We start from the raw sequence: 72,089 nt of genomic DNA on the forward strand, positions 1-72,089 counted from the left end.
CATACATAGAGAACAACACCATGTAAGTTTGAACATCACCCGTTCCTTCGTTGGCCGCATCCCCTTTCAACGATTCACTTGGAACTATCTCTCCACCAAACACTAGCATGTTCTCCTTACAGTCTAGAAAGATATGGTTAGTAGATAACCAATCCATCCCCAAGATCACATCTAGGTGAGCTAAAGGTAGGCAAATCAAGTCCGCCATAAAAGATCGACCCTCAACAATTATAGGACACTTCAAACACACCCGAGAGGTGGTTACAGGCTCGCTCGTCGGAGTAAACACCACCATATCATATGGTAACTCCGTCGCACATAACCCCAACCTCTCCACACATGCATGAGATATGAAAGAATGCGTGGCACCTGAATCATAAAGTACATCTAGTAGTTTATCAGCAATCAAACACTTACCCCTTATCAAATCGTCGGAGGCAGCCGCTTCTGAACCACTCATAGCAAACACCCGAGAGGGTACTTTTGGTCTTCCACCACTAGTGTTGTTGTTGCTAACATTACCGCTCCTTGTGGAATTAGTGGGTCCACGATTGACGGTGTTGGAATTGGCTGTTACTGTCGGTCTCCTTGTCACCCTACATTCCCGAGCATAATGGCCCACCTTGCCACAAACATAGCAACGACTCTCCTGTGTCTGCTGGAGCTGTGGGCAATTCCTCTTAAGATGCGGTCCCCCACACTGAAAGCACTGTACCCCAGTCCCCCTTGACTGGCTCATGTTGGAGGTAGCCATAGGTTGCTTCCCCTTGTTGCTAGCATACGGCTTCATCCTCTTGTTATTATTTCCCCTGAAAGGATGGTTTCTCTGAGGTCCTCCAACGCCTCTAGCTTGCCTCTCCTTCATCTTGTCCTCAAAAATCCTGCACTTTGTCACCAACTGATTAAAATCCGTGATCTGCATATAACTAACCGCTTGTTGGATCTCCAACCGAAGCCCATTCTCAAACTGAGCACATAAATCTTCCTCATTCCGAGCATCTTGGTATTGAGGCCAATACTGCAGTAGCTCATTAAACTTAGCCGTGTACTCCCCAACAGACATGTTTCCTTGCTTGAAATCCAGAAATTCCCTCGCCTTCCGCTTCCTGAGATCTCGCGGAAAGTAATTCTCCAGGAACTTGTCCTTGAAGGCATTCCAAGGAATTACGCCTCCAGGTGCAACAAATGAAGGCTTCACGAACTTCCACCAATTCTCGGCCTCTCCTTGGAGCATAAATGTCGCATAAAGGACCTTATGCTCCTCAAGGCAACCCATCGCCTCGAAAATCTTCTCCGTCTCAGCTAACCACAACCTAGCACCTTCCGGATCATAGTCTCCACTGAACTTTGGCGGGTGGTTCTTACGGAAAGCCATGAGTCCCCGATACTCCGCCGGCTCCACATCACGTTCCTGCACTAGAGTTTCCAGCACAGCTGTGATGCGGTCGAGGACATCACGGTTCTGATCCCTACCACGTCCTGCCATACCTATCCTGTAGGGAAACTATTAGCACCCAAGAAATTCTAAAGAGAGAGTGTACCACAAAGGCTACGACAGTTATAACAACATCCTTCTCTTTATACATACTTATACACACAACAACCCTATGAATCAGTCACACATCCATGCTCAAGACAAGAAGGCAGAAATACACACAATGTGTGACTTAACGTCACTCCCCGAAACCTACTCCCAAGTTTCAGAGATACACAACATTCACACAGCAAGACCATAACAGGTTCACTAGAATCCAACTTTTGCTCTGATACCACCGATTGTGACGTCCCTAAATTAATGACTGGTTTAATAGTAATAATTTAAATAACAAAAACCATGGTAAATTTTTTTTTCTTTTTCTTTTTCATTTCTTTCTCTTTTCACCATAACTAGGTTTGGAAGGAAAATCCTCACTATAGAGTCCTGAATGGCCAGTTCACAACTCTATTCGGAGTCATTTCTTTCTTACCGCTCATAATCTCTAAACCATTTTGCTGTTTCAAAAGGAAGAGTGTACCAGCCATTACTTTAGGTCGTCACGTGAAAATAAAAGAATAAAATACGGTCGATAAACTCTTTTACAAATAAAATTGCTAATGCTTTCTTTTCAAATAACAAGATCGATCATAAATGCATTCATCATTAAAGTTGTCCAAAATATGGGAGTTTTACAAAATACACAGTGTCATCCAGAGCAAAGGTGTCCATAGTGGTGGCTTCAGCCATATGTATACAATAATCAGATTCCTATACATCAGGTCTACCCATACAAAAAACAAAAGAGTAAACCTAACAGTCAGTCCTAGATACACCCACCCTCAAAAGTATACGAAACTAATCCAAAAAGCTGTCCACTAGGATGAAGAGCCTCCGCTGATCGCCATCTCCCCCGGGCCACTATCCTCCGTATGGTCTGCCTCAGGAGGTAGCTCCGCAAGATCCTCCTCAGGGTCTTCCTCGGATGACGTTACCTCGATCACTTGGACGGGCTCCACTAGACGATATGGTGTAGGCGTGGGTAGTATCCACTCTACCGTGCGCTGAAGCGTCCGTGCAGGTTCATCTGGATGCACCAAAGATGTAGTCGTGAATCGAATGGTGCCCCGAAATCGGCACCTCGTGTTGCCTTCGAGGGTCTCCCAAGCTCCCTCTAGGCACTCCATCTCTACTCGATCACGGATTAGCTGCGCCGCCATCACGATCTACAAGAAAGAAAAGAAAGGGGTAGACTCTTTCACAAGAATCTAACTATGCCGCCGCACAATACGTTTCATAACCACTACATGTAATTAAAAGGAGTAACTTAAGGCTTTTAATCTCTGGTAATCGATTACACAACCTTGGTAATCGATTACCAGAGGCTAAACTTGAATTACACAGCCTCAGGACATGAAATATGCAAAAATGCACTGTGTAATCGATTACACATACCTGGTAATCGATTACCAGTGACCCATCCCTCTGTGTAATCGATTACACAGGCTGATAATCGATTACCAGAGGCCTCTACCATCTCCCAGTTCCCTTTTTACGCCTGGTAATCGATTACACCCCTTGGTAATCGATTACCAGAGGCTTCCTTAGCTTCCTGACCTCGTTTTCAAGCCTGGTAATCGATTACACCCCGTGGTAATCGATTACTAGAGACCATCTTAGCCTCCTGTCTTCAATTTTAAGCCTTGTAATCGATTACCCACCCTTGGTAATCGATTACCAGAGGCCATAACCCACATATCAATCAAAGTTCACAGCTGGCCAGCCACCACAAGCCTCCTTGCTTTGTGGTCTTTGTTCCTTTTATTTGTTGACTGCCAGGAGCTCGCCTGTTTAGGTACATCACAGGTTCTCACTGACCGACTATGCCCGGGGTGGGTCGGGATTGGTCAAGCTTGGTTTTGGGCAATAGCACCCCACCTGACGTCCCCAAGGTCTCCTGACCCCCACGACATATCTCCAGGTACCACTCTGTGGTCAACAATAAAAGCAGGAAGTTTCACCCTTCAACACTTCCTCATCTCAAGCTTGTAGGATTATGGGGTACCCATCACATGTGGTACTAGGTGGCGGTCGGGCGATGGTGCACAACAAGTTTTCCACATCCACAATGCGCGCATAAACCCACCATCCCCTGTTGCCCACCTCCATCTGAGCTCACGTACTCCCACGTAGCCCATATCCTCGTTTCTCTCAACACCGGGTCCCCATCAATCCTCCCAAGCTTCCACAACATCCAAGCAAAACAACATTCAAACAGCACAAGCTATCACAGCCAAGCAAAATAGGGCAAAGGCAGAAAACTCTGCTCAACACACCAACCAAAATCACAGCTTTTCTCACTTAAAGACCCCAGTAACAATTCCTTCGATCCAATTCGTTAACCGTTGGATCGACTCCAAAATTTTACTGGAAGTCTATAGTACATAAGCCTACATTGTGACCGTTGGGATCTACTAGCAAACATCCAGAACTCATTCTGCACTAGACTTTCCACAGCCAACCACACACAAGCATTTTTCTGCACAAAGCCAAAATCCTGTTGCACCTATTTTGACAGCAAAATTCTGCATAAGTGCAGATTTCGAAAATCACACTTCCTCTCATCCAATCTTGCCCAAATCAATTCCTACAAGTCCCAATTCATGTATCAATCATGTCTAACCCAAAATCAAGCTTTACAGCACAGCAACACAGAATCTAGGTGTCCAACACCCCTCAATTCAATGGGTTTTCTAGGTTTGAAAAGTGAAATTGAGAATGAGGTAAGTTTAAAGCAAACTCTCACCTCACACAAGTCCATAACCTCAAACTAAACTTGCTCAAACTGAATTTACACCTAAAATTCCACGGAATCAAAATTTGACTCCTCAACACCCAATTTTGCCCTAGAAATGGCTCTTTGTTCACTTTGATCATTTGTTTTTCTCTCTAGCACAGTCCAAGCTTTCTCCCAAGTCCTAAATGACATTTCAAGCTAGTATTAACTCACTTTAACCTCCATTTACCACAGAATTCAGACTTAACCTTCCAACTCTCAAAGCCTCACTCTTTTTCCACTCATAACACCACATTCTCACTTTCCAACCCTAGGTTAACTCTACATTTCATCTCTAACAGTTTTCCATGGGCAATTTCAACATACAAACATCACAAACATCATCACAAAACCCTAAAACAGAATGGGTATGTCTAACTCATCCAAACATGGCAATTTCAACAAGCTTTCAACAAGTTTCTTCACAAATAACTATCATGAAGTAGAAAACTAGCAAGACTACCCATCATATCTCCCAAAGCCCCATACCCACGAAATTTAAGAGAGAAAGAAGTCCACCCAAACCTGAAGTTTCGAAGTCCCACTCGTAGCCACGCACTTCACGACCCCGAAAATGCTCTCCTTTCACGATTTGGAGTAGAAATGATGGCCAAAGGTTGAAGCTTTGTGTGGAGCTTCAATGGTGGAGGAAGAAGAGAGAAAGCTACGTGAGAGAGGGAGAAAAAAGGCTTCTGAATTTTCTGCTTTGGCTGAGTGAGGAGAGAGAAAAGCTTTTTGGTTTTAAAATAAAAGGGTTTTCTCTTTTTCTATTATTTTATTATAAACTACGCCACATGTCTCCATTTGAGTGGAGCAAAAAGGGCCCACTTTCCCTTTTGACTGTGACCCGTACTCAGCCACAAAAGTGAGGAAAATCTGACCTTTGAAACGCTAAAATCTTGCCTCGGTTTATGTGTCGTTTCTCAGGTTCCAGTTTCTCGCGTTTCTCTGCGTCCGTCAGGGCCAGTTTTCGAAAGTAACCAATATATATATCAAAACGCTCAAAATAAAACCCCAAGCGTGGTTCAGAGGTTGGTTTCGTTAAATTCTAAGTCGCACGCAAAACGATGATTTTTAGACTAATTACTTAAGAATTAACCCATAACCTCCCAGTTATGGATTTCTCTTCCTTAATTAGCCTAACTTGCATATCTTGCCCCCACTACTCCTATTTCTACCAAGAACATATATGCATATACACTGAATAATACTTATATATATATAATCATTCAAAATACATCTTTTTCGAAAATTCCGGGTAGAAATTTCCAGGATGTCACAAATGACAATCGCAACAACAAAAACAAACGTTAGTCCCTCAAGTCATAGAAATAAAATAACATGTAAATGATAAAACATAAAAAGAACATGAATCTGGGGATCCCACGGTCATTTGGCTCCGCATGCCGCCAGACTCTTGGGTCACGGTAACAAAAAGCGGGGTGGTCGACAAAAGCAGGGCTTTTGCTCCTACGTATCCTCAATTTGTGATGAGGAACTCAGACCTACGTAGTTCTTGATAACTGTGAGACTAAAAATAGTCTCGGTGTTTTCTTCACTAAAATGCGAACATGCTTTAGTAAAGAGACAAAACTTCCAACTGATCAGAGCAACATATGCTTTTTTTTTTGAAAAATGATGTGTCTATCGGGGAAGGAGAGTATGCTGATGAAATTTTCTCATAACCATAAATGAGATTTTGGATGTTAGCATTTCGTTTCTAAACGACCATATAGAGAAAACACTGGGTCCAACAAAGACAGGAGAAAATCACTCAAAGTGTATCAATCTCACACAGGTAAGTGTTTTATCCTAATTTCGAACCATAGATATGTCATGACTTGATTTTGCAAATCATTTCCTATCAAACCAAAGATTACATGCGTGATCATGGATCAATAAAACTTATTTTGGGAATGGTTTTTAGGTGGGGAATTTGGCTTTGAGTGTTTTTGCCTTTTCCTCTTCTGTTTTTGTTAGTGCGTCGCGAGAAAGTCGCTAGCGCACAAGATTTTGTCGGCAATCAAAGGGAGAGGACCACTTTAGGTCGTGGTTTCCTTTTTCTTGTTTACTTGGTGACAATTCTGTATTGTTTAGATATTGTCTGGTCCAAAGACCTTTCTGTATATTTCTTCTGTTTTCTTCAGATCTTTGATCGGGAACTTTCTTTTTTTTTTTTTGCTTTCTCCCCCTCTTTGATTGGGAATTTTCTTTCTTTCTTTTTTCTTTGTTTTCTTCCGAGGGCAAGGATTGACATTCTCACCCTGGGTCAAGGTTTATGATAAGTTGGGATTTTGGCTCAAGGCTTGTAGAACGGCTGGTCATGATATATGTCAGAGTTTGGCCAGCGGTTCGGGGATAAAGGGGATGTCCCACATTATTTCCATGATATACATGCAACAATGATGATTAGGAAGTTTTATGCAAAACTGGTCATGCATGCACCCATGTGGACACTCAAGCATCAAGTTTTTATGGTCATGTGACACTAGGGCTCAGGATTCATTTTCCTTATTTTAAGTCAACCCAGTGTTTCCAAAATATGTTCTTTTATCAAATCATTCATTCTGATGTAAGCTCCATTGGAGCTTGTAGGCCTAGGATCTTCTTCATCAATGGATTCCTTTGCTTCTTGGATGATAAATGGCAGCGGAATGGAGAAGGAAGAGAGAGAGAAGACGCCACTTCAAGGAGAAGATGAGTCAAGAAGAAGCTCACCACCATAGGAGGCCATGGATAAGAGCTTGGAAGAAGAAGGAGATGAATGAAGGGAGAGGGAGAGAAGAGCACGAAATTTTGTGCTCTAAATGAGCTTTGAAATCTGAAGTTTAATATTCAAATGATCAAAGTTCAAAAAAAATGCACACACATGACCTCTATTTATAGCCTAAGTGTCACACAAAATTGGAGGGAAATTCAAATTTCACTTGAATTTGAAATTGAATTTGTGGAGCCAAACTTTGGAGCCAAAATTTCACTAATTATGATTAGTAAATTTTAGTCATGGTTCAGCCCACTAATCCAAGATCAATTCCAAGATTCTCCACTAAGTGTGCTTAGGTGTCATGAGGCATGAAAAGCATGAAGGACATGCACAAAGTGTGACTATATGATGTGGCAATGGGGTGTAGTAAGTAAATGCTCACCTCCCCCTCTAAAATTTAATTGGATTGGGCTTCTACCAATTCAATTAAATTTATTTCCAACCACACACATCAAATATCCACTTAGTGCATGCAAAATTACAAAACTACCCCTAATACAAAAACTAGTCTAGGTGCCCTAAAATACAAGGGCTGAAAAATCCTATATTTCTAGGGTACCCTACCTACATTATGGAGCCCTAAATACAAGGCCCAAAAATAATGAAACCTTAATCTAATATTTACAAAGATAAGTGGGCTCGTACTTAGCCCATGGGCCCGAAATCTACCCTAAGGCTCATAAGAACCCTAGGACCTTCTCTTGCATCTTTGGCCTATTCTACTTGGGGTCTTCTATCCAATGCCCTTGCGGGGTAGGATTGCATCACATTCATCCGAGTCCATTTTGGGCGTTCGGAAAATTTCCACAGCATTCACTCTTCAGGTGTATACACATTTTTTCAAAAACTGGTTAAGATCAGTAAAATCTTTCAAAGAAAAGTTGGAAATTATCTCTTTTCACAAGCACGTTGTTTTTTAGTTAGACAACTTTTTATTTTTTATTATTTATTTATTATTTATTATTTTTTTATTTTCTTTTTCCTTCCTTCTTTTTCTTTTCTTGCTTGCTCTTTTTGCTCTCTTTTTTGAGGTATTTTGTTACCTAAACATACGTATATTTTTGTGAGGTATTTTGTTATATACATGCGTGTCCAAGGTATCTTGCTACCTAAACATACATATATATGTTTTGTGAGATATTTTTGCTATATACATGCATATCCAAGGTATCTTGCTACCTAAACATACATATATATATTTTATGAAGTATTTTTGCTACATACATGCACATCCAAGGTATCTTTCTACCTAAACATACATATATATATATATATATATATATATATATATATATATATATATATATATATATTGTGAAGTATTTTTTGCTACATACATGCATATCCAAGGTATCTTTCTACCTAAACATACACACACACACACACACACACACACACACACACACACACACACACACACACACATATATATATATATATATTTTGTGAGGTATGACTACCTTCCGAGCTTATGCTTGTTTTATTTAAATTCCTAGGATCATGAACAACTAGGTGTGTCTTGCTATGACTTGAGAAACAAAAGTGATCAAATAACAAGCAGAGATTTAAAAGGTACTAGGTTGCCTCCTAGTAGCGCTTCTTTAACGTCTTGAGCTGGACGTGTGATGGCTTGTCGGTCACGGACCTAGTACTTTGCTTACCTTTGGCTTTGGACTTGGTCGCCTATTGGTCGGCCATGGGTCGTAAGCAACGCTCTAACCTTTTTGTGGATGAGCTGAGGTGAACTCTAGAGGTGATGGCGATGCGTCTGTTGCCCGCTGTCAGCCATCCCCAGGCTGCTGTGGTGTTTCGCCCTGCGCCTGCCTGGGGACGCCGTACTTCTTGATGAAAGCTCGATTAGTAGGGGGCTTGATGACCTTGCTGGGGGCGACAGACACTCCGTAGAACTGACAGAGGCCTGTAATTAGAGCTTGGCAACTCCAAGACCTTGTTGGACTTCTTGGGGTCCACTGGGTGTCTTGCGGGCGTGATCCCTGCAAGCAATAGGTGACATCAGAAATCAGTTGAGCGATGTGCATACTTACCTATGTCATGATGACGTGACCTTGCCGGGGGGAACGGGCACCCTGTAGGACTACAAAGGCCCGTAACCAGAGTTAGAAACCCCAGGGCCCTATTGGACTTCTCCGGGTCCACTGGGTGTCTTTGTGGGTGCGATTCCTGCAAACAATAGATGGTATCAGAAATCAGTTGAACCATATGTATACTTACCTATGTCACGATGGCATGACCTTGCTGGGGGAACGGGCACCCTGTAGGACTGACAGAGGCCCGTAACCAGAGCTGGAAACCCCAGGGCCCTGTTGGACTTCTTCGGGTCCACTGGGTGTCTTGTGGGCGCGATCCCTGCATACAATAGATGACATCAGAAATCAATTGAGCCATCTGCATACTTACCTATGTCATGACGGCACAGACCAACTGATACATCTGTAGGGGGAGATTGGCATTGTGGTCGCTGGGCAGAATGTTGCTAAGTAGCAACGTCATCCATATCCATGTAAGAGTGGTCATGTTAGTGCGCATGATTCGCACTCATCTTTTTGCAGCGGCACAGGTGAAATCTTGCCCCGGTATGCATAGTAGATGTGTGGTAGCCTCCCTCTCTGGATGTGCTCGCACAGTTGGTTGCCCTCCAATATCAGGGGGTGGCCTAGGAACTGATAAAAGGAAACTACTGGTCCCTTAACCGGGAGCGCAAGTCTCAGTTAAGCATCTAAAGGCAAAGGACCTTATATTCTCTTAAGGTGTGGATATGGAGCACACTGAAAATGAGGATGCGTAGCCCTCTAAAGGCAAGGGCGTGCAGCCCTCTGCAGGCGAGGATGTGCAGTCCTCTGATGGCGAGGACATATAGTCCTTTAAAGGTGATAGGTACTAGTACCCAAGGGTCCACCTTCATGAGAAAGCAAGAGATCGACTCATCGAGAGGGCCGGTCATCCAAAAAGATTGGACACGAGATGTAGGAAATCTATGCAGTTAACATGATTTTTAGGGATGCAGACGCATGCAACCTTTGTCGTGAAATTTGGTAATGCTGACCTCATATGAAACAATGAAATGCAATGGAAAGTTGTACAATGTTCATGACATTCTTTCCCTATTTTGTGATTTTGATTTTGATTTAATTTTTTTGGAAAACACAAATTGACGGTCCTTTTGAAAAAGGTGATAATTCATGCAACCTTATCCTATCTTTTGCAAATCTCTTCGGGAACTCCCTCAGAGTGTATGTTCTATTTGATTTAGTCACTTGGCCATTTTGGAGTGACGACAATGGAGCCGTTTGACGTTTAATCAATCTATTGAAATTTCAGGGTTTGTCTCCCCCCCCTTTTTTGTGTTTAAAAACATCGACGGGTGAGAACTTTTGATCTGCCCCAGTGTAAGGCTTTGAGGTACCAATTGTTATCTTTCGTCATGACCTTGTAGCTGGGAACCTATTGGGTGAGAACTTCTAATCTGCCCCTAGGTTCGCTTGAGGTTTTTACATGGTGCCTTTCTTTGCCCCAGTGTAAGGCTTTGAGGTACAATCGTTGTCTTTCGTCATGACCTTGTAGCAAGGAACCTATTGGGTGAGAACTTCTAATCTACCCCTAGGTTCGTTTGAGGTTTATGCATGATGCCTTTCATTGCCCCAGTGTAGGGCTTAGAGGTACCAATTGTTGTCTTGTTTTCACAACCTCGTAGTGAGGAAGAATGAAAGAAGCAGTTGATTCATGCAAAAAGAATTTTCCAAGGATGAGAAATAGTTGAAGGATTTTTCAGTTGATGGATTAAGTCAAATGACTCCAATGTAGAAGCAAGATGTTTTGATGTCTTGATGATGCTAAAGGATCAAGTGCTTCTAAGTTTTATTCAAGACAAGAATCCAAGAAAATCAAGATATATGATCAAGTTGATCTCTAGAATCTTTAGGAAGGAGTTTCCAAATTGAAAAAACAAAAGGTTTGACCAAAGAATTCTATCATTTCAAATTGAGATTTGCTCTCTGGTAATCGATTACCAGCAGCTGAAAATGTTTATAACAGTCACTAGAAATTTGAATTCAAAATTTATAATGTGTAATTGATTACACATGGATGGTAATTGATTACCAGCAATTTATTGAATGTTTTAATTCAAATTTTTAAAACCTGTAATCGATTACACTAGTCTTGTAATTGATTACCAGAGGGGATTTTCAGAATATAATTTCCAAGAGTCACATCTATTCAAATGGTTTATGAATGGCCATCAAAGGTCTATTTATATGTGACTTGGAAACACGAATTTAAAGAGAGTTTCCATTGCCCTAAAAGTTTTATCCTCTCAAAAGATTAAGAGTTTTTCTGAACTGAAATGTCTTATCCTCTCAAAAAGATTCCTTGGTCAACCACTTGCATATTTAATAAGGAATTTTGATTGATCTTCATTGTACAATCTATCTCTTTTAAGAGAGATCTCTTCTTCTCTTCTTCTTATTTCTGAAAAGGGATTAAGAGACCATGGGTCTCTTGTTGTAGAGGATTCCTGAACACAAGGTAAGGGTTGTCCCTGTGTGGTTCAGACTTTGTAAAAGGAGTTTTACAAAGAGAGTGGAAAATCTCAAGTGGGTTGCTTGAGGACTGGACGTAGGCACGGGAAGTGGCCGAACCAGTATAAATCAAGTTTGCATTCCTCTCTTCCCTTAAACTTCTTTTACTTATTGCTATTTATCTTTTGCTTTAAAGAAGTTTATTTTGAATTGTCTTTTGAGTAATTCATGTTAAGGGTGCATTGTTAATCCGAAAAGAGAGAGTGAAAGTTTAATTGGGGAATAGTCTTTGTATCTTAATTCAACCCCCATTTTTCTTAAGGTAACTGAGGCCATTTGTCCAACATCCTATTCTTGATAACTCACTTCTCTCTAAAAAGACAAACTTTCCGGAATGATAAAATGAGGTCACATGAACGTCTTGAAAACACAGTCAATCAAATGCTTTTTTTTTCTTTTTCTTTTTGAAACTTATTTGTTTTGAACTTTACTCGTTGTTTTACGGCACCCCCACTAACATGCAAGACGAGTAATTTCTGATTGAACGGTCTTGGAAGTCAGCACTCAGGAGCGCATGTCGCTCGAGCAAACAATCCAATGGCTTGCACCCACAGTCCAGTGGAAGTTGAATAAGAAAAGATGCATTTGTGAGAGGATGAGGGACAAAGATATCAAATTTATCCATTTTATTTAGCATTGTAACAGTGGTTTACAATAATGGTATAAACTTGAAAATCCTGATGAGTCATTAGAGACATCTAACAACAGCTTTCAAAATTGCCCCATGTGTGGCATCTCTTGTCAATGTCAGGATTTACACGCGATTCTCCTCAAATTTCAGCCAACCCGCATCAATTAGACCTTGCACCTTACACTTCAAAGCCCTACAATGCTCAATGGAACGCCTCGGGGCTTCTCCGTGACAAGCACACGTTGCGTTCGAGTCGTATTCTCGGAGAAATAGAGGTTGATGAACCTTGGCTAGGGTTATGGCTACCATTGAACTATCAAGTAGATATGGGAGCAAGTCAGCATAGGACACTGGAATTGGGGTGAATTCTACAGGCTTTCTCGCTGCAAAATTGATTTCTTGGTTGGTGTTTTTGGTTTGTCCTAAAGGTGGTGTTCGTCATTAGAAGTGCGGTAGACAGACTTTGTGGTTGATTTAGGGATTGCCTTTGTGGATAACTAGGCGGTGGGTAAGGAGAAGGTTTGTTATTGGCTGAGTAACGACATTGTTGGGTTGGTGGGAAACTTGGCTGTATAGGAATGGCAGTCACAACATGGGCTTCTCCCTCATTCTCACCCTCTTCATTTGCCCTAGTTTTTTTTGGCATGTATCAAAGCATGATGATCAGATTTGCCTCTTTTTAGACCTACTTTGATCCTTTCATCGGTGAAGACCATATCATCAAAGCTTGAAGGTGTGTAGCCCACTATCTTTTCATACTGGTAATGTGTCTACTATCGTTGTCATCATTTTTTTCTCCGTCATTGAGGTGCCACTTGAACTGCCAGGTCTCTCCACCTTTGGGCGTATTCTTTTGAAAGATTCGTGCCCCCTTTTTGCACATGTTCTGTAGTTGCATCCTATCCGAAGACATCATACTGACACTGCCTAACGAAGGCAACCACTAGGTCCTTCCAAGAATGGACTCGGGAAGATTCCAAGTTAGTGTACCAGGTAATAGCTACCCCAGTAAGACTTTTTTTGGAAGGAATGTATCAGCAATTCCTCATCTTTTTCATATGCCCCCATCTTCCAATAATACATCTTTAGATGGTTCTTGGGGCAAGTAGTCCCCTTGTACTTGTCAAAGTCCAGCACCTTGAACTTGGGAGGGGTGATGATATTAGGTACTAGGAACAACTCTTCTAGGTTAGCAAAGGCATAATCTTCACCTCCTTCAATGGCCCTGAGCCTCTCCTCTAGATGATCCATCTTTCTCATTTCTGCCATAGCACGAGGGTTTTTACTTGTTGTGGAATGCAAGAGGTGTAGTTGTGGGTGATACTGAGGGCCCTCCACAGGGTTTTGTTGGGGTATACCACCAACTGCTTGCCCTTCAGTGGCATATCCGAGGCAAGGCTTGAAGTTGGCTAGATTGTGGTGGTGAATTTCATGTGTCTCCCCCACGGTTTAAGAGACATGTGCATGATCAGTTTGGGGTTGTTGGCTCTCAATGGGTATAGGAGTGGAGTTATTGACATTCTTATTGGGAGTGTACGCCACATTGGGTGGCGTATAGTTGAGAGGCAAGCCATATGGCGGGAAGGCATGCTCGTTTTGAATTTTGCACATTATGGGGGTCGCCCATACTTCCCAAATCTTTGCCTACCATAGCTGAGGTTGAATGATTCATTTGGTTGAGGCCAGATGGGGCATCGGGTTTACCTTAGCAACAGCCCTGGTGGCGGCAACTGCAACTGCATTGGCTTCCATTATCTTCTCCACGCTCATCATGGCCTCCATCATTGTGGCCATTTGCTCTTTCATGGCCTCCATGTCGGCCTCCATCTGCTCTTGCACCTCCTCTACTTCACCCATTACTCTAGCTCTAGCACAGGTTCGGTAAGGGCGCCGTAAAGCGTGTTCTTTTTTTTTATAAATAACAATGATTAAGTTCATTTTATTTTATTTTATTTTTCAAGGAAAGAATGTAATGAGCAATGCAACCAATGAAAAGCATGGATGTATGCGAATGATGCATAGTTGAAGTATTGCGAATTTTTATGCAGGACATGGGGTTGAATCAATTTAGATTTTCAACATGGTCCATGACATCTTTGTCAAGGTGAAGCTGGAAGTAACAAGGATATCAACAATCCTAAACGTGTTTGGCAGTAGACGAAGCAATGATGTAACATGATCCATCTTTTGCCCCAATTTTTGCAAGATGGTTACTTCCATGCTTCAACTTGACTTGATGAACCTTTCCGTAAAAGCATGAGCTTGGTTCAACCCCATAATCCAAAGAATGACAATTTGATCGCCAATACTTCAACAACATTTCATAGAGATGAAAGACTCGAGAATATGTATGCTATGCATGGAAAATGTAATTATGAGATTGAGATGCCCGAAGAAACATCCTTTCTTAGTTAACCATGCATTAGGTACCATGTTCAATCATTTTGTTTTTAAGTGAAATGGGTTTATGATCCCAACATGGTTGGCTCATGGTACTGAATATATGCAACTAAGAATGCAACGTGAATTTTTGCGCTTTTTTTTTTGTTTTTGTCTTGCAGGGGAAAACGCAAGGGTCACGCATGAGAAAACATGAAAACAATTAGTATGCAATTTGTAGATCAAAAAAGTTTGTTGAACGCATATGCATGATGATGCAATGACTCATGCAAAATGTGATGCTGGAATATGATAACGGACAAATGTAGGAACGATATGTTCATTATGATGCCATGAAGAGATGCTTATGCGATGCATGATATGAATGCATTTACGGACATGAGAGCCAGGAAAATCATCTCTCCTTACTTGCGCATTTGGGGGCGCAGTGCCCCATGTGTGCAGTTAAGAAGACGATATGGATCTTCCGACTTCCCACGACAAAAGACGAGACCCACACACAACACATGTGTGACGACATGATGCAGATGCGCAAAAGTGTGACATCCTGGAAATTTCTACCCGGAATTTTTGGAAACGATGTATTTTGAATGATTATATATATATATATATATATATATATATATATATATAAGTATTATTCAGTGTATATGCATATATGTTCTTGATAGAAGTAGGAATAGTGGGGGCAAGATATGCGGGTTAGGCTAATTAAGGAAGAGAAATCCATAACTGGGAGGTTATGGGTTAATTCTTAATTAATTAGTCTAAAAATCATCGTTTTGCGTGCGACTTAAAACTTAACAAAACCAACCTCTGAACCACGCTCGGGGTTTTATTCTGAGCATTTTGATATATATATTGATTATTTTCGAAAACTGGCCCCGACGAATGCAGAGAAATGCGAGAAACTGGAACCAGAGAAACGGCACGCAAACCGAGGTAGGATTTTAGCGTTTCAAAGGTCAGATTTTTCTCACTTTCTTTGGCTGTGTATGGGTCACAATCAAAAGAGAAAGTTGGCCCTTTTTACTCCACTCAAATGGAGACATGTGGCATAGCTTAAATAAAATAATAAGAAAAGAGGAAAAAGCCTTTTTAAAACTAAAAAACAACTCTCTCTCTCTCCTCACTCAGCCCAATTTCAGACAACCCTCTCTCTCTCTCTCCCTCACGTTGCTTTTCTTTCTCCTTCATTCTCCATTGAAGCTCCAAACAAAGCTCCAACCTTTGGCCATCATTTCTACTCCAAATCACGAAAGGAGGGCATTTTCGGAGTCGTGAAGCGCATCTCTACGTGTGGGACTTCGAAATTTTAGGTTTGGGTGGACTTCTTTCCCTCTTGATTTTCGTGGGTATGGGGTTTTGGGAGATATGATGGGTATCTTTGCTAGGTTTCTGCTTCATGATAGTTATTTGTGAAGAAATTTGTTGAAAGCATGTTGAACTTGCCATGTTTGGATGAGTTAAATATACCCATTCTGTTTTAGGGTTTTTATGATGATGCTTGTGATGTTTATGTGCTGAAATTGCTTATGGAAAACTGTTAGAGATGAAGGGTAGAATTAACCTAGGGTAAAAGGTGAGAATATGGTGTTATGAGTGGAAAAAGAGTGAAATTTTGAGAGCTGGAAGGCCAAATCTGGAATTGGTAGTATTTAGGGGTTAGAGTGAGTTAATCCTAGCTTGAAATGCCATTTAGGACTTATGAGGAAGGTTAAGCTATGCTAGAGAGAAAAACAAATGACCAAAGTGAACAAAGAGCCATTTCTAGGGTAAATTTGGGTGTTGAGGAGTCAAATTTTGATTCGGTGAAATTTTAGGCGTAAATCCAGTTTGAACAAGTTTAAATTGATGTTATAGACTTTTGTGAGGTGAGAGTTTGCTTCAAATTTGTCCCATTCTCAATTTCACTTCTCAAACCTAGAAAATCTATTAAATTGAGGGGTTTTGGACACCTAGATTTTGTGTTGCTGTGTTTTGAAGCTTGACTTTGGTTTAGACATGATTGATACATGTTTTGAGACTTGTAGGATTTGATTTGGGCAAGATTGGATGAGAGGAAGTGTGGTTTTCGAAATCTGCACTTTATGCAGAATTTTGCTGTGAAATTGTGCAGCAGAATTTTGCATAAGTGCAGAAGAATGCTATGTAATTGCTGGTTGTGGAAAGAGTAGTGCGGAATGAGTTCTGGATGTTTGCTAGTAGATCCCAACGGTCAAAATGTAGACTTATGTACTAGAGACTTCCAGTAAAATTTTCGAGTCGATCCAACGGTTAACAAATTGGAACGAAGGAAATGTTACTGGGGTCTTTAAGTGAGAAAAAGCTGTGATTTTGGTTTGAGTTTGGGGCAGAGTTTTCTGCCTTTGCCCTATTTTGCTTGATTTGTTAGTTTGTGATGATTTGGATGATGAATTACCTGGATGTTGGGGAAGCTTGGAAGGATTGATGGGGACACGGGGTTGAGAAAAACGAGGATATGGGCTACGTGGGAGTACGTGAGCTCAGTTGGAGGTGGGCAACAGGGGATGGTGGATTTATGCGCGATTTGTGGATGTGGAAAACTTGTTGTGCACCATCGCCCGACCGCCACCTAGTACCACATGTGATGGGTACCCCATAATCCTACAAGCTTGAGATGAGGAAGTGTAGAAGGGTGAAACTTCCTGCTTTTATTCGTTGACCATAGAGTGGTACCTGGAGATATGTCACGGGGGTCAGGAGACCTTGGGGACGTCAGGTGGGGTGCTATTGCCCAAAACCAAGCTTGACCAATCCCAACCCAACCCGGGCATAGTCAGTCAGTGAGAACCTGTGATGTACCTAAGCAGGCGAGCTCCTGACAGTCAACAGATAAAAGGAACAAAGACCACAAAGCAAGGAGGCTTGTGTGGTGGCTGGCCAGCTGTGAAATTTGATTGATATATGGGATATGGGCTCTGGTAATCGATTACCAAGGGTGGGTAATCGATTACAAGGCGTAAAAATGAAGACAGGAGGCTAAGATAGTCTCTGGTAATCGATTACCAAGGGGTGTAATCGATTACCAGGCTTGAAAACGAGGTCAGGAAGCTAGGGGAGCTTCTGGTAATCGATTACCAGGGGATGTAATCGATTACCAGGCTTCAAAAGGGAACTGGAAGACTGTGGAGGCCTCTGGTAATCGATTACCAGTCTGGGTAATCGATTACACAGAGGAATGGGTCACTGGTAATCGATTACCAGGTATGTGTAATCGATTACACCGTGCCTTTTTCAGGTTTTCATGTCCTGAAGCTGTGTAATTCGAGTTTGGCCTCTGGTAATCGATTACCAAGGCTGTGTAATCGATTACCAGAGATGAAAAGCCTTAAGATACCCCTTTTACTTGCATGTAGTGGTTACGAGACGCATTGTGTTGCGGCGCAGTTAGATTTTCGTGAAAGAGTCTACCCCTTTCTTTTCTTTCCCGTAGATCGTGATGGTGGCGCAGCTAATCCATGATCGAGTGGAGATGGAGTGCCTAGAGGGAGCTTGGGAGACCCTCGAAGGCAACACGAGGTGCCGATTTTGGGGCACGATTCGATTTACGGCTACTTCATTGGTGCATCCAGATGAACCCGCGCGCACGCTTCAGCGCACTATGGAGTGGATACTACCCACGCCTACACCATATCGTCTAGTGGAGCCAGTCCAAGTGATCGAGGTAACGTCGTCCGAGGAAGACCCTGAGGAGCTACCTCCTGAGCCTGCTGTGGATGCTCTTGACTTTCTAGAGGGTGATGAGGATCCCCTTCCTGAGGTGGATTCTCCCGAGGAAGTCATGTTGGCATCTGAGGTAGACTCTACGGAGGATAGTGGCCCGGGAGAGATGGCGATCAGCGGAGGCTCTTCATCCTAGTGGACAGCTCTTCGGACTAGTTTTATATACTTTTTGAGGGTGGGTGTATCTAGTACTGACTGTTAGGTTTACTCTTTTGTTTTTGTATGGGTAGACCTATTGTATAGGAATTTGATGATTGTATACATGTGGCTGAAGCCACCACTGTGGACACCTTTTCTCTGGATGACACTATGTATTTTGTAAAACTCCCATATTTTGGACAGCTATTAAATGATGAATGTACTTACGTTTAACCTTGTTATTTGAAAAGAAAGCATTAGCAAACTTTATTTACAAAAGAGTTTATCGATCGTATTTTATTTTATTATTTTCACGTGACGACCTAAAGTAATGGCTGGTATACTCTTCCTTTGAAACAACAAAATAGTTTAGAGATTACGAGTGGTAAGAAAGAAATGACTCCGAATAGAGTTGTGAACTGGCCATTCAGGACTCTACAGTGAGGATTTTCCTTCTGAACCTAATTATTGTGAAGAGAGAAAGAAATGAAAAAAAAAAGAAGAAAAAAAAATTTACCATGGTTTTTGTTATTTAAATCATTACTATTAAACCAGTCATTATTTTGGGGACGCCACAAAAAGCGCAACAGGGGGATTTACACAGCATGGCAATATCCTCAAATAAGCATACAACAAAGGCGTACATGACCTTTAGGTTATATGCATGACAATGTTTAAAAGGCACGCAACGTGTTCGCTTCGGGCCCCTATTTTAGGGACCTATAGGATAATGTCTAGGGGTCTCTAATAACTACTCCCAACGATCCATATCTCACATGGCTGTTTTCTAGAGGTATCATCACTCAAGATAATAATATTGCGGCGGTATGGAATACCAGCGACAACACATTATAAAGAGAGAAAGCTCTAGACGAGGTTTCACTATTATCAAGCAAGTCGGAGACCTAGCATGACCATAGATTCACCTCCACTCCTTAAATTCACATGGACCCGGGTATAGGGCCCCCTTTTGTACTCAAACCCATGGGTGCTTAGAATGCAGTGTAAAAATGTGGAAAAGACAACATTTATTATATTTACACAGTTCAAAAATGCACACACAAAGTTTCACAGTTCCACAATTTCCTAAAATAGGCCTAACTCACAAAAACAGTCCCCAGTGGAGTCGCCAACTGTCGTAACATGCCCTTTTGCGGGCGAGCGAGGCGAGGCTCACGGGTGCGCTTTCCAAAGAAGGAAAGATGCGCGGAGTCGCCACCAACGTTTATTTGTGGAAAATTTCGGAAAAATCGAAGGAAACCGGTCAAAACGAAAATTCTAAGTTCAGGAGTTGTATTTACGTTTGAGGAAGGTATTAGCACCTCTCACGTTTGTCTCAAAGGACAACAGCCTATTTTTTAGAATTATGAAATTGTGTTACACTAACTTTTATTTCTTTTTTATTTTTGAGATTGACAAAAGCGGGGCTCTTGCTCCTACGTACCCTCCTTCGAAGAGGAAATCAGACCTACGTAGTTCTTTTTTAAGGGTAAATCAAGCGATTATTTTTACTTGGAAGGTGATCATTTTAAGGCGTTGGACCTTAAAAACGATCCATTTACTTGGTAAGAAAAACTGAGATATTGAACATTCAAATCCTTTTTAGTGACTTTTTTTGTGGACGAGCTTGACTTTGCAAGTTGATTTTTAGCCTTTAATTTCACTTTAGTTATTAGTCAATTCAATTAAGAATGAGAAATCCCAAAGAGAAACGTCCGATTGATTTTTCCGCTTTATTTTACTAAAAGGTATTTTTTTATTATTATATTATTATTTTACCTCTTTTTTGATTTCCAACGTGGTTACGGCACGACCGAACGGTCGGAATTCATTTTAACTGAAATTAACGGATATTACAAATCAAATGATCGATGAAAATTTATTTTATTTTTTGATTAGGCGAGAAATGACTTAAATAAATGACTGAAGCACGTCAAAAGGGGGTACAGAAAGTAAATGAAAATGAGAATAAAAGTACACAAAACAAATGAGGACCACCACGGGTACATAGAATGAATTGAAAAGCTCGGTTTGGGGTACTTACCGGTTGAAGACCGAAGAAAACGAAGAACGAACGATGAATGTCGAAGAACGGTTGAAAATATTTGCGTAATTACCCACGGAAACGTTACGGAAGTGCCTCAGCTTGGATTTTCTTCACGGAAACAATTTTCCTCAGCAATTTAAGGAGAATACGAAGTACCAAGAAGGCTGAACCCCTTCCTTCTTCATTCCTCCCCCTATTTATAGCAAAATAGGGGAGGAGCTTGCCACCCAGCTCGCCCAGGTGAGCCAGTTGCTTCCTCCAGAAGCAACCTCCTTCTGGAGGAAGATTCTGGAAGGCCCAAGTGGGCCTGATTGCTATTTGCACCCCTTTTTTTTATACTAAATACACCCTCCCTTTGCTTTTTTTGGTGATTCTTTTTCCGTAACGTTACAAAACTTTACGAATTTCGCAACGATACTTATTTTCTTTCGGTAAGGCTACGGAACCTTACGGATCATGTATTTACTCTTTTTTAGCTTTCGAAGAAGTTACGAAAACTCACGGATTGCGTAACAATACTTCCTTTTGGTTTCCGCCACATTACAGAATTTCATGGATCGCGTAACCATGCTTTCTTTTGATTTCCGGCACGTCTCGGGACTTCACATATTGTGCAACAAAGGGTGCTAAGTACTTCGAAGCGGTCAATCAAAGGTTGCATGCCATCAAGCAATAGTCCCCGGACGAAATTAGGGTATGACAGTCTTTAATAATTGTTTTTGATTGTGCTTTGTTGATTACTTTTGATTGTGTGTTTGATTGATTGTGTTTTTTATTGATGTGTTATTGTACTTGTTTTTGCTTGATTAATATTGAATGATTGTTTTAATGCCTTTTGGTATCACTTGATTCTCATACATTGCAACAAGTGGCAACATTTTTCTCCTCTCTATTCCTGATTTATTTTTTATGTTGAAAAAGGGGGAGAGAAAGATAAAAGATAAAATAGTAAGAAAAATTATCTATTCTTTATGAGACAACTTTTTATATATGAAAAATATGAAATCTTTAACTGTCTCATATAAGCAAATATTGCAAAACCAAGGGGGAGTAAACTATTTGTAAATAGATATTTTTTTTTGTTGTTGTTGCTTCTAACCTGCAGGTGGTTGTCATCATCAAAAAGGGGGAGAATGTAAATCATGAAGATTTTGATGATGTCAAGAAGAATTTGCTTGAGAAAGGGGGAGAATGTAAATCATGCAAGCTTTGATGGTGTCGAGAAGAAATCACATTTTTGTCATCATCAAAAAGGGGGAGAATGTGAATGTATGTATACATGATTTTGATGATGTCATAAGAAGAATCAAATAAAGTTGCTTCAAATGATAAACATGGCTTCAAGATTAATACAAGATTGCTTCAACAAACAAAGCCTTGTGTCATACCCTAATTTCGTCCGGGGACCTTTGCTTGATGACATGCAACTTTTGTTTGGTCCTTGTGAGGTGCTTGGCACCCGTCATTAGGCAATTTGTGAAATTCCGGGACATGCCGGAAAACAAAAGAAAATATTGATGCACAATCCGTAAGGTTCCGTGACACACCATAAATCAAATGGAAGCATCGTTGCACAATTAGTGAGGTTCCGTAACATTCCGTAAGTCAAAAAGGGGATGATTATGTAATCCGCAAGGTTCCGTAACATTATGGAAAGAAAACAAGTATCGTTACGAAATTCATAAGTTTCCGTAACTTTACGAAAAAAGAATCACAAAAAAAGGCAGGGGGTGTACTTAGTAAAAATGGGGGTGCAAATAGCAACCAGGTCCACTTGGGCCCTCCAGAAGATTCCTCCAGAAGGCTGTTGCTTCTGGAGGAAGCAACCCTGCTCGCCTGGGCGAGCTGGGTGGCAAGCTTCTCCCCCAATTTTCTATAAATTGGGGGAGAAGTGAAGTGAAAAAGGGTTCAGCCCCTTAGGCACTTCTCTCTCTTTCGAATTTGCTTGGAAAAATTGTTTCCGTGAAGAAAATCCAAGCCGAGGCGCTTCCGAATCGTTTCCGTGAGGAATTTCGCGAAGGTTTCGACCGTTCTTCGACGTTCTTCATTCGTTCTTCATCGTTCTTCGATCTTCAACGAGTAAGTACCTCGAACCAAGCTTTTCGATTCATTCTATGTACCCGTGGTGGTCCACATTGTGTTTCGTGTATTTTTATTCTCGTTTCATTTACTTTTTATACCCCCTTTTGACGTGCTTAAGCCATTTTATTTAAGTCATTTCTCGCTTAACCTAAAAATAAAATAAATTTCCACCGATCGTTTGAATCGTATTATCCGTTAACTTCGGTTAAAATGAATTCCGACCATTCGGTCGTGCCGTAACCACGTTGGAAATCAAAAAAAGAGGTAAAATAATAATATAATAATAAAAAAAACGTCTTTTAGTAAAATAAAGCGGAAAATCAATCGGACGTTTTCTCTTTGGGATTTCTCATTCTTAATTGAATTGATTAATAACTAAAGTGAAACTAAGGCTAAAATCAACTCGCCTAGTCAAGCTCGTCCATAAAAATAGGTTTTTGAAGTTTGTCATTTCAATTTCTTACTAAGTAAAATGGATCATTTTCAAGGTCCAACGCCTTAAAATGATCACCTTTTAAGTAAAAAAGAATCACTTGATAAAAAAGAACTACGTAGGTCTGATTTCCTCATCGCAATTGAGGAATACGTAGGAGCAAAGGGAAACACCCTTGTCGACCACAAAAAGAGAAAAATATAAAAAGGGTATAAAGGATATAAAGACATAAAAAGGGAACATAAAAAAATCAAAGTCATGTTTTGCACATTCGATTAAAGGCTGCCGTCCCTTGGGACAGACGTGTGGGGTGCTAATACCTTCCCCGTGCGTAAATACAACTCCCGAACCTTTCACTTAAAAGTTCGTAGATCGCGTCTTTTCCGGTTTTTCTGACGTTTTCCTCAAATAAACGTTGGTGGCGACTCCGCGTGTATTCCTTTCATGGAACACGCATCCCGCGAGTCACGCGCCGCCCTCCCGCCGATGGGTAGGTTGTGACACCTTGCTTCAAGATTAACTCAAGATCAAGCCTTGCCTTAAAACAAAGTGCTTTCAAGACATTCAAGGCTCTGGTAATCGATTACCAGAAGACAGGGTTGAGAAATAGTTGTTGAAAAGAGTTTTGAATTTGAATTTTCAACATGTAATAGATTACCAGCAACGAAACTTCTAAAATTCAAATTCAAAAGTCATGACCCTTCAAATTATAACTGTGTAATCGATTACACAAACATTGTAATCGATTACCAGTGGAGAGTTTTTAGAAAATCTGCCAACAATCACATCTTTTCATTGGATTTGTGAATGGCCATCAAAGGTCTATAAATAGATGACTTGGGCATGAATTTTAATGAGAGTTTTTGATGGTCCAAAATGTCTTATCCTCTCAAAAGAAAATGAGAGAGATTCCAAGAGACCTTCATCGCCAAATGCTCTCTCAAGAACTCTTGGGCAAACACTTGCAAATCCATTAAGAGTTCATCCATGGATCTTCATTGTAATATTCTTCTCTTGAAGAGAGAATTCTTCTTCCATTCTTCTCATTCAATAAGATTGATTAAGGGACCGAGGGTCTCTTGAGTTGTAAGGATTCCTGAACACAAGGGATGGGTTGTCCCTGTGTGGTTCAGAAGTTGTAAAGGATTTTACAAAGATAGTGGAAATCTCAAGTGGGTTGCTTGAGTACTGGACGTAGGCACGAAATTTGCCGAACCAGTATAAAACTGTGTTTGCATTCTCTCTTCCCTTATCTCATTTATTTTATTGTAATCAATTTTGCCTTGCATGTTTAAAGAATATTATTAAATTGATTGCTGATTCTACTTCTGCATTCTAAGCCTATCATTTAGAAGGGGGTTAAAAGGTTGTTAGTGGAAATTAATTCACCCCTTCTTAAGATTATTGAGGCCACAAGGTCCAACATGTGTTGCTTGAGGACTAGACATAGGCACAGGGCGTGGCTGAACCAGTATAAATTGAGTTTGCATTTCTCTCTTCCTTTATCTCATTTATGTTATTGTAATCAATTTTTCCTTGCACCACTATTAGAAAATATGCTTTCTAAATCGGTTGTTTATGACTTTCTACATCGGTTTTTGACCTATGGTGAAAGTACCGATGTTGAAAGTATTATCGTTAACAACGGTTTTTTTGTAAAACTTACAACATCAGCTATTTAAATAACCAATGTTATATAATAAGAATTACACAAAAAAATGTATTAATGTTGACAGTTAACATGAGTTTTCTATAAAAAACCGATGTTAACTCGATTTTTTTTTTACAGAAAACCGATGTTAATATCCCAAACGTTAACATCATTTTTTTTACAGAAAACCGATGTTAATATACAAAATGTTAACATCAATTTTTTACATCTTGGTGTCTATATAATTTAACTTGTCTACTTCAGCATGACTGCTTTATGTGCTTGTTGATGAAATTAGAGATTTTCTCTTCCATCTTCAATGCTTTCAATATTTACAATTTTCGTATTCTCATAATGTGATATGGTCTTTTTATTCTCATAACTGCTAAGCAAGGCTGAGAATGCTACAATAGTTGGGTCTTGGGACCAGACTCAAGTATTTTCAATCACCTTCATGATCCAACTTCATTACATACATATCCTCAAATAGTTTCTCCCCATATTTTCTTCTTTTTAAGCTCTCTTGTAATCATTGGTAAAGGCATTCCAAAAGAGTATTTTTTTTGTAACTTCTAGAAGCTTATGCATTCCAGATGTGTTTATATGCTACACTAGCTGATGAACAACCTTGCAGGGATTTGGATTTGGATCTAGAGAGATTGCAAAGGAAACTTCAAGATCTTCTTCAAGGAAAAAATATTTTCTTGTTTTGGATGAAGTGTGGTATGATGAGCCAGATAAGTGGGAGATGTTGAAATCTATACTGTTTTATGGGGCAAAGGGTTCTTCCAAATTGGTTACTACTTATCTTTCAGGGGTTGCAATCTTGACTCTTAGTCAATTTTTTTTTTGAATACGTAGTATTTTATGCAAATAAAAGTAAGCCTACAAATAAGTTTTCAACCACAATAAAAAAGTGGTATTTTCTGAACCAGTTGGTTGAAGCACAAACAAGGTATTGTCAACTATGGTTTGGGATTAGAAAAATTATTGCATGCCGGTGGGAACAAGTTTGGCATTAGATGATCTGCTCTGTTGAGCTTTCTAACCTTCTAAATCCAAAATTAAAGAACTAGGACCCTGATCGAGGCCGTACCAGAATCAAATAAACATTAAAAATGCAGTATCTAGGAAGTGATCCTAGGTTGTCTCCCAACGAGCAATGGTCAACCAAACGTTCATAACATATAGTAAGAAAACAGTAACGAACTGGGGGGGTTGTTTGTTTTTGTAAATTAAATAGCAAGCAAATTTGAATTAGAAAATAATAGAATTAAAACATGTTGTTTCCTCTTGATTCACAAGCAAGTCTCTTATCCTAGGTTACGAGAATTTATCCTTAATCAGTTCAACCACTTAATCCAACCCTAAATTAAATTACTAAGCAAAAATTAACATAAGGTTGTCATTATGTGATTAAGCAACACATACACTAATTAATCATGAACAAAATTGATCATTAAGCATGAACGTAAATTAAGCGTAGAGACAATTAATCAAGCACTAAGCATGCATGGATTAATAGCAACAAATACAGAGTAATTGGTGAAGAGGAAAAATTGATCAGAATTCAATAGTAATAACAAAACCTCAAAGAGAGTTGTGCTTGATCCTCAAGAGAAAACAACACTGAAGACTTAGCATTCCATTAATCAATAGAAAATGAAATTGTAGAGTGAAGCAGAAACGAAATTGCAGAAAACAAATTTTATTCTACGTGAACAGTGCACATGAACAGTAAAAACTGGAATTCTAAAATCCTAGAATTATTCTCCTCTTCCAAAACTGTCCGCCCTCCTAAAACCCTGGTGCTGTTATATATATGTCCCCAGCCCCAAAGCTTACAATTCTTTTTTAAGTCCAAGCCCATAAATGAAATAAAATAAAATATGGACAAGATAAGATAAGATTGGATGAAATAAAATCTGGACAAAATAAAATCTAGATGAAATAAAATATGGATAAGATAAGATTTGATAAAATAAAATTGTCTGCTCTCTTCAAGTCCAAGCCCAATTCCGGATTCAAGCCCAATTGCTTATAATTCTCCTGAAATTAAATTGAAAACACAAAATTAGTCAAGTAGGCCCAAATGATAAAACTGCATAATTAATTTGACAATTAAGGCTAATCAGTAATTAAAATGGTGACAAAAAAGGTTAAGAAATAAGAAAAAATAATGACACATCAGACCCTATCCTTTTTGGTCACCTTCAAATCTATTTGAATTCAGGACCATTAATATTTTATATCATATCAGAGACTCATTCTTTCCTTTACAACCTCCACTTACAAAATAAACACACACACACACACACACACACACTTACTCATTAGTCTCCACAACATAGCATTGACCCCAGTAAATTTCTAAGTACTTTAGGAGGAGTTGTTACTGATGCATGAGGACTAAGAGGGGCTGAAGTTTGCAAGCACTTTAGCAGGATTCTACAAACCATAGAATTGGTATGAGAGTTTGTGGAGTTCAAATGTGGGGATTGTGTTCTGAACCATGTTGTAGTGACTTGGGTAAGGACAAGGGTCTGAAGGGAGTAAATAATTGAGTCCTGTGATCTCCCTGGCCGGCATGGTTTATGTAGCAATGTATATATGAATAAAAGATTGCAGGGCCTTGGAGAACAAACTTTAATGGAGAATAAATAGAAGTAACTCGGTTGCTATTGGAGATGAAGGAAAGACGAATGAGCCTAGTATATATAGGGAGAGAAATTGGTGAAATGGTCCCACTGAATATGGCCAGAGTAACAATATTAAGGTTTTTTCTTTGTAAACATAGTAGAGCTATAACCACTGCAACTAACCCTAAACTTGACTTTAATGAGCTTCAACTTACCAAGCTTAACCCTCACAGGCTTATTCACCTTAAGATTGAGAGGAACATTGTTGGTCTGTTGCAGCTGCTCCTGAATTCTATTCAACAAGCTAGTCATCCCACATGGACATTTCAAATTTGAAAGCCATATGTTAGGAACAGAACAAGCAGTAGACCAGCAATGCACCATTGGAGAAAAGTGAACAAACCAAGCTCTCTTTTGGGTCTGACAAAGAAAAGTGAACAGACCAAGCTCTCTTTTGGTTCTCCATGTATTGAGACAATGGCTGACTAGTGTCTGCATCCCACATCTGAACCACACCATCATAGTCAGTAGATGCCAGATGATTTTTTATGTAAGAGCTCCAACACACACAACTAAGCTTTGATTTATTTGACATCTCAACTACTGGTACTGGATGTCAACAAAATCGCTTGAAATAGCATTGAGGTCGAAAACTCCTCCTGCTGCAATGTGATCCTCATCACAGTCAAAACTTAAAGCACACATTACATTGGTAGAACTAAGCAAATCTCTATTTCTTAATCTACCACACTCTTCAAACTTGTTGTACTGAGCAAACTTGCATAAACCTTCAAAGAAGGATCCTAGACAACCAACAGAACTCTGAATTCTTCTAGGATCCTTATTGCCACCATACATATTTAGAGAAGAGATAGAGTAAATGAAATGTGAGGAATTTAGGCTTGTAGCAGAGTATGGAAACAAGGCCAGAGAGTCACTAATATTTTTGTGTAGAATTTTATACTTCCACATCCACTGATTTGAAGATAAGAATTCCTACTGGAACAATTTGCCCCTAATAGGCCTATATGTGCAAACTATACAATTCTTATTATTATGCACAACTAACTTTGATTAGGCTAAAATTAACTTTGCACGAGACATTTTGCTTTGTTAGCACTTAGTAGTTAAACCAAATGCTCCAAAATACAAAGGTAGAAATGCGATAATGGTGGTTTTCTTTGCGAAACCTCACTTTTCATACAATGGATAGGTATATTATTGGTCCCACATTATCACAAAACTTATTTTATTTCTCATACAAAACTCCCTTTTCTTACATGAAAATTTAATTATTCATTTTGAGTATCCCAAACCATTTCTGGTGATAACTTCCTCCCTAACACATGCACCATTATTGCTTGTATGAAGCAACACATGCACCTTTTAGCTAAAAGTTCTACATATGATCTAGGAGAAGGGGAAAAAGATAAATAAAAAAAAAGTAGTTAAATGGAGGCTCCTACAAGTCTAGATTCTTTGGCTATTATCTATTTTTTTTATTTCTTTTTATTTATCTTTGTGAGGGTAATTACTCATTGGAAGGAGGATTGGTGCCATCCCTTGAAGAATTTGAGTCAAGAAGCAAGGGGCCAACCACCTTAAGAGCTATTGGACTAAGAAGCACTCCATATTGAGTGAATCACCAAAGAGAGAACAACCACCAAACTTCCATTTGTGTGTAATAATTTTAGGCAATTTTTCCTTAGGATAGTGAGTGTTTTGTTGGGAACCTTGAATGTGGTCATCCAAACACTCTTAGGATTCGCCTAGTTTACATTTCTTGCTTATTTTCATAGCTTATTTCCTTAACCTTCATTGTCAAATTGCCTAGATAGCTTTCCTTTTACCAATTAGTTTTTACCTTATCTTTCACACCTCTTTTAGTGTTTATTTTGGCTAGTTTCAACCATAGTTTCTTTTACCTTTTGTTTTCAAACCTCCAACAAGAAAGAACCACAACTTAGGAACCAACATGAGTCATCATTCATCTAGTGTTAATGGCGAGGGTACTAGTCATAAAGACCCTGTATCTAGAATCTGAGATGAGTTGAGTTCCCTCAAGTTATAGAAATAAAAACAAGAGAGAAAAGAAAAAGGAAAAAAAAGAGTGGAAGAAATAAGTCAAGATGAAAGAAAGAAAATAAGAGAGGAAGAAAAAAGAAAAATAATGAAAGAAATGAAAAGAGAAAAAGATGCCTCCTATAGTAGTCATAACTCTTGCAAGAGCCTAAGTGAAGAACTTCGTGACTATTATGAAGGAAGACATAGGTCACATCTTAGACCTCACTCCCATAGAAGAGAAAAGGAAAGAAAGCCTCAAGAGGCTAACATTAACCTCTCATACTTCCATGGGAAGGACAATGTAGAGGCTAACTTAGATTAGGAAATAAGGGTAGAGCAACAACTTAAAAAGAAGTCTACTTCAAAATCTTATGGCTCTCACTCTTATATAAAGAAAGACCAAGGTCAAGGCATCTTAGGGGTGACACCTTCTAAGCCCAAAGATGATAAGGGGAAGGCAATAGAAAAGCAAGCCCCTAAGGCTAGTATGCAAGAGAAAACTAGCTCTATAAAGTGCTTTAAATGTCTTGGAAGAGGACACATTACTTCTCAATGCCCCACCACAAAAACCATGATTATGAGGGGCCAAGACATTTATAGTAGCCAAACTGAGGCTACTACTTCACCTTCCTCTAGTGAAAGTGAAGAAGCAAAAGGGGAAGAATCTAGTGAAGAAATATGTCCCCAAGAAGAAGGACAACCATTAGTGGTTAAAGAGAAGTGTAAGGAGGTAAGTGTCTCGTCCAAGAAGTTAGCTAAGAAGAAAACTCATTTTACAATAAAGACAAACATTAAAGAAACTTTCCCTCTTAGACAACCTCCACATTTTCTCTTTTGTAAAAAGACACTTGCTAGCACTGTCACACCTATTGGGCTTGAGGTTACTCCTCAAGTAAAGGAGTTGTTGGATGAGGGTTTGGTTCGTAAGAGCTTAAATCTTTGTGCTTTGTTGGTGCCCAAAATAGGTATTATTAGGCACCAAATCCCTACAATAAGTGATATGATGAATGTGTTGAGTGTTGCAACCCTCTTCTGTAAAATCAGTCATGCACCCAACGTCTTCATGATTCATGTACGTAGGGACTCATTAGGTAGGTTTGTTCTTATTTTTGGTTTTAATACAAACTTAGGTGCTCATATGGGACACCTTAGGTTTGTCGTATTTTTTTGTAGGAATAATCAACATAAAAATACAGAAAAAGGTACGCTTTATTGCATTACTTTCCTTAATTTTTTAAATAGTGATCAAGGGGTTCCCACAGACCCTAAGAGAATAAAGGTCATTCCTGATTGCCCCACTCCACCAAGTATAAGGGAAACTTGGGGATGCCATGAATTAACAAACTTTTACAAAAGGTTTGTCCCATATTTTTCTATACTAGTAGCACCACTCATTAAGTTGGTGAGGAACCATGTTCCCTCATGGGAAGATGTCCATGAAAGGGGTTTTTAGACCTTACCCTACTCTAACATACCCAACACCACTAATACATATGTTTTTATTCTTTTTACAGGTATCGAGGGAAGGAGCCCAGAGTATGAAGAACCTCGGGATTTGAGGTCAAATCCTTTCCAAGGTGGAGGGGATGATGCAATCCTACCCCCAAGGGTATTGGATAGAAGACTCCAAGAGGCTTGGGCTAGAGCTACTAAAGAAAGCCCTAGGGTAGATTTTTGAGCCCATGGGTCAAGGTTGGATCCACTCTTCTTTGTAAATATTAGAATATGTTTTTCCTTCTTTTGGGCCTTGTATTTTGGCCATTCTAGTAGTATAGGGTTTTAGCCTTGTATTTCAGGGCATTATGAGTAGTCTTTGTAGTAGGGACTTTTTTTTGTATTTTCATGTATTTTTGGAATGAGGGTGAGCTTAGCTATTATAGGGGGTGTGTAGCTAAGCTCTAGCTTCTCATCTCAAGGAGGTGAGCTTAGCTATTAGAGAGGTGTGTGTAGCTAAGCTCTAGCTTCTTTAGGAATCTTCTCAAGGAAGCTTCTCAAGGAGGTGAGCTTAGTTATTAGAGGGGTGTGTGTAGCTAAGCTCTAGCTTCTCAAGGAAGTTTTCTCAAAGAAGCTTCTCAAGGAAGTTTTCTCAAGAAAGCTTCTCAAGGAAGCTACCTAGTCTATAAATAGAAGCATGTGTAACACTTGTTGTAACTTTGATGAATGAGAGTCTTGTGAGACACAACTCAAAGTTCAACTTCTCTCCCTTTTTCTTCCTTCAATTTCGTGCTCCCCCCTCTCTCTTTCTCTCCCTCTTTCTTTTCCTCCATTGAAGCATCCTCTCCAAGCTTCTTATCCAAAGGCTCATCTTGGTGGTGAAGCTTCTTCTTCCATGGCTTATTCCCTAGTGGATGGCACCTCCTCTCACCTCTTCTCCTATGTCTTCTGCTGCATCTCCATGGTGGAAAATCACCATTAAAGGACCTTATTGAAGCTCAAAGATCCAGCCTCCATAGAAGCCCCACAAGCAAGCTTCCATCACATGCAATTAAAGATCAAAAGGACTTTATCAACGAAGGTAATGGGGCTAACATGAGGGGTGGATAAGAGAAGGATTTCTAAGCTAAAAACCAAAGAGAAAAGAGTAACAATGGGGAATGAATTAACAATTAAAAGGAGATATCCAAAAGAATGCAAGACAATTCAAGTCCCTTTTGTCACCTTTTTTATTTATTTAAAAACATGCACAAATTCCTTTTTCCTCTCCTTTTTTTCTTGTTATATATATATATATATATATATATATATTTTAAATTATTTATTTTATTTTCAAAAAGAAAGGCAAAAATTATAGCATCCAAGCCAATCAACACCACTTAACATCTATACTCACCAAAATCCAGAACTGGCACATCTCAGGGTGGACGTGGCTAAGGTGGGCTCCTGGACTTCACACATTGGCTTTGAGAGTTTCCTTTGTTAAGAGGACAAGAGGGGGGACCTGCAAAACAAAGGACTCTGGCACTCAAGAAGGTGTGCAAGCAGGTGTGCATAGGGAGCTTGAGATGTGTTGAGGGTTCAAAGGAACCTGATACTTATAGGAGTGGAATGAAGTTGTGGGTCCTTGTTTGTAGGGGCTGTTATAGCCCTTGCAGATAATTATTGGCTAGTAGATAATGGCCAGTGGCTTATAGATAATGTTAGAGGTAATATGTAGCTTAGAGATAAAAACTAGTAGATAATTGTACCTTATAGATAGTGTGTGGCTTTGTAAATAATTAACTACTTGCCAAGAGATAAAGAGATTGCAATATATTCAAATAATAACCGATTAGAGATAACCTATCATTTAGGGAGCCTAGCTGCTAAGGGTTGGACGTCATGCTCCTATACCAGGGCTGACATGGAGGGTTGACACATGTCTCAAAGTGCCACATGGGATGCCACATGTATTTTATGGACTTTGGACACTACATAAGCCCCCCAAGCTCTGAGACGGCTTGCAGGCGAAAGAGGTTGTCTAGTGTCGAAGATTGTTTGATGTCCGGGGTATTAGCCTTGACAAGTAGGAGGGTGACGAGTTTGTCGATCCCCTAAGTGTAGACGAGTGTTGTCCGGTGTCAAGTGTAGTAACCTTGATAGGTGTGAGAATTGCAGGTTGATGTGGCTTGTCAAGCCTCTAAGTTTGGATAAGTGTTGTCCAGACTGCTTCTATCAAGTTGTTTGGGGTGGATATTCTTTTGGGTTTGTAGGCAAGGTCTGACGTGTTAGGTGAGGCAAGTCTCTGAATTTGACAACTCTACTCTTTTCTGACCGTTGGAGAGAGCATTGAAGACAAACTGATGCAATCCTACCCCCATAAGGGCAGTGGATAGAAGACTCCAAGTAGATTGGGCCAGAGATGCAAGAGAAGACCCTAGGGTTCTCATAAGCCTTAGGGCAGATTTCGGGCCCATGGGCTAAGTATGAGCCCACTTATCTTTGTACATATTAGATTAAGGTTTCATTATTTTTGGGCCTTGTATTTAGGGCTCCATAATGTAGGTACCCCCTAGAAATGTAGGATTTTTTAGCCCTTGTATTTTAGGGCACCTAGACTAGTTTTTGTATTAGGGGTAGTTTTGTAATTTTACATGCATTAAGTGAGTATTTGATGCGTGTGTTGGAAAATAAATTTAATTGAATTGGGAGAAGCACAATCCAATTAAATTTTAGAGGGAGTGAGCATTTACTTGCTACACCCCATTGTCACATCATATAGTCACACTTTGTGCATGTCCTTCATGCTTTACATGCCTCATGACACCTAAGCACACACACTTAGTGGAGAATCTTGGACTTGATCTTGGATTAGTGGGATGAACCATAACTAAAATTCACTAATCATAATTAGTAAAATTTTGGCTCCAAAATTTTGCTCCACAAATTCAATGTGTGTGCATTTTTTCAACTTTGATCATTTGAGAATTACACTTCAAAGTTCAGATCCATTTTGAGGCACAAATTTCGTGCTCCTCTCTCCTTCTCCCTCCATTCTTCTTCTCCTACCTCCAAGCTCTTATGCATGGCTTCCTATGGAGGTGAGCTTCTTCTTGACTCATCTTCTCCTTGTAGTGGCGTCTTCTCTCAACTCTTCTTCTTCTCCTTGAAGTGGCGTCTCCTCTCAAATGTTCTTCTTCTCCTTGAAGTGGCGTCTCCTCTTTACTCTTCTTCTTCTTCTCCATTGCTATCATTAAAATTCAAGAAGCAAAGGACTCCATTGATGAAGAAGATCCAAGGCCTACAACATGGATTAAACCGATTAAATCTTAGATCTACACTTGTTCTTGCATTTATATGGTTCAAATTTTATAGATCTAATATTGAATCATGTTTTTGGGTTGATTTTAGGTTCTATCATTTTTCAGCAATAATATTCTTGTGCTGAACCTTTAGATCTACACTTGTTCTTGCATTTATATGGTTCAAATTTTATAGATCTAATATTGAATCATGTTTTTGGGTTGATTTTAGGTTCTATCATTTTTCAGTAATAATATTCTTGTGCTGAACCTTTAGATCTAAATTTTTTTTCCAAAATATTGATTAGAAAAAAAAAACACAAAAATCTAAGTGTAAATCACTTAATCCATGTTGTAGGCCTTGGATCTTCTTTATCAATGGAGTCCTTTGCTTCTTGAATTTTAATGGCAGCGGAATGGAGAAGAAGAAGAGTTGAGAGGAGACGCCACTTCAAGGAGAAGATGAGTCAAGAAGAAGCTCAACTCCATAGGAAGCCATGCATAAGAGCTTGGAGGTAGGAGAAGAAGAATGGAGGGAGGAGAGAGGGAGCATGAAATTTATGCCTCAAAAGAGGTCTGAACTTTGAAGTGTAATTCTCAAATGATTAAAGTTGAAAAAAACGCACACACATGACCTCTATTTATAGCCTAAGTGTCACACAAAATTGTAGGGAAATTTAAATTTCTATTCAAATTTCACTTGGATTTGAAATTGAATTTGTTGAGCCAAATTTTGGAGCCAAAATTTCACTAATTATGATTAGTGAATTTTAGTTATGGTTCAGCCCACTAATCCAAGATCAAGTCCAAGATTCTCCACTAAGTGTGTGTGCTTAGGTGGCATGAGGCATGTAAAGCATGAAGGACATGCACAAAGTGTGACTATATGATGTGGCAATGGGGTGTAGCAAGTAAATGTTCACCTCCCTCTAAAATTTAATTGGATTGGGCTACTCCCAATTCAATTAAATTTATTTTCCAACACACACATCAAATATTCACTTAATGCATGTGAAATTACAAAACTATCCCTAATACAAAAACTAGTCTAGGTGCCCTAAAATACAAGGACTAAAAAATACTACATTTCTAGGGTACCCTACCTACATTATGGAGCCCTAAATACAAGGCCCAAAAATAATGAAACCTTAATCTAATATGTACAAAGATAAGTAGGCTTATACTTAGCCCATGGGTCCAAAATCTGCCCTAAGGCTTATGAGAACCCTAGGGCCTTTTCTTGCATATCTAGCCCAATCTACTTGGAGTCTTCTATCCAATGCCCTTGCAGGGTAGGATTGCTCACAAACGATACGTTTTTCCTTCTCCTACAAGTGAGTCACGCAACACTCTTGCATACGTGTCACTCGCGGAGTGGCACGTAGTGAAGTCGTGGTGCGTGGGTGCGTGGGGCTGCATCGTGGTGTGAAATTTTAGGGCACCACTTCAGCTCCCACACGTATTGAAGTCGTGGTGCATGGGTGAGTGGGGCTGCATCATGGTGTGAAATTTTAGGGCACCACTTCTGCTCCCGCAAGTTATTGAAGAGTCTGTCTCCTCTTTAAATAGAAGGGATGTTTGATTTTGGGTTAGCATCACTATGATTTCCTGCCTCTTGAATCCTCTTTGGTTTCATGCTTACAATTCCCCTTCTTCTTCATTCACTTTCTTTGATCCTTCGAGGTATTTTTTTCTGACAATGTCTTCATTTCTTTTTTATTCTACCATTGTCATGGGTAGCAGTGATTCTAGGGGTTCAATTCGGCAACCCCTGATGAACTGGGAGGTCATTTCCATTGGCGGTTCATCCTTGGAGAACACTTGTCGTGTAGCCCCTGACAGCGAATACTCCTTCTCGGAGAGGTTGAGGGTTTCATGTCGTATTGGCGGAGGCACTTATCGCCTTCGTGGGAGGGTGTAGCCTTGCACTGCTTCCCCAACTAGGGAGCTTTTCCTGGTCATTGTGATCCTTCCCCCTTCTACTTCTGGGGGAACAAGGAGAAGCAGTGGTGGTGGAGATGTTAGGACATCTCCTGAGTGTGACGTAGCCATAGAGTTGGGTTATCGTCGTCCCCACCTGCTGTTGCTGGCTATGAGTGGGTCAAGGACAAAGTGCTAAAGTACAAGTCTTCTTTCACCTCTGTGGCGAGTGTCGTTGCTTTACAACACTAGGTGAAATTGACAAACCCTAAGCAAGATAATCGTCTAGGCTTCCGGGAGTGATGACTTCCCTTTCCTTAGGGCGGCAACGGTGTCAGCATTGGTAGTCTGCCATCCATCTTCATGCACATGTGTTTGTTTGAGGTCTTGGGTCTCATTGTCCCCTTGACCATTTTCCAGTGTGCTCTACTTGAGTACTTAAATGTGGCCCCTTCTCAGCTCCACCCAAATAGTTGGGCGATGGTGAGAGTCTTTGAAATTTTGTGCCCTTTCTTAAACATCCTGCCCAGTGTGTCAATCTTCCTTTTTTTCTTCCATATGAAGCTAGCTAGCAAGATTGATTGGGTCTCCTTGAACAACATGTCCAAGAAGCTGTTTGAGTTTGACTCAAACATCTTTCATCGCTTCAAGGTCCTGGCTAATGAGGTTGGGGCTGATAGTTTGCCACTTACGTTTAATAGGGACGGGGAGCCTCGCTTCCCGTTCTACTAGCAGTCTGACCCCACCAGGTTCATGTCATTTGATGAGGATTTGTTGACCCTTGTGGAGAGGCTTGACAAAGCTATTTTGGAACATTTGCCATCCTTGCTAGATGCACAGGCCATTATATTTCTTCCTTCAGTGGTTGATCCCCTTGCTGCCTTGGATGGTATAGTGCTTGACCTTGTCCTCTTTTGTGTCTGAGGTTGATGTCGGCCTAAACTAACACTTATTTGTGCTGTTGCTAGTTGTTTTGCAGGAATTATGGGTGACTTCCCTTGGAGGCCACTGGTGGAGTAGGTCGGTCTTACTGATGGGACTGTGCCATCATTTGTTGTCCCCCTACTATTGGAAAAGGGGCTCAACTTACTGGTGAGGTTAGCCCTATTGCTATTGTTGCTGAGGTCGCCCCTAGTGCCCCTTCCTCTATTTTGGCAAAGCGGAAAAGATGATAGTGCTGGGTTATCTGGCCGCAAAAAGTCGAGGGCCCCTATGAGCCTTCGTGCCCTGAGGCAAGCTACAGGGTTAACTCCCAGTGTGGGTCGCCCTTTGAGTTTGCAAGATGTGCCTCTGGCTTCTGCGGCCATCAAGGCTCCTGCGGCCGTCAAGGCTCCTGCTTCCACTACTGCTATTACTACTGTTACTCCTACTTCTCCACCCACTCCTGTCGTACCTGTTTGGGAGGTTACCCCTGCTGCTAGAGTTGATGTGTTGACTAGTTTTGTTGCGGCGTCTTTGCCCATCGTTGCCACAACCTTGCTAAGTGCCAGTGTGGAGACCACTATTGCTCTTGCAATGTTGCCTCCTACTTCTTTGGCTCCCTCGGTTCCATCCTCTATTGCATTGGCAATGGCGCCGCCTTCCTCGTCTTCTTGTTGCCATGTCTCTATGGACCACCTGTACACTTCCAGCAATGTTGATTCACTGTGGGGTGCAAATTACAAGCTGAAGCAGAAGACCCCAACTGGCTTTGTGTCAGCCTTTGATAAAACCTCATCTGGTCAGTTGGGGTACAGACTGCCACGGACTCTACTAAAGTCTTCCTCTAGAGAAGTTTGACGATTCTTGAGGAGAATGGATAGTGGTGCCAAGAGGCTTTGCACAAGGCGTCATCCTTGGAGATGGATGTTGCCAAATGGAAGGCAACTGCTCGCACGATTTGGAGACAAGAGTGCTCTAAGGTAGCTAATGCCACCATCGCCTTCACTGAAGCTGTAAGGTTGAACCACCAACTGTCTTCCAAGGTTGACAATTTCTTGGCCAAGTTGCTGCGCATAAGGTTGGATGGTGATGAACTGTTCGCATGCTGCAAGGGCTTGCAGGAAGAGAAAAAGGACTTGGCTAGCAAGGTGGAAGGCATTGCGGTGGAGAGTGACGAGCTTGCCAAGTTGGTTGCTAATTTAAAGGTCTGGCTAAAGGAGTTGGAGTCTAGGCTAGAGGATTCCAAGCTATAGGTGGACAAAGAGAGGGAGGCCAACAAGGAGCTTGAAGAGGAGCAAACAATGTATAAGAAGGAGGCTATGGAGCAACATGAAAAGGGCTTTCAAAAGGCCATCAGGCAGTTCGAGTTCTTTGCCAAGGACTTTGATTTGGGTCTTTTTGATCCTTTCAAGGACGTGAAGGATAATGTTCTGCTTGACAGAGAAGAGATTGCTGCGGAGGAAGAGTAGGGTGCTGAAGAGCGAGGCAATGATGCCTAAGTTTAGGCTGCCTTCTGTTTATTTTCTTATTTTCTTCATTATTGGATTTTGGCCGCATAGGCCTTGTAATTATGACAATTGTTATTTTTCTTCAACGCACATGCTTTTCCTTTGTTGACAAATTTTGCCATGTGTGTTTGTTATGTATGTCTTGCGTGTTTTCTTTTGTCTATGCAATGCTTCGTTACTTGTGGTAGTATGGATAGGCTGTCATGATGAGTGTGGTGTCTTTGACGGTGTAGGAAGTAAGACCTTGTTGATGTGGGAAGGAAGGCCTTGGTGGTCTTGTAAAATAGAAAAGTAAGTGATGTGAAAATTATCTCAGGCTTGATTTCAACCTGATTAAAGATCTTGTCAGTCATGCAGTGGTGCTTCCTTTTGCTTCGCGAAGCTTCTCCTTTGATGTTTGTGAGGAGTTAGTATGATGTGCACCTGGTTAAAGGTCTTGTCAACCAATTTGGTGATATGTCATCTTGGCCTATGGAACTTCTCCTCTGATGGTTGTGAGGAGTTGGTATGATTTTCGCCTGATTGAAGGTCTTGTGGAACATGAACCTTTGACTATGGTTGTCGTGGTTCTAAGACCTTCGTCTTGTTGGAGCTCTTGTTCATGAATCTTGAGGGTACCAACAAGTTCCTCAAAGGACATAGACTCAAAATTCTTTAATGCTCTCAGTGTTGTTACTTGTCATCCTCATTTCCTAGATAGACTTATTAGAATTTTGTCAATGTGATCATAATTATCATAAGTTCTACCTAAAGATATTAATTCGTTATGAATGGTTTGAAAACATCTCAACATACATTTTATGTCTTCGTTTTCTTCCATGGAAAAGAGTTCATATTTACAAGTGAGGACACTGAGTTTGTTCCTCTTTACCTGTGAGGTGCCCTCGTATGTTACAGCTAAAGTGTCCCACATTTATTTGGCACTACAAAAGTTTTATACCTTTGTGTACTCCTCTACTGAAAGAGCACACAACATCATGTTCCTGGCCTTGGAGTTTAGCAAAAATTTGAGCTTTTGCTACTGTTAGTCATCTTATACGACTAACTTTTGTATAGAAAACATTTTCTAAAACTTGTATAGTTCCCCAATTTATAGTTATTTTGTAGGAATTTGTATATAAATCTTTCTTTGTTTGAATAGTTGTCTTTAGAGTATCTCCCATGTGATTTAATGATAAAATTTGCACAATTTCAGGTCAAAAGAGGCTAAAATCTTGGAGTGCTAAAAGGAGCAGTCGCACTAAGCCGACCTTGTGGGCTCAGCGCGCATCCATTGCTAAGCGCAGCTTTAGCGCGCTTAGCGTGACAAGGGAATCTGGAAGAGCACAAGGATCAAGGCCCGCTAAGCGCGAGATTAGCTCGCTAAGCGAGACGTTTGTCTCTTGCCAGACTCAGCGCACAACTAGCGCCAAGCCCAAATCCACTAACTCGCGCTAAGCGCGAGGGTGGCGCTAAGTACGACGTCGCGATTTCAGAGCCTATTTAAGCCTGAATTGTCAGAATTAGGGTACACCACACAGACACAACAAATTTTGGAGACCAGAGATGCATACTTTTGCACAGAATTCGAGATAGTGCTCTTGAGGCAGCAACTAAGTAAGGAAGCTAGGGTTCATCACTTTGAGATATTAGAGAGTGTTTGAGTGATTGTGAGGTGCCAAAAAGAGGAGGAGGGATCCCCCTTCTTGTGTAAGCAACAATTGCTCTGTACTTGCTGTCTCATTTGCATTAGGGTTCCTTGTATGGCTGGTTAAACACCCTAGTTAGGGATTTCTAAGGAACAATTGATGTAATTACTTTTAATATTTAATTAATTGTGTTTTGTGTGTTCAATGTTTCTTTCAATGCTTAATTACTGCATGCTCTTGATCTGATCACCCATTTGTGTGAATTGTTAGGTGACTTTAGCATTGGGAAATGTATTGTTGCCTTAGAACATGATAGAATCAGGACTAAATAACTACATTAACAAGGCTGGATTGTGGGGTTTTGGTTTTCTAAATATGTTGTGATGATAATGCTGTTTAAGTTAAGCCTAGTCTTACAAGAGGAATCTGCGGATGAAGCTTAGTGATCGGGGCCGTACACGAATCAAATAAACATTAAAATGCAGTATCTAGGAAGTGATCCTAGGTTGTCTCCCAGTGAGCAATGATCAAACAAATGTTCATAACATATAATAATAAAACAGTAACAAAATAGGGGGGGTTGTTTGTTTTTGTAATTTAAACAACAAGCAAACTTGAATTGAAAAAAAAAAACAAAACTAAAACATGTTGTTTCCCCTTAATTCAAAAGCAAGTCTCTTATCCTAGGTTACGAGAATTTATCCCTAATCAGTTCAACCACTTAATCCAACCCGAAGTTAATTTACTAAGCAAAAATTTACACAAGGCTATCATTATGTGATTAAGCAACACATACACCAATTAATTCTTCTCACATGTCCATTAAGCATGAACGTTAATTAAGCACAAAGACAATTAATCAAGCATTAAGCATGCATGGATTAATATCAGCAACAAATATAGAATAATTGGTGAAGGGGAAATATTGTTCAGAATTTAATGTTAATAACTTAATCCTCAAGAGAAAACAACACTAGAGATTCAGCCTTCCATTAACAACAGAAACAAAATGTAGCAACTAGAAACTAATTGCAACACAGAAACGAAAATGAATCTACAAACAAAAACCGAAAATGAAATTGCAATTGGAAACGAAATGCAGAAACGAATAGGAAATCAAAGGCAGAAAACGAACTGAAATTAGAAGACCGAAATGAAAACAAAACTGAAATTAAACGCAGAAAAGGAAATTGGAATTTGAAGCAAAAAACGAAAATGGAGTTGCTACGTGAACAGTACCATGCGCGTGAACAGTAGCCCGAAAAACTGAAAATGAAACCCTACAATCTCCGCCTCCGTGAATAGTAATTGGACCACTCTTAAAACCCTAGCAGCTGGGCTCACTAAAGGTCACTAGGCCCCAAAAGCTTACAAATCTGATTTTTAGGCCCAATAAGGTCTGGTGGCCCAATTACAAAAATACAGACCAAAAACAAAAATAAAATAAAAATGGACGATAAATAAAATTGTTTGCTCTCTTCAAGTCCAAATCGGTTTAGCCCAATTCCGGATCCAAGCCCAATTGCTTATAATTCTCCTGAAATTAAATTAAAACACAGAATTAGTCAAGTAGGCCCAAATGATAAAACTGCATAATTAATTTGACAATTAAGGTTAATCAATAATTAAAATGGTGATAGAAAGGGGTAAGAAATAGGAGAAAATAATGACACATCAAATTCCCCCATACTTAGCCTTTTGCACTCCTGGGCAAAATCAGAAAGCAGAGCAAGGAACAAATCCAGGGACATTAAAGAGAGACAAACAAACACAAAAACATTTACATATTTCTCAATGAATCTCAAGGAATGAAAGGAATGGGCAACATCCAACGCGTAAAGAGTTAAAGAATCAAGACAGTCATGAAAATCATCCAAGCACCTCAAACATGGCAAGGTAGTCAATCAGCTCAAGAATTGAATGAAAAGTGATAAAGCCTCATAAGATATGCACTCTATCTCTCGAGTGTCTAGGCTACTATTTACTCTTAGAGAACCTATGAAAAACAAACACAACATAGACTTGGCAAGACTCTAAAATTGACAACCAAACACCATAAACACATGCACATGAGGATCAAAAGGTCTTTTAAGGTTGCAATGGGGTCAGGCACAAGGTAGAGGAAAGTATAGGATAAGTAGCTAAAACCCAAAGGAATAGAGGGGCAATGGGGAATAAGTGGAAATTAAGCAAAAGTAGTAAACCCAAAACCAAAATTAAAAATTAAGCATAAAAAGTAAATCGAAAACCTCCAATATCAACAAAATCAACCAAGTCCTCAAACCAGTCTAAGTCCTCAAAACAAGACCTCATTTATTCAACTTCACTCTTTTTCTGTTTTTCTCTCTTTTTTTCTTTTCTTTCCTTCTTTTTTTTATTGAACATTAGCATTTGAAAGCATTTTGAATATTTGAACAATAAAGCAACAATTTTGGAAATATATGTATATACATCAAGCATGGCAAAGATACATCATCAAGCATGGCCAAAAAAACATATCATCCAATGAAACATACCCCCCACACTTATTCCCAAAACAATTCCAAAGCTCCAAAATTCCTTAAGAGTAGGGTGAGATCATGGTTTTTCACTTAAGGCTTGTAATGAGCTTCAAAACAAAGAAAGGAGAACATAGGCTCAAAGGGGCTATCAAAGGAATTAATTCAAGGCAGGCTCATTTGGCTAGAGGCTTATAAGAACAAAATGCCTAAATCATCTCCCAGCATGCATGTGAACCAAGAAGTATCAACAAGAGTCAAGCCAAGGCTATTGTGCAAGCAATCAATGGGGCAAAACATACCTAATAAAATTGATGATGATGGCTCAAAATCTCACCAAGGGTAAATCTATCACTTTCAATTCAACCTTTCAAAACTAACTTGACATGTAGAGAAAAACAAGGATTTCAATTCACAAAATGCCAAGAAACTCCTATTTCAAAAACAATTACCCATTACCTGTACAAAACCTAGAATTCAAAGAGAAACATGCTATGTTGTACACAAAACATAAAACCAAAATAACAAAATTAACCTAGAAAACCCCAAACAAAGAACAAATTCCCCCCCACACTTAAACAACACATTGTCCTCAATGTAGCACAATCATAATATCAAGAGCAATCAGAACAATCAATAAATTTGGACAAGTGCAATAAAAGTAAAGAAGGAGACAGAAAAAGAAAACTCCCTAAGTCATGGTGGAAGAGAAGTAGGGTGAAGTAAGAAGGTCTCTTCCACCACTACATCCACCAAGGAGGGATTTGTGAGGAATGGTTTCAGCCGGTGTCCATTGACCTTGAAGCACTTATATGTGGATTCAATTTTGATCTCAACTGTACCATAATGAAAAACATTAGTCACCACAAAAGGACCAATCCACTTTGACCTCAACTTACCACTCATGAGTCCGAGCCTAGAGTTATAGAATAAAATTTTTTGTCTAACCACGAAGTCCTTCTTAGCTATCAAGCTATCATGGAACTTCTTGGTCTTCTCCTTGTAGAATTTGGAATTCTCATAGGCTTCTAAACGGATCTCATCTAGCCCACTTAGTTGCAACTTCCTTTCCTCTCCAGCCTAATCAATAGAGAAGTTGCAGGTGTTTACAGCCTAGTAGGCTCTGTGCTCTATCTCTACAGGAAGATGACATGCTTTGCCAAAGACAACCCGATAAGGAGACATTCTTATGGGTGCTTTGTAGGCAGTCCTATGCGCCCAAAGAGTATCATCCAGCCTGGTGCTCCAATCCTTTTTGTTCTGCTGCACAATCTTCTCCAAGATCCTTTTTATCTCCCTATTTGAAATCTCAGCCTGCCCATTAGTTTGGGGGTGGTAAGGTGTGGAAATTCTGTGCATGACCCCATACTTTTTTAGCAAGGCATACATGGATCTGTTACAAAAGGGGTGCCTTGATCACTAACGATGGCTCTGGGGACTCCAAATCTACAAAACATATTAGATCTAACAAAATCCACAACAACCTTAGCATCGTTAGTTCTAGGGTCTTTGGGTTCCACCCATTTTGAAACATAATCAACAACAAGGAGAATATAAACAAATCCAAAAGAGACAGGGAAAGACCCCATAACGTCTATACCCCAGACATCAAACACCTCACAGAACAACATGGGTTGTTGACGCATTTGCTATCGCCATAAAAGTGAGCCGCCTGCTCTCTGATAAGGCTCACAAGTGCTACATATTCTCCACACATCCTTGAAGATAGTGGGCCAATAGAAACCACAGTCAAGAACCTTGCAAGCTGTCCTCTATATGCCAAGATGGCCACCAGGTGCGGAAGAATGACAAAATTGCAGGACCGAGTCAATGTCATGGTCTGGAATGCATCTCCTAATAACTTGGTCACTGCACAACTTCCACAAATAGGGGTCATCCCAAATATAATGCTTAGCATCGCTTTTAATTTTATCATTTTGAGCTTTAGATGCTAAGGGAGGAAAAATAGAAGCAACCAAATAATTCGCAATATTAGCAAACCAGGGAGTGGGGAAGGAATCAGAAATACTATACAGAATGTACAAATGGTCATCCAGAAAATCATACCGAATGGGTGAGTCCTTTGACACACGCTCAATCCTACTCAGATGGTCAGCCACGAGGTTCTATGCACCGCTCCGATCACGGATCTCCAAATCAAACTCTTGGAGCCAAAGCATCCACCTGATCAATCTAGGCTTTGATTCAACCTTCTTCAATAGGTACTTTAGAGTTGCATGGTCAGTATAAACAATAACACGAGTACTAAGCAAATATGAACAAAATTTCTCAAGAGCAAAAACTATCGCTAATAGCTCTTTCTCTGTGGTAGTGTAATTTGCTTGGGCAACATCCAAAGTTCTGGAAGCATAGTAGATCACCCGAGGAGACTTGTCAATCTTTTGAGCAAGGACAACCCATAATGCATAATTGGATGCATCGCACATCAAATCAAATGGGGTTGTCCAATCAGGTGCCTGAATGATAGGGGTGGTAGTCAACGTACACTTGAGGCAATCAAAAGCCTCTTTGCACCGGTCATCAAAATCAAACTCCACCTCCTTTTGTAGCAGATTGGATAGTGGAAGGGCCACTTTGCTAAAGTCCTTGATAAAGCGCCTATAAAACCCTGCATGGCCAAGAAAAGAATGAACCTCTCGCATGCAAGAGGGGTAAGGCAATTGTGAAATAACAACTATCTTTGCAGGGTCTACCTCTATGCCCCTATTGGAAATGATATGCCCTAAAACTATACCTTGTTCTACCATGAAGTGACATTTTTCAAAATTCAGCACAAGGTTAGTTTCAATGCATCTATTAAGAACTCTATCCAGACTATCCAAACATGCATCAAAAGAGGATCCATAAACAGTAAAATCATCCATAAACACCTCTATGCAACTCTCTAAAAAGTCACTGAAAATGCTAAGCATACATCGCTGGAAGGTACCAGGGGCGTTGCATAGGCCAAAGGGCATCCTCCTATAGGCAAAAGTGCCAAAGGGATAAGTGAATGTGGTTTTTTCTTGATCCTCAGAAGCAAAATGAATTTGTTAATAACCAGAAAAACCATCAAGAAAAAAGTAATGAGACTTACCTGCCAAGCGCTCAAGCATTTGATCAATGAATGGCAGGGGAAAATGATCTTTTTTGGTTGCCTGGTTCAGCCTCCTATAATCAATGCAGACTCGCCAGCTATTCTGCACTCTTATGAGGATAAGCTCATCCCTCTCATTCTTGATCACTGTGAGGCCTGTCTTCTTAGGAACCACTTGGATTGGACTCACCCACTGGCTGTCAGAAATGGGGTAGATGATTCCAACTTGCAAGAGCTTGGTCACCTCCTTTTTCACCACTTCTAGAATGATGGGGTTGAGTCGCCACTGTGGCTGCCTCACTGGCTTAGGTCCATCCTCTAAAAGTATCCTATGCATGCAGGTAGATGGGCTAATACCAGGAATGTCTGCTAAAGTCCATCCAATGGCTTTCTTGTGCTTCTTGAGCATTGGCAACAACTTCTCCTTTTGCTCAACAGGAAGGGAGGTAGAGATGATCACTGGAAAATTTTCCTTGTCCTCCAAGTAAGCATACTTGAGGTTTTCTGGTAAGGGCTTCAACTCTGGTGTGGGTGGTGGTTGAACAGTGGGAGGAACCAGGGTAGGAGAAGAAGAGGAAGGTTCCTCAGCCTGCACCTCATAAAGCAAGTCAGAAGTATATGTACTTCCTACAACATGGTTAGTGCATTCTGACTCTAAAAAATCAACATCAAGAGGTACAACACCCAGAAAATCAGAACCAGACTCAAATTCAAATTTACTCTCAGCATAAAAATAAGATACAGGATCAAATTCAAACTCAGATTCAAATTCAATGCATGAGGAATGACAAGTATGCAGATCAGATAAAAATGGATGTTTCCTACCATGAAGAGAATCAAAATCAAACATATAATCATCAACAATCTGATCAAGTATCTCAGCACGAAAAACAGAATGATCCTCAGATGGATGCTTCATGGCATCAAAAATGTTAAAATGAACAACAATATCACCAAATTCCATAGACAATGTGCCAGTATAAACATCTATCTCGGTTCGAGCTGTTTACATAAATGGTCTGCCTAAAATAATTGGAACTGAACCATGGGAAAAACTGTCTTCCATATCAAGAATATAAAAATCAGCAGGAAAAATAATTTCACCAACCCGAACCAACACATCCTCTATGAAACCTGTGGGGTGAGCAACACTTCCATTTTCCAATTGAATCACCACACCCGTAGGTTGCATAGCTCCAAGAGATAAAGAATTGAAAATGGACAGAGGCATGACATTAACTAATGCTCCTAGATCTCGCATGGCATTCTGAAATTTGTTGTTCCCAATAATGTAAGGTATACAAAAAGTAATGTGAGGAACATATTTACCTATCAATGCTGACACATTTCTGTCCATGCTAATCCTTTCATTGCCTTTGAGCCTTCTTTTGTGGGTGCACAACTCCTTTAGAAACTTGGCATATCTTGGAATTTTCTTGATGGCATCTAGCAGAGGTATGTTCACCTCTACTTTCCTGAAGGTCTCCAAGATCTCCTTATCCTCTACTATTTTGAATGGAGGTTGAGCCATGTTCTCAGTATAAAAATTAGTAGTGGAATGCTCAAAATCAGAATATTCAGAATCACCCTCAACAGAATGCTCAGAATGCTCAAAATGCAAAGAATGATCAGAATGCACACTATGTCTAACTAATCTATGAAAGGTTCTATCTATTTCAGGATCAAAGAGTTGTAAATCACCTGGATTGCCCCTAGTCATGCACTATATGCAACAAATCATGTATTTCTCAAACAAGCACCAGGGGTAAAAACTAGGGGTAAAACTACAACTATACTCAAACGATATTCGAATGAGCTAAAAATTTGTGAGCAACACCCTAAAATCATGAAAAGGTAGCACAAAAATTTTTAGACAAAAATTCAAAGTTTAACTATGAAAACAGCCTAAGAAAAGTTTAGAAAAATAGGACAATAATACTTAAAAAATAATAAAACACTTAGTAAACATCTGATTTCTTAAGCTCTGAGAACCGCAACCAGCACTAGCTGGCTGGGGCTGCATGGGAAATGTTTTTCTACCTCAAATTCATATATAATAATAGTCATTTTGATAACCGGAGCAAAAGTTATGGCCATTTTGAGTTTTGCTAAAAACAAGTTCCCAAATTTTTTGTATCTCTCAAATTCAGCCACACCAAGTGCTTCTGGTATTTTTCACACAAAATATGGATCAAAAGAAACTACCACACAAGAAATCAGCCAAAAATAACAACTCTTGCTATCAAAACAAAAATCGCCAATTAATTAGAAAAATCTGACACTATTCATAGCACTATTCACAGCACTTTCACCTCTGAACAGGGGAGAACCACGAAATTTCACCCCTAAACAGGGGACACCTTTGAACAGGGGACAAGACTAAAAAACAAAACAGAACACTATACAACACTAAACAACAGAACTACACACAAAACAACTAAACACTGCAAATTAATCACATAACACAAATTTTATAAAAACACATAGAAACAAACACAAAGACACAAAAACATAATTATGAACCTTTGGACCACTACTCCCCGGCAACGGCGCCAAATTTGATCGGGGCCTGTCGCAACCTACCCTTCAGCGGGAGGGTGACGCGTGACTCGCGGGTGCGTCTTCCAAGAAAGGAATACGCGCGGAGTCGCCACCGACGTTTATTTGAGGAAAACGTCAGAAAAACTGGAAATGACGTGGTCTACGAACTTTAAGTGAAAGGTTCGGGAGTTGTATTTATGCACGGGGAATGTATTAGCACCCCACACGTCCGTCACAAGGGACGACAACCTTTAATCAAATGTGCAAATATGACTTCAATTTATGTTATTTTCCCTTTTTACGTTCTTATGTCCTTTATGCCTTTTTATATTTTTATCTTTTTGTGGTCGATAAGGGTGTTTCCCTTTGCTCCTACGTATTCCTCAATTGTGATAAGGAAATCAGACCTACGTAGTTCTTTGTGAACAAAGTGTTTGATTAAGTTATTTTTTATCCCTTTTTGCAAGATATGTTTTTATTGAATGAAAGGTCATTTAAGGCGTTGGACCATTAAACAATCTTTCGATTCTTTTGAAAAGAGAGAAAACATTAAGGCATTGGACCATTAATGTTAGTGCTTAGCTTTACTTAGTTTTAAAAGATTGGCTAAAATTTTGTTAAAACATAAAGCACTTAGACAATGAAGGAAAGCTGGAGTTGCTGCACATGATGTCTAACATTATGTCAAGGAATCAGATTGGGCTGCACAATGCACAAGGCAAGATAAAATGTCAAATGAAGAATTGAAGCTGCAGGATCCACGATGTCGGATACAATGTCCAGGACATCCTGCCCGAAAATACTGGACACATAAATCTGTTATATCTTTAACAGATTAATGTGCAGTCAGCAACAGATTAGGAGCTCTATCTTTAGGAACGAATTAAAAGATAATTAAAGATTGAATTACAAACTTGAATAGTTTCGTTCAGGGATTAGAGATTGAAGATAAAAACTAAAAGATAAAACTTTATCTTTTAGATCTTTAAGTGCAGATTTTTCAGGAGAATGATAGAGCTTATCCAGCGGAAGTTGTTGCGGCCCAGATACGTACACTGCTATATAAACATGAAGGCTGCACGGGTTTTTAATCAAGTCAGAGATTGAAGAGTTATTTTGTGAGTTTTGTGACTTGAGTGTTTTGTGAGCCACCTTGATGTTACCCTAACATCAAGTGTTGCACCTGAGTGTGTAGAGTTGATCTCTATTGTTCAGAGAGCAATCTCTGGTGTGTCTTTGATTTGTTTGTAAACACGGGTGAGTGATTGAGAGGGAGTGAGAGGGGTTCTCATATCTAAGAGTGGCTCTTAGGTAGAAGTTGCATGGGTAGTGGTTAGGTGAGAAGGTTGTATACAGTGGCTGTTAGATCTTCGAACTAATACTATTTTAGTGGATTTCCTCCCTGGCTTGGTAGCCCCCAGATGTAGGTGACGTTGCACCGAACTGGGTTAACAATTCTCTTGTGTTATTTACTTGTTTAATCTGTTCATACTGTCATATACAATCTGCATGTTCTGAAGCGCGATGTCGTGACATCCTGTACGACATCTGTCCTCAGTATCAGAATTTCAATTGGTATCAGAGCGGGCACTCTAAATCACTGAGTGAGATCTAGGGAGATAAATTCTGATGAACATGGAGAAAGAAGGAGGACCAGTGAACAGACCACCAATTCTGGATGGAACCAACTATGAATACTGGAAAGCAAGGATGGTGGCCTTCCTCAAATCACTGGATAGCAGAACCTGGAAAGCTGTCATCAAAGGCTGGGAACATCCCAAGATGCTGGACACAGAAGGAAAGCCCACTGATGAATTGAAGCCAGAAGAAGACTGGACAAAAGAAGAAGACGAATTGGCACTTGGAAACTCCAAAGCCTTGAATGCCCTATTCAATGGAGTTGACAAGAATATCTTCAGATTGATCAACACATGCACAGTTGCCAAGGATGCATGGGAGATTCTGAAAACCACTCATGAAGGAACCTCCAAAGTGAAGATGTCCAGATTGCAACTATTGGCTACAAAATTCGAAAATCTGAAGATGAAGGAGGAAGAATGCATTCATGACTTCCACATGAACATTCTTGAAATTGCCAATGCTTGCACTGCCTTGGGAGAAAGGATGACAGATGAAAAGCTGGTGAGAAAGATCCTCAGATCTTTGCCTAAGAGATTTGACATGAAAGTCACTGCAATAGAGGAGGCCCAAGACATTTGCAACATGAGAGTAGATGAACTCATTGGTTCCCTTCAAACCTTTGAGCTAGGACTCTCGGATAGGACTGAAAAGAAGAGCAAGAACCTGGCGTTCGTGTCCAATGATGAAGGAGAAGAAGATGAGTATGACCTGGATACTGATGAAGGTCTGACTAACGCAGTTGTGCTCCTTGGAAAACAGTTCAACAAAGTGCTGAAAAGAATGGACAGGAGGCAGAAACCACATGTCCGGAACATCCCTTTCGACATCAGGAAAGGTAGTGAATACCAGAAGAAGTCAGATGAAAAGCCCAGTCACAGCAAAGGAATTCAATGCCATGGGTGTGAAGGCTATGGACACATCAAAGCTGAATGTCCCACCCATCTCAAGAAGCAGAGGAAAGGACTTTCTGTATGTTGGTCTGATGATACAGAGAGTGAACAAGAAAGTGATTCTGACAGAGATGTGAATGCACTCACTGGGAGATTTGAATCTGATGAAGATTCAAGTGATATTGATATTGAAATCACTTTTGATGAGCTTGCTATATCCTATAGAGAACTATGCATCAAAAGTGAGAAGATTCTTCAGCAAGAAGCTCAACTGAAGAAGATCATTGCAAATCTGGAGGCTGAGAAGGAGGCACATGAAGAGGAGATCTCTGAGCTTAAAGGAGAAATTGGTTTTCTGAACTCTAAACTGGAAAACATGACAAAATCAATAAAGATGCTGAATAAAGGCTCAGATATGCTTGATGAGGTGCTACAGCTTGGGAAGAATGTTGGAAACCAGAGAGGACTTGGATTTAATCATAAATCTGCTGGCAGAACAACCATGACAGAATTTGTTCCTGCCAAAAACAGCACTGGAGCCACGATGTCACAACATCGGTCTCGACATCATGGAACGCAGCAGAAAAAGAGCAAAAGAAAGAAGTGGAGGTGTCACTACTGTGGCAAGTATGGTCACATAAAGCCCTTTTGCTATCATCTACATGGCCATCCACATCATGGAACTCAAAGTAGCAGCAGCGGAAGGAAGATGATGTGGGTTCCAAAACACAAGATTGTTAGTCTTGTTGTTCATACTTCACTTAGAGCATCAGCTAAGGAAGATTGGTACCTAGATAGCGGCTGTTCCAGACACATGACAGGAGTTAAAGAATTCCTGGTGAACATTGAACCTTGCTCCACTAGCTATGTGACATTTGGAGATGGCTCTAAAGGAAAGATCACTGGAATGGGAAAGCTAGTCCATGATGGACTTCCTAGTCTGAACAAAGTACTGCTGGTGAAGGGACTGACTGCAAACTTGATCAGCATCAGTCAGTTGTGTGATGAAGGATTCAATGTAAACTTCACAAAGTCAGAATGCTTGGTGACAAATGAGAAGAGTGAAGTTCTAATGAAGGGCAGCAGATCAAAGGACAACTGTTACCTATGGACACCTCAAGAAACCAGTTACTCCTCCACATGTCTATCCTCCAAAGAAGATGAAGTCAAAATATGGCATCAAAGATTTGGACATCTGCACTTAAGAGGCATGAAGAAAATCATTGACAAAGGTGCTGTTAGAGGCATTCCCAATCTGAAAATAGAAGAAGGCAGAATCTGTGGTGAATGTCAGATTGGAAAGCAAGTCAAGATGTCCCACCAGAAGCTTCAACATCAGACCACTTCCAGGGTGCTGGAACTACTTCACATGGACTTGATGGGGCCTATGCAAGTTGAAAGCCTTGGAGGAAAGAGGTATGCCTATGTTGTTGTGGATGATTTCTCCAGATTTACCTGGGTCAACTTTATCAGAGAGAAATCAGACACCTTTGAAGTATTCAAAGAGTTGAGTCTAAGACTTCAAAGAGAAAAAGACTGTGTCATCAAGAGAATTAGGAGTGACCATGGCAGAGAGTTTGAAAACAGCAAGTTTACTGAATTCTGCACATCTGAAGGCATCACTCATGAGTTCTCTGCAGCCATCACACCACAACAAAATGGCATAGTTGAAAGGAAAAACAGGACTTTGCAAGAAGCTGCTAGGGTCATGCTTCATGCCAAAGAACTTCCCTATAATCTCTGGGCTGAAGCCATGAACACAGCATGCTATATCCACAACAGAGTCACACTTAGAAGAGGGACTCCAACCACACTGTATGAAATCTGGAAAGGGAGGAAGCCAACTGTCAAGCACTTCCACATCTTTGGAAGTCCATGTTACATTTTGGCAGATAGAGAGCAAAGGAGAAAGATGGATCCCAAGAGTGATGCAGGAATATTCTTGGGATACTCTACAAACAGCAGAGCATATAGAGTATTCAATTCCAGAACCAGAACTGTGATGGAATCCATCAATGTGGTTGTTGATGATCTAACTCCAGCAAGAAAGAAGGATGTCGAAGACGATGTCAGAACATCGGGAGACAATGTAGCAGATACAGCTAAAAGTGCAGAAAATGCAGAAAATGCAGAAAACTCTGATTCTGCTACAGATGAACCAAACATCAATCAACCTGACAAGAGTCCCTCCATTAGAATCCAGAAGATGCACCCCAAGGAGCTGATTATAGGAGATCCAAACAGAGGAGTCACTACAAGATCAAGGGAGATTGAGATTGTCTCCAATTCATGCTTTGTCTCCAAAACTGAGCCAAAGAATGTGAAAGAGGCACTGACTGATGAGTTCTGGATCAATGCTATGCAAGAAGAATTGGAGCAATTCAAAAGGAATGAAGTTTGGGAGCTAGTTCCTAGACCCGAGAGAACTAATGTGATTGGCACCAAGTGGATCTTCAAGAACAAAACCAATGAAGAAGGTGTTATAACCAGAAACAAGGCCAGACTTGTTGCTCAAGGCTACACTCAGATTGAAGGTGTAGACTTTGATGAAACTTTCGCCCCTGTTGCTAGACTTGAGTCCATCAGATTGTTACTTGGTGTAGCTTGCATCCTCAAATTCAAGCTGTACTAGATGGATGTGAAGAGCGCGTTTCTGAATGGATACCTGAATGAAGAAGTCTATGTGGAGCAGCCAAAGGGATTTGTAGATCCAACTCATCCAGATCATGTATACAGGCTCAAGAAGGCTCTCTATGGATTGAAGCAAGCTCCAAGAGCTTGGTATGAAAGGCTAACAGAGTTCCTTAATCAGCAAGGGTATAGGAAGGGAGGAATTGACAAGACTCTCTTTGTCAAACAAGATGCTGAAAACTTGATGATAGCACAGATATATGTTGATGACATTGTGTTTGGAGGGATGTCGAATGAGATGCTTCGACATTTTGTCCAACAGATGCAATCTGAATTTGAGATGAGTCTTGTTGGAGAGCTGACTTATTTTCTGGGACTCCAAGTGAAGCAGATGGAAGACTCCATATTCCTCTCACAAAGCAAGTATGCAAAGAACATTGTCAAGAAGTTTGGGATGGAAAATGCTAGCCATAAAAGAACACCTGCACCTACTCACTTGAAGCTGTCAAAGGATGAAGCTGGCACCAGTGTTGATCAAAGTCTGTACAGAAGCATGATTGGGAGCTTACTATATTTAACAGCAAGCAGACCTGACATCACCTTTGCAGTAGGTGTTTGTGCAAGATATCAAGCCAATCCCAAGATAAGTCACTTGAATCAAGTAAAGAGAATTCTGAAATATGTAAATGGCACCAGTGACTATGGAATTATGTACTGTCATTGTTCAGATTCAATGCTGGTTGGATATTGTGATGCTGATTGGGCTGGAAGTGCAGATGACAGAAAAAGCACTTCTGGTGGATGTTTCTATTTGGGAAACAATCTTATTTCATGGTTCAGCAAGAAGCAGAACTGTGTGTCCCTATCTACTGCAGAAGCAGAGTATATTGCAGCAGGAAGCAGCTGTTCACAACTAGTTTGGATGAAGCAGATGCTGAAGGAGTACAATGTCGAACAAGATGTCATGACATTGTACTGTGACGACATGAGTGCTATTAATATTTCTAAAAATCCTGTTCAACACAGCAGAACCAAGCACATTGACATTAGACATCACTATATTAGAGATCTTGTTGATGATAAAGTTATCACACTGGAGCATGTTGCCACTGAGGAACAAGTAGCAGATATTTTCACAAAGGCATTGGATGCAAATCAGTTTGAAAAACTGAGGGGCAAGCTGGGCATTTGTCTGCTAGAGGAGTTATAGCAGTTACTTCTATCTGAACGTGCTCAAACTTCTCACTTAACATTAATAGCACGTTCACTACTGGGCCAAAACAAATTCAACCTCCGTTTCACACGTTCTCCTACATTCCTCATTCAAACTTACATTTTCGTGGCAATCTCGTTTTCATCAGCATTCCCCAACACTTCTCAGATATTCACGAAACCACTCCCAAAGCTCTGCTTCTCCATGGCTACCTCACCAAAAGAAACCTCATCCCCTGTTTCACCCTCTGTACCATCATCTCCATCATCCTCCAAAACTCCATCAAACCAGGAACAACCTGCACTCAATATCCAATCCATACAAATGATTCCTGGTCCAGGCCCTGTTCCTGAGAAACTGGTCCCTAAAAGACAACAGGGAGTGAAGATTTCTGAAAACCCTAGCTTTGCAACAAGCCCTAGGGAAGAAGACACTGAGATGGATAAGAAGATCCGCAGTTTTGTGAATAGCATTTTGAAAAATGCTTCTGTCCCTGATGCTGATAAAGATGTCCCAACATCTTCCACCCCAAATGCTGAAGTCCTCTCTTCATCCAGTAAAGAGAAATCAACAGAGGAAGAGGATCAAGCCACAGAGGAGACCCCTGCACCAAGGGCACCAGAACCTGCTCCAGGTGACTTCATTGACCTAGAAGAAGTAGAATCTGATGAGGAACCCATTGCCAAAAAGTTGGCACCTGGCATTGCAGAAAGATTACAAAGCAGAAAGGGAAAAACCCCCATTACTAGGTCTGGACGAATCAAAACTACTGCACAGAAGAAGAGCACACCAATCACTCCTACCACATCCAGATGGAGCAAAGTTGCAATCCCTTCCAAGAAGAGGAAATAAATTTCCTCATCTGATTCTGATGATGATGTCGAACTAGATGTTCCCGACATCAAGAGAGCCAAGAAATCAGGGAAAAAGGTGCCTGGAAATGTCCCTGATGCCCCATTGGACAACATTTCATTCCACTCCATTGGAAATTTGTATATCAACGCAGACTTGCTTTAGAAAGAGAACTGGGAAGAGATGCCTTGGATTGCAAGGAGATCATGGACCTCATCAAGGCTGCTGGACTGCTGAAAACTGTTACCAAGTTGGGAGATTGTTATGAAAGTCTAGTCAGGGAATTCATTGTCAACATTCCCTCTGACATAACAAACAGAAAGAGTGATGAGTATCAGAAAGTGTTTGTCAGAGGAAAATGTATTAGATTCTCCCCTGCTGTAATCAACAAGTACCTGGGCAGACCAACTGAAGGAGTGGTGGATATTGCTGTTTCTGAGCATCAAATTGCCAAGGAAATCACTGCCAAGCAAGTCCAGCATTGGCCAAAGAAAGGGAAGCTTTCTGCAGGGAAGCTAAGTGTGAAGTATGCAATCCTGCATAGGATTGGCACTGCCAACTGGGTACCCACCAATCATACTTCCACTATTGCCACAGGTTTGGGTAAATTTCTGTATGCTGTTGGAACCAAGTCCAAATTTAATTTTGGAAACTATATTTTTGATCAAACTATTAAGCATTCAGAATCTTTTGCTGTCAAATTACCCATTGCCTTCCCAACTGTATTGTGTGGCATTATGTTGAGTCAACATCCCAATATTTTAAACAACATTGACTCTGTGAAGAAGAGAGAATCTCCTCTATCCCTGCATTACAAACTGTTTGAGGGGACACATGTCCCAGACATTGTCTCGACATCAGGGAAAGCTGCTGCTTCAGGTGCTGTGTCCAAGGATGATTTGATTGCTGAACTCAAGGACACATGCAAGGTGCTGGAGGCAACCATCAAAGCCAACACAGAGAAGAAAATGGAGCTGGAATGCCTGGTCAAAAGACTCTCAGACAATGGCATTGATGATGGAGAAGCAGCTGAGGAAGAAGAAGATGCAGCAGAGGATACAGAATCAGATGATGATGATTCTGATGCCACCCCATGACTAGCTATTGGGGCATGTCCCTTTGAACAATTGATTGTTATTGGTCTGTAATATTTGCACATTAATTTCATGCCTTCTACTTTTGCCAAATTCTGTCTAAAAAGGGGGAGTAGTAGGATATTATGCATGATTTATGATTTTGAGGGGGAGTAGTATTTATATGATTTTGAGGGGGAGTAGTATTTATACTGCTGCTGCTGATGATGATTGATGTAAGCTACTGAAACTAGTAGCTGATAGAAGATGCTGCAGTGAACTGCTGCCTAGCAGAATATTCACTTCACAGCAGTAAGAGCATGGAGACAGGGGGAGCAGAAAGCTGATGTCACGTGAGATGTCTTGACATCCTGGAAAAGACTTGTAGATTTGCAACTTGCAGAATTTTGCTGTCACCACTACAGATACTGCTGTGCTTGATTACTCTGATGATGAAAGTTGCTGATCCCACTTGCATGACTGCTCGTACCTGCTCAGGAAGTGTCTAAGTATGTTTTAGACAAAATTTGCCAAAGGGGGAGATTGTTAGTGCTTAGCTTTACTTAGTTTTAAAAGATTGGCTAAAATTTTGTTAAAACATAAAGCACTTAGACAATGAAGGAAAGCTGGAGTTGCTGCACATGATGTCTAACATTATGTCAAGGAATCAGATTGGGCTGCACAATGCACAAGGCAAGATAAAATGTCAAATGAAGAATTGAAGCTGCAGGATCCACGATGTCGGATACAATGTCCAGGACATCCTGCCCGAAAATACTGGACACATAAATCTGTTATATCTTTAACAGATTAATGTGCAGTCAGCAACAGATTAGGAGTTCTATCTTTAGGAACGAATTAAAAGATAATTAAAGATTGAATTACAAACTTGAATAGTTTCATTCAGGGATTAGAGATTGAAGATAAAAACTAAAAGATAAAACTTTATCTTTTAGATCTTTAAGTGCAGATTTTTCAGGAGAATGATAGAGCTTATCCAGCGGAAGTTGTTGCGGCCCAGATACGTACACTGCTATATAAACATGAAGGCTGCACGGGTTTTTAATCAAGTCAGAGATTGAAGAGTTATTTTGTGAGTTTTGTGACTTGAGTGTTTTGTGAGCCACCTTGATGTTACCCTAACATCAAGTGTTGGACCTGAGTGTGTAGAGTTGATCTCTATTGTTCAGAGAGCAATCTCTGGTGTCTCTTTGATTTGTTTGTAAACACGGGTGAGTGATTGAGAGGGAGTGAGAGGGGTTCTCATATCTAAGAGTGGCTCTTAGGTAGAAGTTGCATGGGTAGTGGTTAGGTGAGAAGGTTGTATACAGTGGTTGTTAGATCTTCGAACTAATACTATTTTAGTGGATTTCCTCCCTGGCTTGGTAGCCCCCAGATGTAGGTGACGTTGCACCGAACTGGGTTAACAATTCTCTTGTGTTATTTACTTGTTTAATCTGTTCATACTGTCATATACAATCTGCATGTTCTGAAGCGCGATGTCGTGACATCCTGTACGACATCTGTCCTCAGTATCAGAATTTCAATTAATGATCTCTTTATTTTTGAAAGAGGTAATAAAGTTACGTGTTGATTTTAGGCTTTTTTAGAAATCTATGTTTAAACAATAAAGGTGGAAAAGACCACTTTAAGGCGTTGGACCTTAAAAATGGCTTTTTTAGGTGATGAAAAAAAACTTGGCTTATGAATTGATTTTAGCCTTAGTTTCACTTTGGTTATTAGTCGATTCGATTAAGAAAGGGAAATCCCAAAGAAAACGTCCGATTGATTTTTTTGATTTATTTTACTAAAAGATATTTTTTATTATTATATTATTATTTTGCCTCTTTTTGTTTTAAACGTGGTTACGGCATGACCGAACGGTCGAAATTCATTTTAACAGAAATTAAAGGATGTTACAATACGAATGATCGGTGGAAATTTATTTTATTTTTCATTAGGCGAGAAAATGACTAAAGCACATCAAAAGGGGTACGGAAAGTAAATGAAATGAAAATAAAATCACGTGAAACAAATGAGGACCTTTAAGGGTACATAGAATGAATTGAAAAGTTCGATTTGGGGAACTTACTGGTTGAAGACCGAAGAACGAAGAAGAACGAATGAAGAATGATGAAGAACGGTTGAAAATCTTCGCGAAATCACCCACGGAAACGTCACGGAAGCGTTACGGAAGCGCCTCGGGTTGGATTTTCTTCACGGAAATAATTTTTCTCACTAATTTTAAGTGAATCTCAGAAACCAGGAGGGTTGAACATTTTTGTTCTTCCCTCCTTCCCCTATTTATAGGAAAAGGAAGGAGAAGCTTGCCACCCTGGCTCGCCCAGGCGAGCTAGGTTGCTTCCTCCAGAAGGCACCGCCTTCTGGAAAACATCCTGGAAGGCCCAAGTGGGTCTGGATGCTATTTGCACCCCCCTATTTACTAAATACACCCCTTTCGTAACGATACTTGTTTTCTTTCCGTAATGTTACGAAACCTTACGGATCACGTAATCATCCCTTTTTTGGCTTCCGGGATGTTACGGAGCTTACGGATTGCGCACTAACACTTCCTTTTGACTTCCAGCATGTCATAGAACTTCACGGGTTGTGCAACAATGCTTTCTTTTGACTTCCGGCATGTCACGGAACTTCACGAATTGCCTAACGATGGGTGCCAAGTACCTCGAAGTAGTCAAACGAGGGTCACATCCCAACCACGGATGGTCCTCGGACGAAATTAGGGTATGACAGTTGCCCCTCTTTAATTGTCTTTTATTGGAGATAAAAGGGAAGTAAAGATAAGACACTAATTTCGTTCGAGCGAAACACCATTCGGCCGATGAATCTCCCTGCCAGCGGAACCTACAAAAATTTTGAAAATGATCAGTACCGACACATCATCCTGATACTGTCGAATTCGTTCCTCTTGGTTGACACAAGGCGCATAATGACCATAATTTGCCTCTGCGTGTTGTTGGACACGATCGAGCCTGGGTGGCAAGGCGCAGAATGACCATAATTTGTCTCTGCGTGCCACCGGACACGATCGCCTCTGGATGGCGAAAAGGTGTGCGGAATGACCATAATTTGTTTCCGCCCACCTATCGACTTACTGTCCCCGAAAGACAAAGGGCGCAGAATGACCATAATTTGTCTCTACGCGTTTATCACTTGACTTGCGAAATCTGAATGACAAAGGGCACAAAATTTGTCTCTGCGCGTTTACCGCTCGACTCGCTGATCCTAAATGACAAAGGGTGCAGAATTTGTCTCTGCGCGTTTATCACTCAACTTGCCGCTCCTGAATGACAAAGGACGTATGTCGCAACCTACCCTTCGGCGGGAGGGCGACGCGTGACTCGCGGGATACATGTTCCACGAAAGGAATACGCGCGGAGTTGCCAACAACGTTTATTTGAGGAAAACGTCGGAAAAACCGGAAAAGACGTGATCTACGAACTTTTAAGTGAAAGGTTCGGGAGTTGTATTTACGCACGGGGAAGGTATTAGCATCCCACACGTCCGTCCCAAGGGACGGTAGCCTTTAATCGAATGTGCAAACATGACCTTGATTTTTATGTTCCCTTTTTATGTCTTTATATCCTTTATACCTTTTTTTTTATATTTTTTTCTCTTTTTGTGGTCGACAAGGGTGTTTCCCTTTGCTCCTACGTATTCCTCAATTGCGATGAGGAAATCAGACCTACGTAGTTCTTTCTTATCAAGTGATTCTTTTTTACTTAAAAGGTGATCATTTTAAGGCGTTGGACCTTGAAAATGATCCATTTTACTTAGTAACAAATTGAAATAATAAACTTCAAAAACCTATTTTTATGGACGAGCTTGACTAGGCGAATTGATTTTAGTCTTAGTTTCACTTTAGTTATTAGTCAATTCAATTAAGAATGAGAAATCCCAAAGAGAAAACGTCCGATTGATTTTCCGCTTTATTTTACTAAAAGACGTTTTTAGATTATTATATTATTATTTTACCTCTTTTTTGATTTCCAACGTGGTTACGGCACGACCCAACGATCGGAATTCATTTTAACCGAAGTTAACGGATAATACAATTCAAACGATCGGTGGAAATTTATTTTATTTTTAGGTTAAGCGAGAAATGACTTAAATAAAATGGCTTAAGCACGTCAAAAGGGGGTATAAAAAAGTAAATGAAACGAGAATAAAAATACACGAAACACAATGTGGACCACCACGGGTACATAGAATGAATCGAAAAGCTTGGTTCGAGGTACTTACCCGTTGAAGATCGAAGAACGATGAAGAACGAATGAAGAACGTCGAAGAACGGTCGAAACCTTCGCGAAATTCCTCACGGAAACGTTACGGAAACGTTTCGGAAGCGCCTCGGCTTGGATTTTCTTCACGGAAACAATTTTTCCAAGCAAATTCGAAAGAGAGAGAAGTGCCTAAGGGGCTGAACCCTTTTTCACTTCACTTCTCCCCCTATTTATAGAAAATTGGGGGAGAAGCTTGCCACCCAGCTCGCCCAGGCGAGCAGGGTTGCTTCCTCCAGAAGCAACAGCCTTCTGGAGGAATCTTCTGGAGGGCCCAAGTGGGCCTGGTTGCTATTTGCACCCCCATTTTTACTAAGTACACCCCCTGCCTTTTTTTTTGGTGATTCTTTTTTTCGTAAAGTTACGGAAACTTACGAATTTCTTAACGATACTTGTTTTCTTTCTGTAATGTTACGGAACCTTGTGGGTTACATAATCATCCCCTTTTTGACTTACGGAATGTTACGGAACCTCATTAATTGTGCAACGATGCTTCCATTTGATTTCTGGTGTGTCACGGAACCTTACGGATTGTGCATCAATATTTTCTTTTGTTTTCCGGCATGTCCCGAAATTTCACAAATTGCCTAATGATGGGTGCCAAGCACCTCACAAGGACCAAACAAAAGTTGCATGTCATCAAGCAAAGGTCCCCGGACGAAATTAGGGTATGACAGTTGCCCCTCTTTACTTGTCTTTTATTGGAGATAAAAGGAAAGTAAAGATAAGACACTAATTTCGTTCCTCTCGGTTGACGAGAGTCGCGAGTGACCATAAAATTTCCGCATGCAAATGACTTGTTGTTCCCAGGGGAACAAAAGGTGCAGAAGACGATGTCAGTCACTGCATGCTATCAAGCGTTCTGTCTTACAGATAGCAAAAGAATGTTTATACGGATAACCACTCGGGTATTTCCGCCCGTCAGCGTGACTCAAAAGTCAGTATGACAGATCTTGTAAGTGCGGAAGATGATGTAAATCTCTGCGTGTCAACGGGCTTGTCGGCCGCGATTGACGAAGGGCGCAGAATGACCATAATTTGTCTATGCGTGCCATCGGACACGACTGTGTCTGAATGGCAAAAGGGGTGCAGAATGACCATAATTTGTCTCCGCATGTCATCGGGCCCGCCGCCTCTGGATGACAAAAGGGTGCAGAATGACCATAATTTGTCTCTGCGTGCCATCGGACACGACTGTGTCTGAATGGCAAAAAGTGTGTGGAATGACCATCATTTGTCTCCGCATGTCATCGGGCCCGCCGCCTCTGGATGACAAAAGGGTGCAGAATGACCATAATTTGTCTCTGCATGCCATCGGACACGACTGTGTCTGAATGGCAAAAGGGGTGCGGAATGACCAAAATTTGTCTCCGCATGTCATCGGGCTCGCCGCCTCTGGATGACAAAAGGGCGCAGAATGACCATAATTTTTCTCTGCGTGCCATCGGACACGACTGTGTCTGAATGGCAAAAGGGGTGCAGAATGACCATAATTTGTCTCCGCATGTCATCGGGCCCGCCGCCTCTGGATGACAAAAGGGTGCAGAATGACCATAATTTGTCTCTGCGTGCCATCGGACACGACTGTGTCTGAATGGCAAAAGGGGTGCAGAATGACCATAATTTGTCTCCGCATGTCATTGGGGCCGCCGCCTCTGGATGACAAAAGGGTGCAGAATGACCATAATTTGTCTCTGCGTGCCATCGGACACGACTGTGTCTGAATGGCAAAAGGGGTGCGGAATGACCATAATTTGTCTCTGCATGTCATCGGGCCTGCCGCCTCTGAATGACAAAAGGGCGCAGAATGACCATAATTTGTCTCTGCGTGCCATCGGACATGGCTGTGTCTGAATGGCAAAAGGTGTGTGGAATGACCATAATTTGTCTCCGCATGTCACATGACCTCAGGGTCAGTATGACAGAGATTGTGGGGCGGCCGACAAAAGCAAGGCTCTTGCTCCTACGTATCCTCAATGAAGAACTCAGACCTACGTAGTTCTAGATAACTTGTGAGACTTGAAAAAGTCTCCATCGGAAAATGCTGACACCTCCGGAAAGGGCGCAGACGACCACATTGGCCTCTGCTTGTCAATCATACTTGGGGTCCCTGAATGACAAGGTGCAGATAACCGTAAGGTGTCTCCGCGGGCTACCAGCTCTTGGGTCATGGCAACAAAATGCGGTGTGGTCGACAAAAGCGAGGCTCTTGCTCCTACGTATCCTCAAATGAGGAACTCAGACCTACGTAGTTCTTGATAACTTGTGAGACTTGAAAAAGTCTCGGTGTTTTCTCTACTAAAATGCAAACATGCTTTAGTAAAGAGACAAATATTCCAACTGATTAGAGCAGTATATGCTTTTTGGAGTGAAAAACAATGCGTCTACCGGGGAAGGAGAGTATGCTGATGAAATTTTCTCATAACCATAAATGAGATTTTGGATGTTTAGCATTTTGTTTCTAAATGACCATTTAGAGGAAACAATGGGTTCGACAAAAATAGAAGAAATCAACTCAAAGTGTATCAATCTCGCACAGGTAAGTGTTTTATCCTAATTCCGAACCATAGATATGTCATGACTTGATTTTACAAATCATTTCCTATCAAATCAAAGATTACATGCGAGATCATGGATCAATAGGACTTCCCTTGGAAACGGGTTCTTTTGGTGGGTTTTTTGGCTTTTGATTTTTTTGGCTTTTTTTTTTTGCTTTTTTCCTTTTCTGTTTTGGTTTAGTGCGGGGCGAAAAAGTCGCTAGCACACAAGTTTTTGGTTGGCAATTAAAGGGAGAAGACCACTTTAGGTCGTGGTTTCCTTTCCTTCTTTTTGTTCATTTGGTGACAATTCTGTATTGTTCAGATATTGTCTGGTCCAAAGACCTTTCTGCACATTTCTTCTGTTTTCTTTCGATCCTTGATCAGGAGCTTTCTTTCCTTCCTTTTTACTTTCTCCCATTCTTTGGTTGGGAATTTTCTTTCTTTTCTTTTCGCTTTCTCCCACTCTTTGATTGGGAATTTTCCTTCTTTTCTTTTTTTGCTTTGATTGGAAATTTTCCTTCTCTCCTTTTTTGCTTTCTCTTTGATTGGAAATTTTCCTTCTCTTTTTTTTCGCTTCCGAGGGTAAGGATTGACATTCTCACCCTGGGTCAAGGTTTATGGTGAGTTAGGATTTTGGCTCAAGGCTTGTAGAATGGCTAGTCATGATACATGTCAGGGTTTGGGTTTGGTTCAAGGATAAAAAGGGATGCCCCACATTATTTCCATGACACAAATGCAAAAATGATGATTTGGAAACTTTATACAAAACTGGTCATGCATGCACCTATGTGGACACTCAAGTGTCAAATTTTTATGGTCATGTGATGCTAGGGCTCAGGATTCATTTCCTCTATTTTAGTCAACCCAATGTTTCCAAAATATGTTCTTTTATCAATTTGTGCATTCATCCGAGTCCATTTCGGGTACTCGGGAAAATTTCACAGCATTCACCCTTCAGGTGTACACACATTTTTCAAAAACTAGCTATGATCGGCGAATTTCCCAAAGAAGAGTTGGAAGTCATCTCTTTTCAAAAGCATGTCGGTTTTTCAGCTAAACAACTTATTTCTCTTTTCTTTTTCCTCTCTTTTTCATTTTTTTTATTTTTTATTTTTATCATGATTTTTGTTTGTTTTATTATTTATTTTTTTTGGACGATGTTCCTAAACGAAGAACTCTACACGGTTCCAGAATTTCAAACATCATTGATAGTAATGATATAAACACTAACGCAACAATCCAAACAAAAATGTATGCGCTGTACAAATGACAATCGAAACAACAAAAACAAACATTAGTTTCTCAAGTAAAAAAAAACATAAAAATGATAAAAGAAATATGAAAGAAAACATGAATATGGGGATCTCCCAGTCATGTAGCTCCACTCCCTCCCAAGAAGTCAAGCAAATCGGCCATCTCCTCATCCTCATGGGCCTCCTCTCCCTCGCCGGGAGCTTCTGGGGGGCGCCTATCCTGCTTGGGCCTCGGGCCAATCCTCGGGCCATGCGACCTCTGCCCTGAACTGGTCTGGAGTAGGGCATGAAAAAGAAGTGAAGCCCTGGCTCTGCATGCTGAGGCTCAGCTGGTACAGACAATCATGGGTCTGTACATGTGCCCGGTGGTTGGCCGCCTGCTGGCGAACCAAATGCCGTAAATACTGATCCATGTCAAATGACCTAGCCGGGCCAGCCTGATGAGGTGGTGGTGGCGCGCCCGCGGCCTGTGGAGCATTCCCCTGAGCCTGTCTCTGGGTGCAGTACTTCTCAATAAAAGCCCGGGTGATGGGCGGCCGAATCACCTTGGTAGGTGCCACGGGGACTCCGAACGACTGGCAGAGTCCTGTGATCAGCGCGGGAAATTCCAGGGCCCTGTTGGACTTATCTGGATCCAAAGGGTGCCTGGTAGGCGCCATACCTGCAAAAATATAGATGGCATCAGCGATTAACTGAGCCACATGGATGCTCATCCGCGTCAGGATGGCGTACACCAGCTGACACTTCGGTAGGGGGAGGTCGGAATTATGGTCGGTGGGCAGGATGTTGCTGAGCAGCAAAGTCATCCATATCTGAGTCAGGGTGGTCATGTTGGTGCGCATGATCCGCACCCGTCTCCCGGCAGCAGTCCGGGCAAAATCTTGCCCCGGTATACATAGCAACTGGGCGATGGCCTCCTCATCGAACCCATCAGACCGGTTCCTCCTCTGGCCATACTCACACTCCTGGCCCTCTTCCAGCACTAACGGATATCCCAGGAGCTGGCCAATAGCATCTGCATCGAACGGGATCCACTGACCCCTCACCCAGGACCTCATGTCACGCACGCCCTCCTCTGTTGGCCAAGCATTGGCATAAAACTCAAGGACTACTTCTGGATCGAACTTGGCCATGGGGGTAACCAGTGATGCCCACCGCCGGCGACCTATCTCCTCCTGGAAATCAGTATACTCGTCATCCCTGAGCTGGACGCGTTGCTCCCAGAGAAATGACCATCCCTTGATGGCCTCGAAGCGCTGCTGGTGTACAGCGCTCCTAAAGCGGTGACTGTCATACTCAGGAGCGGAACTAGTTCCTTCGGCCGCCTTGTCCTTCCTGGACCTCTTTGAGGCAAGCTTCCTCGGGGCCATTTTCTGCGAAGGCAAACATTTGGAAAGTTAGTTTTACCAAGAAATGCTACTCTTAAAACAAAAATGGCATACAACCTCCTCCAATAAACACAAAGATCAATGTAAATTTAGAGCAAACTCATGCACATACTTCCTTACGAACATTCACTCGCACAAGATATTCTTCTAACTAAGAAAAATGCACCCATGCACAATCAAGGCACCTTCGTTACCTAGATTATTTATATGTACTTCCAAGGTGTATTTGCTACCTACATCACATGCATTTCCTTGGCTAAATTTACATACGTGCATACTCAAAGCATCTTGGCTACCAAAAATTGCACACGTGCACATTCTGGTATTTCTAATACCTATGCATATACAAACTTTGTGATGAATCTTGGCTATCTACACAATAAGGTGCTACATTTCATGCTTTATTCAAGTGTTTTTGCTACCTAAAGCCGCATGCAAATTCAAGTATATTTCCTTTTGCTGACTAAAATTGTATTCAAATTAAAAGGTATTTTCTTTACATAACATGCAACATATATATATTTTTTGTGAGACATTTTGACTACCAAAAATTACATGTACATATATCCAAGTATTTTGCTACCACACCCAAAGTGTAAATTGCCAAAGGTATTTTGCTACCTATTCTAAACCTACACATTTATGATGAGCAAAATTCCTAAACATCTAGGCGTAGGGAAATTATTGTAGCGTGGCTCATAGCTGATTGCCGGCCAAAAAGGGTAACTTTACCCAATATGCACCCCTCTTGTGTTCTTTTGCATAAAAACTTTGGTTCCTAGGCCTAGGATATATGTGGGGCAATTACTCTAGCCCTTTCGGAACTGAATGCATGTCCCAAAAAATAGAAAATATGTGCAAACCAAAATGCCCCATGGGTTGTTTCCCTACGAAAATCACGCGCTAATGCCATTGAGGCATTTCACCGAACACTTGGTGGGCGCGTGATTAGGCATTAATAGCAAGAGAACGGGGACAACGTGGCATGTCCCATTGCTTCAAAATGCATTATAGGCCTAGGGCCATCTCATACAAACCCCTAATTCAAACTAATCAAGCAAGAAAACAAACCAAAATTGCCCCACATATTTGAGCACATTCCCACAATTTAGAGCACCAAAAGGAGATCAAAATACACCAAGGAAAAGCTAGAAAGCTTAAGGATGGAATACTTACTTGTTGGTGATGAATAAAAGCGCAAAACGGAATCGAAGAATGCGAAAAGTAGAGATCCTAGGGCTGCAAACTCGTAAATTCCGTGGGTATGGCTTTTGAAAGGGGGGAAAAGAAGTTTTTGAATGCAAAAACGTCCCCCCTTTCGTCACTTTTATATTTTGGTGCAGGGGTTGCTCGCCCAGGCGAGCTAACCTGCACTTTTTTTTTTTTTTGAGAGGAACATTAACCATGTCCCCTCCTTCCTTATGGGTCAGTGTTTTGCCTATTTGAGCCTACTCAAGTTAGAATTAGGCGTTAATTACTAAAAACAAACAATGGTAGTAAAATACTGCGAGTCCAAAAGATACTGGGCTGCCTTGCGCGGCGTTCTCTGCTTGTTTAGCGCAGAGAAGGGGCAACGATCGGTCGGTTGTGACCCCATCCCCACTTGCATCCGTTCCTAAGTACCTGCAAGTAATAAACAACCAGGTATGGCCAATCTTGACCGCGTCGTTGTCTTACCTTGATTGGTTTCTACTGTTCATGGTTTGTCCCCACCCCAGAAGGTAGCTCAATATGATCCTGCCCCTGTTTTACCACAACAATATGCATGCGTATGCGTATGCATGAATGTTTTCAAACGCAGCAAATTTTAGTGAAAGTTGGTTTAGGTTCAATTTTAATTAAGCGCTTGGGGCATCCCATGAACTGAGCGGAAGGGCTCATATGATCACAAATTAACGCAAGGTTTGAAACCAACGTGAGGACTAAAGCCTCGAATCCAGGTTCATTTCTTTTAAAGATTGTAACGAGAGATACAGTAGACGGGGAATCCCTGGGGGAAATCCAGAAAACACATAAAGATAAAGAACATGCAGCGACATCCTTAATTGCCCTAGATTCTAAGCATAATATCGCTTGTCGACATCAGAATTCACGGGTGAAGGTAGCTCTTCGCCATCCATGTTGGTAAGCACCAGGGCTCCTCCGGAAAAAGCCCTCTTCACAACAAAAGGCCCTTCGTAGTTTGGGGCCCATTTTCCTCGATTGTCCTTGACAGCATGGGACATTTTCTTTAGCACAAGGTCTCCCTCATGGAACTTGCGCAAGCATACCTTCTTGTCGAATGCACTCTTCATTCTTTGCTGGTACAAGCGCCCATGACTCATGGCCGTTAAGCGCTTACCCTCAATGAGGTTGAGCTGGTCATAGCGCGTTTGAGCCCAGTCTGACTCCTTTAATTCGGATTCTGCCAAGATCCTTAATGACGGGACTTCTACCTCAAACGGTAACACAGCCTCCATCCCATATACCAATGAGAACGGCGTTGCGCCAGTTGACGTTCGTACTGAAGTTCGGTAACCGTGTAACGCGAATGGGAGCATTTCGTGCTAATCGCTGTATGACACGGTCATCTTTTGGATAATCTTTTTGATATTCTTATTAGCCGCTTCCACGGCTCCATTCATCTTTGGCCGGTAGGGTGTGGAATTGTGATGCTGGATTTTAAACTCCTCGCACATTTCCCCCATCATCTTGTTATTCAGGTTGGTGCCGTTGTCCGTGATAATCTTCCTTGGCAAACCATATCGGCAGATGATCTCTTTCTTAATGAACCTGGCCACCACACCCCTCGTGACATTGGTATAGGAGGCCGCCTCGACCCACTTGGTAAAATAATCTATCGCTACGAGGATGAAGCGATGACCATTCGAGGCCTTGGGCTCAATGGCCCCGATGACATCTATTCCCCACATGGAGAAAGGCCAAGGGGCGGACATGACATTCAGAGGATGTGGTGGAGCATTGACATTATCTGCGAACGCTTGACATTTGTGGCATTTCCTCACATGGACACAACAATCACTTTCCATGGTAAGCCAGTAATAACCTGCTCTTAGGATCTTCCTGGCCATAGCATGCCCGTTGGCGTGCGTTCCAAAAGAGCCCTCATGGACTTCCTCGATCATGTGATTTGCCTCCCTGGCATCCACACACCGCAGGAGTGTCATGTCATGATTTCTCTTATACAGTATGCTTCCGCTCATGAAGAAACCGGCTGCCAACCTTCTCAATGTCCTCTTATCATTGTCGGCAATCTCTGGCGGGTATTCTTTGCTTTCGACATATCGCTTGATGTCGAAATACCAAGGCTTTCCGTCCCGTTCCTCTTCTACTTGGCAACAATGCGCGGGTTTGCCACGACACCAAAATTCAATGTAGGGTAGATCCCCGTGCGGCGTTAGCTGGAACATAGACGCCAAAGTAGCAAGCGCATCCGCCATTTGATTTTCCTCGCGGGGAACATGATGGAAGGAGATCTCATCAAAGGTCTTAGCCAATTCCTTGATATAGGCTTTGTAGGGTATCAGCTTGGGATCTCTAGTTTCCCATTCCCCTCTCAACTGATGGATTACCAACGCTGAGTCGCCGTACACCTTGAGTAGTTTGACATTGGAGTCAATTGCTGCCTGGACGGCTAGGGCACATGCTTCATATTCGGCCATGTTGGTGCAGTCGAATCCTAGCCTGGCTGTGAAAGGTACACATTGATTGTCCGGAGAGACCAATACTGCCCCAACGTCGTGGCCTAGAATGTTTGACGCTCCGTCAAACCATACGGTCCATTTGTCCCGATCTTCGTCCAATTTTTCCTCAAACAAGGCCATGATGTCCTCATCCGGGAATTCAGGATGCATGGGCTGATAGTCGTTAAGAGGCTGTTGAGCCAAATAATCTGCTAAGGCGCTTCCTTTTATCGCCTTTTGGGTGACGTAAACTATATCAAACTCGGATAGCAGGACTTGCCACCGGGCGATTCGTCCCGTGAGAGCTGGCTTTTCAAAGATGTACTTAACCGGGTCCATCTTGGATATCAACCAGGTAGTATGGCTCAGCATGTACTGCCTTAGGCGATGGGATGCCCATACTAAAGCATAACACGTTCTTTCGAGCAAGGAGTAATTCATTTCACAGGTCGTGAACTTCTTACTTAGGTAGTAAACAGCGCGCTCTTTCTTTCCAGATTCGTCATGTTGCCCCAGCATACACCCCATTGACTCGTCTAAGATTGTCATGTACAAGATGAGAGGCCTTCCAGGTACTGGTGGCATAAGCACGGGAGGATTCATAAGGCACTTCTTGATCCTTCCAAAAGCCTCTTGGCAATCCTCATTCCAGCGATCAGTTTGGTTTTTGCGTAAGAGCTTGAACAACGGCTCACAAATGGCAGTAAGCTGCGATATAAATCTGGAAATATAATTCAAGCGTCCCAGGAAGCCTCGGACTTGCCTCTCAGTACGGGGTTCTGGCATCTCAAGGATGGCCTTTACCTTTTCGGGGTCTACCTCTATCCCTTTCTGGCTGACGATGAAACCAAGCAATTTCCCTGATTTGACCCCAAAGGTACACATGGCGGGGTTCAACCTTAATTGATATTTCTTAAGCCATTCGAACAACTTCCGCAGGTTGACAAGGTGCTCTTCCTCGGATTTAGATTTAGCAATTATGTCGTCCACGTAGACCTCGATCTCTTGATGCATCATATCATGGAACAAAGCTACCATGGCCCGTTGATAAGTTGCCCCGACATTCTTGAGTCCAAAGGACATCACCTTGTAACAGAACGTCCCCCACAGGGTGACGAAGGTAGTCTTTTCCATATCCTCTGGCGCCATCTTTATCTGATTGTAACTGGAGAAACCGTCCATGAAGGAAAATAAAGCGAAATTGGTCGTGTTATCCACGAGGATATCGATGTGTGGCAAAGGAAAATTGTCCTTGGGACTGGCCCGATTCAGGTCCCGATAATCCACACACATTCGTACTTTCCCATCTTTCTTGGGGACCGGTACAATGTTGGCAACCCATTCTGGATACCGAGCGACGGCCAGAAAACCAGCGTCAAATTGCTTCTTCACTTCTTGTTTTATCTTCAAGGATGTTTCGGGCTTCATCCTTCTCAGTTTCTGCTTTACCGGGGAACACTCGGGATTTAGAGGTAATCGGTGCTGTACAATGTCAGAACTCAAATCGAGCATATCTTGGTATGACCAAGCAAAGATGTCTTGGTAGTCCCTTAGCAGGATTATTAATTCTTCACGGATAGGTGCGGTAATACCTGTGCCTATCTTTACTTCCCTTTTTCCACTGCCAATTCCCAAGTCTACTAGTTCTGTTTCTTCTTGATGAGGCCCCATTTCTTGGTCCTCATGGGCGACCATCCTTTCTAATTCTGGGGGAAGTCCCACATCCTCGTTCCCTTCATCTTCCGTTTGATTCATTTCTTGCTCGAAGTTGATAGGCGGGTCCCAGGTATTAGTACCTTCGGGGGACTCGTCATCGGATCTGCCGTTTCAGAAAAGAAGTAAACATGCAAATGGATGAGAATGGGTAGAGACGTAGGAACAGATGAAGAAAGATCCTTGTATTATAAATTTAAAAAAAAAACAAAATACACAAAGCCTTAACCAAAAGAAAAACTCTAAAGCCTAGGCCCAACTATAGAGCTTTTAAAACCGTAAAGGTTTACATTATGCTCGCTGCGTAAATGTTGGGGCGTTCCTCCACTCGCCAATTTCCCAGCTGGAAATCAGGAGGGCATGGTCGTACCAAATCCAATGTACTCGGAACATCATCCTCGTATATCGCGACCACTTGACCTTCGTCTCCCAGACCCGCGCTTATAAAGCTTCTACTTATGTGGCAGGGCGGGCTTCCTTCACTTTCTTGTCTCAACCGCGAGCTTTGACCCCCACTCTTCCTTCCCGCGATGCTTCTCTTTACATCTGCCTGAGTGGGCTTATAGCCTAAACCAT

Source organism: Glycine soja, chromosome 16, assembly GCF_004193775.1.
Source record: "Glycine soja cultivar W05 chromosome 16, ASM419377v2, whole genome shotgun sequence".
NCBI classification, from domain to species: Eukaryota; Viridiplantae; Streptophyta; class Magnoliopsida; order Fabales; family Fabaceae; genus Glycine; species Glycine soja.